Genomic DNA, 72,089 nt, shown 5'->3' on the forward strand with positions numbered 1-72,089 from the left:
TCCAAAACTTTCATGGATAATTAAATCCTACATTCATATAGACAGGTTCTCAAATGCCCTTGCCATTTGTGCCATTTTATGAAAGTTCATCCTCACTTTACTAGCGAGAATTTAAACACTTATCTTTGATATAGTATTTCAACCTTTGTCCAATGTATTTTTCACTATATTGAATCCAAGACTACGCAATGTGGTAGTGTTAAATTGAAATTTTCATTGTTGAAGATTTATATCATAGACTTCAACCTCATCTCAATAGAAGTTCTTCTCTAGTTAATCATTTTGTTAAAGGATCAGCTAAGTTTTCTTTGGATTTAACATAATCTATGGTTATAACTCTACTTTTTATCAAGTATTTAACTATACTATGTCTCACTCCAATATGTCTTGACTTGTCATTATAGACCTCACTATAAGCCTTGGCAATCATACTCATGCTATCACAATGTATAGTTATATGAGAGATGGGCCTTGGCTGCATTGGTATCTCATACAATAAGTTTCTTAGCCATCCGACCTTCTTGCTAGCTGCAACTAAAGCTACAAACTCAGCTACCATAGTGGAGTCGATTATGCATGTTTGTTTCTTGGATTCTCAAGAAACAACTCCACCACCTAGAGTAAAGATCCAACCACTTGTTGAAGAGTGATCATCTTTATTCGTTATCCAACTGACATATTAGTATTCTTCAAATACTAAAGGATCTCACTTATAGCTCAGACTATAATTTATTGTGTTCTTGAGATATCTCAGGATTCTTGTAACACCCAATCAATGTTGTTTGCTGGGGTTACTTGTATACATAATTAACATCCCTACTACATAAGCAATATTCGGACGTGTACAAGTCATGACATACATCAAACTTCCTATCACTTGTGAATATTCCAACTATGATACTATAGAACTCTCATTATTGACATGGTCAATTTTAGGGTACAAGGGAGTTAAAGCCGGTTTACAATCATAGTGATTGAACCTTTTAAGAACCTTCTCAATATAATGAGACTGTGAGAGCAGGATTGATCCTTATTTTCTTTGGATCTTTATACCTAGGATGACATCGGCTTCTCCCATATCTTTTATATCAAACTTGCTTGATAATAACTTTTTTGTTTCTAAGTCTGAACTAAAGATCAATATGTCATCTACATACAAACATATTATAATACCTTTGCCATTTGAAAATATGTTGTATATACATTTATCTAATCCATTAATTTTGAATCCACTAGTAAGTATTACTTGATCAAATTTGATGTCACTACTTTGGAGCATGCTTAAGTCCATACAATGATTTCATAAGTTTACGTACTTTGTGCTCTTATCCAGGTGCCACAAACCCTTCGAGTTGTTTCATATACACCTCTTCATCTAACTCACCATTCAAAAATATAGTTTTAACATCCATTTGGTGGATTACCCATTTTTGGATTGATGCAATTGCAAGTAGTACCCTTATGGTAGGTATCTTTACAACTAGTGAGTATGTATCAAAATAATCAAGGTCTTATTTTTGGGTATAGTCTTTGACTACCAATCTTGCTTTGTATTTGTCTACAGTTCCGTCGACTTTCAATTTCTTTTTAAAAATCCATTTATAAGCCACTGACTTGGAACCAGGAGGCAAATTCACTAGAACCCAAATATTGTTTGGCAAAATTGAGCTATTCTATCATTGATTACCTCTTTCTAAAATGATACATCCTTGATTTCATAGCTTTATCATATGTTCTAGGATCAGCTTCTGTATTAAAATAGAAGGCTATTTTGTTACTTAGTTTATTTCTTGTATCTTCAAGAAGATAAGTAACAAAATCTAAACTAAATGATTTGGCCTTCTTTGTCCTTTTACTTCTTCTTATCTCAATGATCTCATTTTGGTCATTTGAGTTAACAACATCATCATTTCTCAAGTCATTGTTTATGTTTTTGGAAATGGAATTGAATCTTTGTTCATCAAAGATTGTATCTCTTGATTCTATGATCGTGTTGATTCCTACAGAATCATTGTGTTCAATTACCACGAACATATAGGTTTTGCTATTTTATACATAGCCTATTGATCCTGTCCAGAATCTGAGTTAGATGAAGATCGGTTGAGATGTCGTCGGTGTTGACAGAAAGGTGACTTGGACACACTTAGCATGGCGCCCAGGAAAACGGACCCCCACGTATGAAGGACAGTGGTGATGAAATTAGTGGTATTTAAACTTTGCGCACACTCAGACAAGCACACGGAACGTTAGAGACCAGAAACTATGAAAAAAGTGCCCGACGCAGGACCTCCGACACTCAAGTCAGGTACTTTTTCTCTAGAAGAATAGTGTACGAAGGAAAAAAGAACTATAGAAGACGAGTGCGAATGTGTGCGTACTTGCTTAAGAGAGAGAACCTCCCTTTTATATGACAATGCGTACCTCTGGAGCCTGATCACTGTCAGAGAATGTCGAGTGTCAGAACCTGTCGGATGATGGATGACACATGGTGCCCTCTCATTGGTTGAAAGAAGGTTCCATTCGCAGATGATAACAGACCATTAGAATATTCCCTGACATATGACAGTTATTCCCTGACAAGAGGTTACAATTCTATGACATCATTGTCACCTAGTGCTTTCTGCCTCGCCCGGGTTTGACTACGGGCAACTCGGGGTGACCGTTTGGGTGTAACACCTAACTCGAGTCTAGATGAGGGAGATGAGCTGTGGCGAGTGTTGGTGCAGGAAGCATCCGACGATCGAACCTAAGTTTTGATAATGGGAAAGGGATTCAAAGTTAAGATTCCTTGTTATCTAACATGTTGAGTGAGTATTTCAGGAAAGTCCTAACTGCGGTTAGGCAGGTGAAAACCCTAGGGGGTGGTAACCCTAGGTGAAGAAAAGTCCTAGCTGCGGTTAGGCAAAGGGAAAACCCTACGGGGTGATAACCCTAGGTCATAGGGGGTGGTAACCCTATGCGGAAAGTCTTGGCAGGTCGATGGCTTCAGGCAAAAGTCCTAGGGGGTGGTAACCCTAGGTGGAAAGTCCTGGTGTCGCGAACCAGGTGAAAGACTGGACTAGCCGGGAAGCGGATGTCCAGCAGAAAGTCCGGAAGCGTCGAGTGCTGAGCAAAAGTCCAGTCGATCTGGAGGATCGCACTGGCAACAGGTAAATCTCCTGAGTGGAGTAGGTGAGGACGTGTTCCCCGTAGAGGGAACAGTAGGTGTCGGGTCGACCTAGGGTTTCCGGGGGGAAACCTGAAGTCAGACCCGGACAGTTCGAATGCTGCCAAAACTTTCATTATTATCATTCATTATGTTTCTGTGATAATTTTGTTTTGCAGGGTATGTGTTTGGGACTAACACATTTTGCAGGAACAAAAGAGCAAGTTACAACTCGGATGAACAGTGTCCGAGGCGCCTCCATGGAGCTTGGAGGCGCCTCGGGTGCGAACCAGGAAAAGCCAGCGCAGAAGGTTGGAGGCGCCTTAGATGAAGTTCAAGGCGCCTTGGGTCGAAGGTTGAAGGCGCCTTGGGTAGGCTGAAGGCGCCTTGAACTGGATGAAGTTCGACCAAGTCTGTGCTGATCTCCGCGGGTGACTCGGCCTGTTTAAGGCGCCTTGAAGGGCTTCAAGGCGCCTTGAACACCCTTTATAAGGGGTCTCGAGCAGCAGCACCAGAACAACAAATACCAAGTAATCTCTCGTCAACGTGCTGCTCCAGAAAACATTCCGAAGTGTTGCTACAAGTGCCCGACGACCCGAAGCTTCAGATTTAGCATTTCTTGTTGTCGGTATAATACTTATAGCTTTTAATTGTACTCATAATTGTAATCTTTTAACGAGCTTATAGTTGTTATCCACGGAAAGCGATCAAGGATCGCGGGCCTTCGAGTAGGAGTCGCCTTAGGCTCCGAACGAAGTAAAATCTCTCGTGTCTCTCTGTGTGTATTTGTTCTTTATTCCGCTGCGTGTTTTTAAACTCTGATAGTTCTTCGATTTAACCGAACGATTTAGCCACGAGTGCTATTCACCCCCCCTCTAGCACGTCTCGATCCAACAATTGGTATCAGAGCGGGGTTGTCTTGAATCAGTGCAACCACTATTCAAGACAATTTTCTTTTCGTGGTTTTGTTCGGAGTCAATTAGAATTTAGCCTCATAGCTATATTCTAATTTCTTTTTACGAATCGATTTTTTGCCCGAAGTTGGTGCAACACCACTCGAGCTCGTAATTATTACTATTCTCTTCCCACACTACTAATCCAAGACTCAGTCTTTGAATAGATCTTATTGTTTTTTGTTCTTTTAGATCTAAATGGCTCTCCAAGAAGGTTATAACACTGCTCGCCCACCGTTCTTCTCCGGAGATGATTTCGGAGACTGGAAGGGTCGGATGGAGGCGTATCTCCAGACTCACTTTGAAGTCTGGATGATCGTCAAAACCGGGCTTCACCTGCCAACTGACGATGTCGGCAAGCCACTGCCGTACGAGAACTGGGACGCGAACCTTATCAAAAAGGTAGAAGCAAACGCAAAAGCAACGTATACACTTCAGTGCGGCTTAACGAATAAGGAGCTGAATCGTGCCGGCCCATTCTCAAGCGCCAAGGAGCTGTGGGAGAATCTGATAGAACTTCACGAAGGTATGTCAAACACAAGTAAGCATGATTTAAATGATTTATTTGAATTGGATGAACAGAATGATACTACTTCGGCCGAGGAAGGTATTACGATGGTTGCAGGTACAAGTAAGACAGAGAAACATATGTTGAAAGCAACCTGGTCTGAGTCATCAGATGAATCCGGATCCGTTGAAGAGCAACCGAGCCTTCTCGCTCTACCAGTACTAGCGAACATTATCGACACCGAGTCCGAGTTCGAGTCCGATTCAGAGACCGAGAGCGAATCAGACACCGAGTCCGAGTGAAGCCACGGATCCGCATCCGTTTCCGAAGGACCAAAACCCACAGTAAGTGCTTTAATGTCTAGTATTAACTTAGATGACTCACAAAATTTAATTCCATACTTGCTTAAAAAATTGGCGAAATCCAACGTCCGGGTTAAGTCACTCCAAAAGGAGGTAACAACCCTTAAGGAAGCGACTGACTCGAGTTCTTTAACTGAGTCAGTTCAAATTGGAAGTTCAACTCAAGTCCAACAACTTGAGGAAGAAAATTCCAATCTGAAAGCTCAAATTAAAGAACTCAAGAACACATTGGAACGGTTCACCTTGGGTTCCAAGAATCTGGATCTGATTCTTGGAAAACAGCGAGCCGTTTACAACAAAGCCGGACTTGGATTTAAGACCAAAACGAAATACAAATCGTATTTATCATTAGTTAATAAAAATAATATAAAGGTAATTCAAGCATGAGTACCTAAGTCCAACTTGGTCAATCAAGTTGGACGTGGTCAATATTGGGTCCCGAAGGATCAAATACACTACCTTGATAGACCATATCGAGGCTATAATCCAGGGGGAGCAAAAAAGAAAAACAATCTTAAAAATTTGAAATTCAAAATTAAATCTAGAATTCGAAATGAAATTAAATTCAAAATTCAAAATTAAATTCAAAATTAAATTAAAAAATTTTGAAAAATAGATGGAGGATCCAAACTAGCTGGCACCTCCAACTGAACTACCCGATAGGGTAACTGAACCTAATTTACCCGAAATGGGTAAAACAAGAATAGATTACCCGACAGAGTAATTAAGGTTAGATTAAAACGGGATAAGTTTAACTTGAACCACAGTACTGGTGAAGTTTTTTGGATGATAGTACGTTAGGGATTCTTGGGCATCGCATGTCTAGGAAGATATGACTTCGACCTGGTGCATTTGGCCAAGTGGAACTGACCGAAGCTACCCTTAAATGGATCCTAACTAGTTAGACCAAGGATTAGTATTAAGTTCAATGGGTAGGACTATTTAGAAAACCTCGAAGGCATGGTTACTTTAATGAGCTCCGTGTGACTCACCATAGCCCAGAAGTTTATCCAAAGAATGCTTACTTGTTGAAACCAAAGCTAAACCTGAATCTAACACAAAGTTAAATCAGACCCTTAAATTCAACAATAATTCATCTCACAAAAATTATAGGATTACCTGATTGAAAACATAGATCGGGTGAGATGACTAAGGAATTTAAAATTCAAATTAAACTCATAACTATAATTCTATAATCAATTAAATTTATTTGAAAAATCTTTTTCAAAACTTAATTTCAAAATCATTTTAAAATCTTTTCAAAAATCATTTTAAAATCTTTTTCAAAACTTAATTTCAAAATCATTTTAAAATCTTTTCAGAAATCATTTTAAAATCTTTTTCAAAACATAATTTCAAAATCATTTTAAAATCAAACTTAATTTCAAAATCATTTTAAAAACTTTTTCAAAACTTAATTTCAAAATCATTTTAAAATCTTTTCAAAAATCATTTTAAAATCTTTTTCAAAACTTAATTTCAAAATCATTTTAAAATCTTTTCAAAAATCATTTTAAAATCTTTTTCAAAACTTAATTTCAAAATCATTTTAAAATCTTTTTCAAAACTTAATTTAAAAATCATTTTAAAATATTTTCAAAACTTAATTTCAAAATCATTTCAAAATCTTTTAAAAATTATTTTAAAACATAATTTCATAATATTTGAAAAATCTTTTGAAAATCATTTTAAATCTTTTAAAACTTTATTTCAAATTTATTTGAAAAATCTTTTCAAAATCATTTTAAATCTTTTTAAACTTCATTTCAAAATTATTTGAAAATTCTTTTCAAAATCAATTTCAAAATTATTTGAAAATTCTTTTCAAAATCTCTTCAAAATTATTTAAAATTCTTTTCAAAATCATTTTAAACTTTATTTCAAAATCTTTTGAAAAATCATTTTAAACTTAATTTCAAAATCATTTTAAAATATTTTCAAAACTTAATTTCGAAAAAAAACTTTCAAAATCATTTTGAAAATCTTTTAGAACTTTATTTCAAAATTATTTGAAAAATCTTTTCAAAATCATTTTAAAAATCCTTTAAAACTTTATTTCAAAATTATTTGAAAAATCTTTTCAAAATCCTTTGAAAAATACTTGAAAAACTTATTTCAAAATCCTTTGGAAAATATTTGAAAAACTAATTTCAAAATCCTTTGAAAAATATTTGAAAAACTTATTTCAAAATCATTTGAAAAATATTTGGAAAACTAACTTGAAAATCTTGCTCCCCTAAATTTACTAGACTATGGAATTAGCCCTGAAGGAAATGGAGATTTGAAGTTTGAGCATGCTCATACTTTAGGGCTCTGATACCTGAACAAAACAATCCGGATAACTTAAAATATATTTAACCTCATGCTTGGACTTAAAAGACCAACTAAAATAGAGAACCTAAATTAAACATTTAGTCACTCCCTCTTTATCCAAAAAAAAATAACAGATTCTTACTCCTATCTTTTCAAAATTAAGTTTTAACGCTAAGTACCTTTTAAACTGAACATACATTCATTGTTTGCAAAAGGCTTAGCTAAAGTGACTCATATAGCAACCTTCAAACTTTCTCAAATTTAGCCACCTTACAAATTTTAACTCTAAATGCTAAAATACTTTTCTAAGTTAAAAGTATTAAAAAGTATATTTTTTTTACTTGCAAAATTTAACTCATGGCTTTCAAAAGACTTTTGCTAAGTAAATTGAGACTTTAAATTTCTCTACAAACAACTTGGCTCCAAAATTAAAAAATATATATATATATATATATATCTAGCTAAGTTTTTCTAACTTTAGTTAGGTATGTCTTTCTAAAAACAACTAAGTCTCAAAAGTGGCTAAAGACATCATTCGAAATAATCCTTTTAAACTTAGGTGAAAAATATTTCGTTTAACTAAGTTTCACAAGCCTTCTTCTTCCTTCTCTCAAAAAGATTGTTTTCTTAAAATCTTAAAACTTGCTTTCAACTGATTTTTGATATATGGCAAAGGGGGAGAGTAGAAGAAAATTCAAAGAATTAAAAAAATTGAAAGAAATTCAAATTTTAAAAAGTGAGCTTTTATTAAGGGGGAGTCTTTATATTAAGGGGGAGCTCTGCACTTAATTTAGCTCTGCACTTAACTACCATTATGCTTGTATTTTCATGCTTATCTTTTAATGGCATTATTTTCTTAACTTTGAATTTTTTGTTGTCATAATCAAAAAGGGGGAGATTGTTGGTGCAGGAAGCATCCGACGATCGAACCTAAGTTTTGATAATGGCAAAGGGATTCAAAGTTAAGATTCCTTGTTATCTAACATGTTGAGTGAGTATTTCAGGAAAGTCCTAACTGCGGTTAGGCAAGTGAAAACCCTAGGGGGTGGTAACCCTAGGTCCTAGGGGGTGGTAACCATAGGTGAAGAAAAGTCCTAGCTGCGATTAGGCAAAGGGAAAACCCTAGGGGGTGATAACCCTAGGTCATAGGAGGTGGTAACCCTATGCGGAAAGTCTTGGCAGGTCGATGGTTTCAGGCAAAAGTCCTAGGGGGTGGTAACCCTAGGTGGAAAGTCCTGGTGTCGCGAACCAGGTGAAAGACTGGACTAGCCGGGAAGCGGATGTCCAACAGAAAGTCCGGAAGCGTCGAGTGCTGAGCAAAAGTCCAGTCGATCTGGAGGATCGCACTGGCAATAAGTAGGTGAGGACGTGTTCCCCGTAGAGGGAACAGTAGGCGTCGGGTCGACCTAGGGTTTCCGGGGGGAAACCTGAAGTCAGACCCGGACAGTTCGAATGCTGTCAAAACTTTCATTATTATCATTCATTATGTTTCTGTGCTAACTTTGTTTTGCAGGGTATGTGTTTGGGACTAACACATTTTGCAGGAACAAAGGAGCAAGTTACAACTCGGATGAACAGTGTCCGAGGCGCCTCCATGGAGCTTGGAGGCGCCTCGGGTGCGAACCAGGAAAAGCCAGCGCAGAAGGTTGGAGGCGCCTTAGATGAAGTTCAAGGCGCCTTGGGTCGAAGGTTGAAGGCGCCTTGAACTGGATGAAGTTCGACCAAGTCTGTGCTGATCTCCGCGGGTGACTCGGCCTGTTTAAGGCGCCTTGAAGGGCTTCAAGGCGCCTTGAACACCTTTTATAAGGGGTCTCGAGCAGCAGCACCAGAACAACAAATACCAAGTAATCTCTCGTCAACGTGCTGCTCCAGAAAACATTCCGAAGTGTTGCTACAAGTGCCCGACGACCCGAAGCTTCAGATTTAGCATTTCTTGTTGTCGGTATAATACTTATAGCTTTTAATTGTACTCATAATTGTAATCTTTTAACGAGCGTATAGTTGTTGCCCACGGAAAGCGATCAAGGATCGCGGGCCTTCGAGTAGGAGTCGCCTTAGGCTCCGAACGAAGTAAAATCTCTCGTGTCTCTCTGTGTGTATTTGTTCTTTATTCCGCTGCGTGTTTTTAAACTCTGATAGTTCTTCGATTTAATCGAACGATTTAGCCACGAGTGCTATTCACCCCCCCCCCCCTCTAGCACGTCTCGATCCAACAGCGAGAGCCCCACCTTTCATGCTTGGATCACCGGAAGGTCGACCAGGAGTTGTCTCACTGAAAGTATCATACCTGGATATGCGGCCAGGGCTGAGAAAACCCGACCAGCCGGGGCAGGTCAGGCATTACTCTAGGCTACATATTGTGTCTCATATCTGGGACGACCCTAATCTATCGGTACCCGATCGAAAATTATGCTGCTAATGACGTCATGTGACATAACTCCTTCTTTCCCCTTCTATCTGATGACTACCACATCCTCTTGATTTCTAACTGCCCTTGTCTGTCACGTCTCCTTGACTTCTGGCTGCCCTTGACTACCACGTCTCCCTAATTATTGACTGTCACATCCTCTTAACTTCTGATTGCCTGGCCTCACCAAGCCCTACCTTTATGCATCGTATCACCTATAAATATGCACTCTACATCTCTTTCTCTCAATTTTCTCTTTTTGGGCTTAGGAAGCCTCATAATGGCTTTACAATCTCATACTCTTAAGCATTTGATGTTAGGCTTCTTTTTGTGCCAAAGTTTATAAAGGGTTATTGAACTTCTTTTATTTGGTAATCTATTGAGTATATAACAAGTTGTAAGTACAACTTCACTCCAAAATCCTTGATTAAGACTTGCATTAGTCATCATGAAATTAATCATTTCCATTAACACTCTATTTTTTCTTTCAGTCACACCATTTTGTTATGGTGTATAAGGTGCAGTCAACTCATGTTTGATATAGGTTGACTCAAAGAAATCTTTATCATAATATTCTCTACCTCTATCAATCCTTAGATATTTTATAAAAATGTCACTTGCAAGTTCAACTTCTTGTTTATAAGACTTGAACATTTACAAGGCTTGGTGTTTAAAGTGTAATAAATAAACATAACAAAATCTTGTGCAATCATATATAAATGCCACAAAATATTTGTTTCCTCCTAAACTTAGAGTTGCATGCAAATCACATAAATTACTATGCACTAATTCCAACTTATTGATTTTCCTTTCAATTTGTAAAAGAGGCTTTCTAGTTATTTTATTAATCATATAAGTGTTGCATTTTCCATCGTCAGTTTGTGCACATTATGCAAAAGATCTAATTTAATCATGTCATAGATTCTTTTGTCATGAACATGACCTAATCTAGAATATCATAAAACAGTTGAAGACTCAGTCAAGTAAATAAAGGATATATTCTTATTGATAGACATAATTTTTTTATAGCTTAAACATATCATTACACAGATAACCCTTCCCAACAAACATCTCACCCTTGTAAAGCACAAACTTATCAACCTCAAAAACTAGTTTGAACCCAAACTTATTTAAAAGACTATCTGATATAAGATTTTTCCTAATTACTTCATGAAAAAACAACACATTGGTTAAAGTTACAATTTTTCTTGAAGTAAATTTTTGATCCATCCCCCCTATGCCCTTCTCATCATTGCATTTGTTGTGAAAGTTTGGAGCATTTCTATTCTTTTTTAGAAGACGACAATCATTTTTGTAGTGTCCCTTCTTCTTACAATGATAGCACTTGTCTTTCTTTTTCTTGATTTTTTCCATTGTCCTTGTCATAGAAAGTCTTCTTTTTGAATTTGCCGTTTTGGCTTTCTTCTATGACATTCACTTTGGTGGTTGACTCCTTGCCTTTATCATCCTCCTTTGATTGAGGGGTTTCCTATGTTCTCAATTTCTTCTTCAATATGAAGAGAATTAGCTAAACTTTCAAATGAGATCTCTTCTTTTTTATGTTTGAGATCTCTCTTGAAGTCTTTCCAAGAGCGGGGAAGTTTATCAATTAAAGTACTAACAATTAGTGTCTCATCTATAACCAAATTGTGTTCAGAAAAATAGTTTAATATTTTTTCTAATTTAGTGAATTGTTACATGGTGGGTCTATTGTCCATCATTTTATAATTGAAGAATGTTGAGACAAGAAAGTTCTTACTTGTTGAGTCTTCTCTCATGTACCTTACCTCAAATTTTTTCCATAGCTCCTTGGCGGTTCCTACCGTATGGTAGATGTCAAACAAGTTATCCCCCATGGCATTGAGGATGTGACCTCTATAGATTTTGTCATCTGTCTCTCACTTCTATTTTGCATGGAGCTCGTCCAATGTCTCATCCTCCTCTCCTTCATGCATTGGCTTTGGAGTGTTGAGCACATAAACCAAATTTAGGGCCATCAAGAGGAAATGAACCCTCTTCTTCCAACAGATGAAGTTGCTGCCATCAAATCTATCAAGCTTTACTATATTGGATGTTACGTCTTTTGCAGCACTAGTCATTTTGGGTGGTAGCATAAAGCCTTAAGATTGTTGGTGTAGTACGAGGCTAGTGCTCAAGAACAAGACCAATCTTGAATGCTTTCCAAAGGAAAGAACAAATGTATTGAACTCCAAATCGTGTTTCAAATATCGTCCTTAAGGCTTTATTTGGTCTATAAATTGTGTAACACAAAGACTAAATATTCTTTAGGATTAGATGAAGCTAATTGTCAAAGTAAGACAATTCAAAAAATAAGGGAAAGTGTTGGTGCAGGAAGCATCGACGATCGAACCTATGTTTTGATTATGTCAAAGGATTCAAATTTAAAGTGTTTTGTTATCTGATATGTTGAATGACCTTTGCAGGAAAAGTCCTAAGTGTACTTAGGTAAAAACTCTAACTGCGGTTAGGCAGGTGGAAAACCCTAAGGAGTGGTAACCCTAGGTCCTAGGGGGTGGTAACTCTAGGTGAAGAAAAGTCCTAGCTGCGGTTAGACAGGCAGGAAAACCCTAGGGGTGGTAACCCTAGACGGAAAGACTTGGCAAGTGGACGTCTTCGAGCAAAAGTCCTAGAGTCGGGGACTCTAGGTGAAAAGTGTTGGTTAGTCCTAGGAAAATATACCAGTTCCACTGTACAAAAATTTTGTACAAGTGTCGAACCTTTCCTTAAATAACCTATTGTGTTCTTTAGAAGTTAAATTAGGAATCGCAGACGGAACTTAATATTATCTGTTCTTAATGATTTAGATTTGAATCGCAAGCGAAACTTAACACTATTGATTCAAATTCACCTATGTTATTAATTCCATTAAATATTAATTTCTAAAATCGGCTTCCAGGACTACATGGCGAGGCACATGACCTTCTTGGATATGCGAGCAACCACCACCGCCTAGACAAAACCTTTTAAGGAAAGCTAATATTTAATTTTTTTAAATAACTCTAGGTTAACCAAAAAGAATAATCGAATCACAAATTCTAAGAAGAAGAAAACACAAACTCGAAAAACTAATTTGAAAAACTAGATCTAATGCCTTTTGTGTTTGGAATTCTTACAAAAAGAAATGACTAGCATGATGCGGAAAACAATTGCTAATTATACCTTCTTTTTGTATGCTAATGACCTCGAGATCTTCTGCCGTATTCCTCGCCTCGCCTTGGACGTCGTGTGGGCGACGATCCTCCAAGATGAACACCACACAAAAGCTTTCTTCCTCTTCCTCTAAAATCCGGCCACCAACACCACCAAGGAGAAGAGAGCAAAGGGAAAGGGAGAAGAGAGAGGGTCGGCCACCAAGAGATCCTCCAAGCAAGAGAATAAGAGTTGTGTCTCATGAGGCCTCCTCACCCCTTCTTTTATATTAGTTGCCCAAGGCAAATAAGGGAAGAATTTTTACAAAAATTAAAATCTTCCTCTAATTTTCCTTTTCTCTTTTAATTTTTCCTTTTCTTTCCTCTTGATTGAATCAATCACCAAAAATTAATTGATGATTTTATTTTTTTTCAATATGGCCGACCACCTTGCTTAGGCACCAAGCAAGGGTGGTCGGCCCCCATAAGAGGAAAGGAATATTATTTTTTATAAAATTTTATAAGAAGAAAAAACTCTTATAAAATTTTACAAGCTCACTTTCCTAAAGTAGGAGTTAAAAAAGGAAAGTTCTAAAAATTAAAACCATATTTTAAAATTTAAAACTTCTCTTATAAAATTTCCTTTTTTAATATGGTGATAGAAAATTTAAAACTTCTCTTATAAAATTTTACAAGCTCACTTTCCTAAAGTAGGAGTTAAAAAAGGAAAGTTCTAAAAATTAAAACCATATTTTAAAATTTAAAACTTCCCTTATAAAATTTCCTTTTTAAACATGGTGAGAGAAAATTTAAATTTTAAAACTTATCTTTCTTTTTTTTCTTAAACCATGAGGATGGTTAAAAAATGAAAGTTTTAAAACTTTTAAAACTCTCTATTAAAACATATGACCTAATTCAAATAAGGAAAGTTTTTTAAAAAAAATAAAATCTCTCTTTTAAAACTTATAGTTTTCTACAAAGAGAAGATTTTAAAAATTCAAAACAACCCTCCTTATTTGAATTATTGTGGCCGGCCCCTACTAGCTTGGTCACCAAGCAATAGGGTCGGCCCCTATAGAAGAGGATGTGGTCGGCCCTTGCTTGGTCACCAAGCATTGGACCGGCCCCCTGCTTGGACACCAAGATGGGCTTATATTTGGATGGACTTAAGGCTATAATGAGGCTACGTCAGGGACCTAGAGGAGAAATTGGTTTTGGTCTTCCGATGAACTTGAGTATCCCGTGTTCGCCCCGAACACACAACTCAAGTTCATCGATAATAACTCATTCCACTAGAGAGTTATTATCGCACTACTGCACCAATCCCAAATTACATTATGGACTCCTTATTATCATGAGTGGGTTAGTCTCCCTGTGTTTAAGATAATGAATGCCCACTAATTAAGTAAGTTACTGACAACTCACTTAATTAATATCTAGCTTCAAGAGTAGTACCACTCAACTTTATTGTCATGTTGGACTAAGTCCACCTGCAGAGTTTAACATGGCAATCCTTATGAGCTCCTCTTGGAGACATTCTCAACCTAGATAACTAGGACACAAATTCCTTCTATAATCAACAGCACACACTATAAGTGATATCATTTCCCAACTTATCGAACATATTGATTTATCGAACTAAACCTCACCCTTTGATAAGTCAAAGAAATAAGTATTAAATATATATGCTTGTTATTATATTAGGATTAAGAGCACACACTTCCATAATAACTAAGGTCGAGTTCTTTTATTGAGTCAGTACAAAAAGAACTTACCTAAAATGGTCCTACTCAATACACTTAGAGTGTACCAGTGTAATTTATTAATCAAGATAAACTAATACTTAATTACACTACGACTATTCCGATGGTTTGTTCCTTTCCATCTTAGTCGTGAGCAACTGTTTATAATTTATAAAGAACCATCAACATGATCTTCTGTGTGTGACACCACACACCATGTTGTCTACTATATAAATTAATTGAACAATTACATTTAACAAATAAATGTAGATATTGACCAATGTGATTCTTTTATTTCAAAAATAAATGTTTACAAAAGTTAGGCTTTTAGTATACACTCCAACAAAAAATCCTGGTGTCGCGAACCAAGTAAAAGTCTAAGTGGGTCGTGGAGCGGACGTCCAGCGGAAAGACCTGAAGACTCAGGCGCTGAGCAAAAATCCAGTCGGTCTGGAGGACCGGACTAGCAACAGGTATACTCTCCTGAGTGGAGTAGGTGAGGACACGTTCCCCGTTGAGGTAGTAGGCGTCGGTTCGACCTAGAGTTTCTGGTTGGAAATCTGAAGTTAGAACCGGACAGTCTGACGACTGTCAAACATTTATATTTATGTTTTTATTATGTCCTAACTTTATTTTACAGGATATGTTGTTGTTTTGTGGACTAACGTATCTTGCAGGGATGAAAGAACAAGTTTTGCCTCGGATGAATAGTACCTGAGGCGCCCTCCATGGAGCTTGGAGGCGCCTCGGGTGCAAAGGCTGAAGAGTGCGCGCAGCGAAGCTAGAGGCTCCCTCATGGAGTGCTGAGGCACCTCGGATGACATTGAAGGCGCCCTCAAGGGCATCCGAGGTGCCTTCAAGAGGATAGCCTATGAAGGAGTCAAAGCTCATCCTCGCTGTGAATTCGCCGGTGATGGAGGCACCCTCAAGGGTCTTGAAGGTGCCCTCAACAACCTTTATAAGGAGGTCTCGACCAACAGCTGAGGATATGAAGTTCTAAGCGATCGTACAACTGTTTGCTGCTAACGAGATGTTCTGGCTGAGCCATAACACGACCCCGACGACCCGAGTTGTAAATTTCAAATTCCTATTATCGGTATAATTTTTTAGTACATTTAAATTGTAATACCTGATTGTACTATTTTCTGAAATTATAGTTGTTGCCCAAAGTAAACGCTCAACAAGCGTGGGCCTTGGAGTAGGAGTCGCCCTAGGCTCCGAACCAAGTAAATCTTGACATCTTCTCTGTGTGTGTTTTATTTAAATTTTCGCTACATTTACTCGATCGTTTCAAATACGAAAAAAAGTGAAAGCCACGAGCGCTATTCACCCCCCCTGTAGCACATCTCGATTCAACAGAAAGGAGAATAAGAATGTGTATTTATTTTTCATCCAACTTAGCCGCTTTTATAGACAACCAAGCACATTGAAAATGACCAAAAGTTGTAACTTTTCTCAAAAGTTTTAACTTTGCTTTCAAGCCTTTTTCATTTATTTAAAATATCCAACAGATGTAAGGGTACGTCAGCTTAGAGGATATGTTGATTCGGTCATGACAGTCACGACCGAGGACAGTCATATCAAGACTACGACTTTTGGGGTGAGGGCCTAGCCACAAAGGAAGTGGTCATGGTCGCAAGCGATGGTAGGAAAAGGGCATGAGGATGAGTAAGCAAGGTAAAGGAGGAAGACGATATCGAGGGAGGGCAGACAAAGGATGACAAGCATAGTTAATTAATTAGTTTGCCCATTTTTTAGATGTCGATCTATAAAATAAATTCATATATTTGTGTTTTTTTATTTATATAATAAAATTATTATACGATTTGACTGTTTAGATGGTAGATAGATTTTGTTATTTTTTAATTGATTCGGTGAAGAAAAATAGGAAAAGTGACTTTATGATTTTCTTGCATAATTTATTCCATGACTGGCATGCCTTTATTTGATTTCATATTATTTAATCAATCAACTACCACATAAGAAAATAAATCATGGGTCATTTTACATGTATGGACCCTTATGAGAATTGTACCATTTGGGTTGGGCTACAGCCCAAGACTATTTATACATAAATCCCCATCAGTGATTGACCGACATTATCATCATGGTCACTTCAATGCTCAAGTCAATACCAGCTCCAAAGAGAAGACTCGTAGAGATATGAGGGAGAGAGATTAAAAGATAGAGAGTTTAGTGGAGAAGAGTTACCTCCGCACAAAAAAAAAAAAAAAAAAAAAAAAAAAAAAATCATACCTTAGCTTATCTTTCTTGGTCATTATATAGCTACCAAAAAGGAATATCCATGTGAAGGTCGCGTGTCTTCCAGCCATTCCTTGAAAGGTTGTTATGGGATAGTCATTAGCCCTAGGAGGCTGTTAGGGAACGATCGTTGACCTTGAGGATCTGTTAGGGAACAACCGTTAGCCTTAAGAAACTATTAGGGGATAGCTATTAGTTATGATAGGTCGTTAAGAGACAACCGTTGAGGAGAATCTCCACGTGCATGGATGATGCATGTGTGCTAGATCGTAGGAGGGAGGTTGAGGTCGAGTGTTAGATTGTCTGATCCCGATTAAGTTTCCTGAGCCCAAGTGGATTACCGTTAGATAAGCGTCGAGTGCCCGAGAACGTGTAACGACCCGCCTTCTACTAACTAAGCTGTAAGGCCGATCATCACATTATGTTGTGCTAACTAATCCATGACCATCATTAAATCTAGATGCGGAAGCTGTACTAATCAAAATTTTGCTATACTAGTATCATTTCTTGGTTCTACATGTGCTATGAGGTGTAATCTAAGCTATTCATATCATGTTTTACATCCCCCATGGTCAAGAAACTGAAATAAACGGTCTCTAACTGTTATCAGACCTCCCAATCGATCCACGGATCGATTGGAATGGTCGAATCGATCCGGAGATCGATTCAGAGGGCTACTGTATCCGGGACATGTGTTGGATCGATCTAGTGATCGATCCAGCACGCTACTGTACTCGGGCAATATTCTGGATCGATCGGCTGATCGATCCAGACTGGTCAATCGATCCAGTGATCGATCCCAGAGCTCTCTGTTCGCGACAGAAATTGCTGGATCGATTGGCTGATCGATCCAGAAGCCTACTGTTCGCGGAATAGATTGCCCAATCGATTAGCTGATCGATTGGGAACCCCCAATCGATCCACCGATCGATTGAGGTTTCTGATTTTGCAGCTAAGCTCTGATTTCAGCACTGTTTCGTGCCTCAATCACATTACCAGTTCTAAAATGACTAGGAAGCACTCTAATAACAAACAACTAACATTCTAAATAGGTTTACTAGCAATCTAAGCAGAGTTTCTATTACTCCATGCATGCAAACACTTAAATAAGAAAAAGTAGCGTAATAAGAAATGCTAAAGGTTCTAATGCTTCAAAATAAACTTGTTGAAATTCCCTAAGATCTTTATTCAAAGTTCCCGCCCACACACATCTTTGTAGCATTGCCCTCCAGCCTCCGCTAGTCCATCTTTCCTTTGCCTTTATCTGCAGTATAAGGAAAAGAAAGTATCTATAAGCTTTCACTTAGTAAAAACCATCTAACTCACTAAAACATGCATACGATGCATTTATACTTTTAAAAACATGCTATCAAACATATGTTAAACTTGTTAAAACATGGCATACTGAAATCACTGAACATGAACACCAAAGCATGGCATACCAAGCTAACCATAAACTATCATGTGTATCCATAAAGAAGAATTGAGTTGGACATGAATTAAGCTAGACTGGAACTGAATTCAAACTCAACTAACATAACTGAACTTTGTGAGTTTTGAAAAGCTAACAATATAATAGATTAAAATATATAATCATGCTGCTAATGGGCACGACAACTGTACATGCTATGCGCGCATCCTTAACTAGACCCGGGGTTGCAAATCTCGAATTTAGTAAGGTTTATTAGGTTATCTAAACCTAGGGACCGACTATGGGAGCCCAGCCCAAGGATATCTAGTCATGTACAGTGCCCCTACTGAAAGTAAAATACTGGATCATAGCTAATTAATTTATCTTGCTTTTACTAGGTTATCTGAACCTAGAGGCGACTGTGGGTGCCCACCCATTGGACCGTAGTCCCATATATGCTGTAGCAAGACTAACTAAGCTATTTTAAATGCTTCTATTGCATTTACTGAGCTATTAAAAATGCCTACTGTAGCATTTTACTGAGCTAAGCATTTTGTAGAACACTTAGTGTGCTCCAACTCTCCCCTCTATTAGGGAGACCACCTCTAGGCACCCGACAACGTTTAGAATCTCCAACTGAAAGGAGAAAACGTGTCTGGCCCATCTAGAGATACTCAACTAGATCCCTAAACCTGCGAGGAGGGTTAAATACACCCTATGCGTCGAAAAAATCTACATATAGCTAATTTAAAAGCATTCTATCGTACGAAAAGCTACTTATACTGCAGGTGAGGGGTTTCTTACATCGAGTTCGGATTTTCTTACGATTCTAATTGCTAGATTTCCGGAGGAGACGATCCTTTCGACGATCTTCTCGCGTCTAAGCGTTCCTCTCACGGAGGGGAGCGTCCTCGTGTCGAAGTCGTCGCCGGAAAGTGCCCTTGGGCCGAACCCTGACCTTGCTTGTGGTTGGCGCCGAGAGAAAGAGAGGAGGAGGAGGGTTGCGGCGTGGCTAGGGTGAGGAAAGGAGAAGTTGCCGATTAAATCCCATCTCCCCACTTATTAATTCCTATTTATATTAAGGAAATTATTTCTCCCAACTCTAATTTAAATAAAATTGTTTCCCTTTCCTTTCAGCACGGCCCTGCTGGGTTCATCCGATTACTAAAGCTATCTATAAGTCGTAGGGCCCAATAGGTCTCGGGTTCAATTCCCGCGTAGGCTATTTTACGGTCCTATTTATTTTTGCTACTTCCGCTATTCTAAAAATTCCATAAAAATATTCTAAAATTCCAGAAAAATCATAGAATATTTCTAAAATAGTTTTGAGAATTTTTGGGTGTTACAATCCCCCATACCTTATAAAAAGTTCGTCCTCGAACTTAGAATAACTCTGGGTACTTCTGTCTCATACTGGCTTCTGTCTCCCAAGTTGCCTCTTCTGCTGTGTGACTGTGCCAAATAACTTTGACTAATGGTACTTCCTTGTTCTGTAATTTCTTAATTGCTCGGTCTATTATCTGAATAGGCCGACTGTCATAGCTGAGGTCTTTGCGGATCTGTACCGACTGGGGCTCAATCACCTGGGTGGCATCTGGGATATGCTTCTTCAGCATAGAGACATGAAATACATTGTGGACAGCTGACATTTCCTGGGGTAGCTCTAGCTCATATGCTACCTTGCCCACTCTTCTGCTGATAAGGTATGGTCCAACATATCTGGGACTTAGCTTGCCCTTCTTCCCAAAATGCATTACTGCCTTCATGGGAGCTACTCTGAGGAACACTGAATCCCCAACTGAAAACTACAAAGGTCTGCGTCGTATATCAGCATAGCTTTTCTGGCGGCTCTGAGCTGTCTCTATACTCTGGCGGATCTGCTGTATAGCTGCTGTGGTATCTGCCACTAGATCTGTCTGAAGTTCTAGCTCTTTCTGTTCACCACTTTCATACCAGCAGATTGGAGATCTACACCTCCGCCCATAGAGAGCCTCATAAGGTGCCATACCGATAGTGGCCTGATAGCTATTGTTGTATGCAAATTCTGCTAGACTCAGATATTTGCACTAACTTCCTTTGAAATATAGGGCACATGCGCGGAGCATATCTTCGAGTACCTGATTTAATCGCTCCGTCTGACCATCTGTCTCAGGATGGAAAGCTGTGCTAAATTTTAACTTAGTGCCCAACGCTGACTGTACACACTCCTAGAAGTGTGATGTGAATCGACTGTCTCTGTCTGAAATAATGATCCGTGGGACTCCATGTAGTCTGACGATCTCCTTGAGATACAACTGAGCTAGCTGTTCCATGGAGTAGGATATCCTGATGGCTAAGAAGATCATCTCACTTGGTTACCAGGATTCATAAACTCTAATACTTAAGCATGGAGGTTTAGAGTTCGAATCCTGGGGGAGGCAAAAATCCATTGGCCAGGGGTGGAAAGTCCTAGTGAGTAACGGCACGGCCAAAGGGTCGTCGGTCGACGACATGAGAGGTCGCCAAATGGGCCGCCGACATAAGGGCTGCCAGTTGGGCCGCCACAAGGGCCCCCCAAGAGGCCAAAGGGCCGGGTCGTTACAGAACGCCATCTAGAAATGAGCCTTTAGTACTTGAGCATGTTGATTATAAGAGACCTTTGGTGCTTAAGGATACTAATTTGAAGATAAACCTTTAGTGCTTAGGGATGCTAATCTGGAGATATAAACCTTTAGTGCTCGGGGATGCTAATTCGAAGACATCTTTGGTGCTCAGGGATGCTAATATGTGTTAGTGCATGTTGCACTAATAATTAGGTTTTGATGTATGATAAATAGGTTAAAGTTTGATGTGTTGTTTGTCTAATCTTTTTACTAAGTATGCAAGACTGAAAGATAGGGACCTGACACCAGGTTGAAGTCCAGTCATGTCTAGAGGACCTGATAACTAGAAGTACGAAGTCTAAATAGGTCATGTAGTGACCTAATATTTGGCAAAAAGTCCAATTGGGTCTGCGAAACCTAACAACTGACTGAAGCCCAAGTGGAGCATCTGGCAAGAAAACCTGGTGGGTCAAAGAGTCAAGTAGGTCTGCAATGGTAAGTGACGTAAGCACTAGAGGAGAGAGTTCTAGTGAGGGTAAGTCCCAGTTAGGGGCTATAGGCATTGATCCAGCTTAGAGTCATTTTGAAAGTCTAAGCTGAGATCATGATTAGATTCTGGTCTTGGGAAAACTGGATCTAATTAATAATCATTATGTTTATTTTATATTGTCCTAACTTTGTGTTGCAAAGTATTTTTACTAACACTTTGATGCAGGAAAAAACAAGAAGCTGACTGAAAAAGGCAATCTAGGTGCTCGGACTGGGTCGAATCCAGGCAATCCTAGAGGGTGAGGTGGCGCATGCTGATTCGCTGGCCTACGTTACAGTCTAGGCGCCCAGACGGATCTGAGCACCCGGAGGTAGATAAAGTCTGCGGGATAGACTTTCAACGAGGTACTCCATGTCAGCACACTTCAGGCGCCCAAGATGGATCCAGGCGCCCGAATGAGGCTATAGAAGGAGGGTTTGACCAGAAACTTCTACACATCAATTCCTATGACTTTCGTACTCGCGTGCTACTCCAAAAGGTCTCCGAAATATCGAAAAGCTGCTCCAACAAGCAAGATCGAGTTTTCCACTTTTGTATTATCGGTATACTTTTATTTCCTGCAATTGTACTTAATCTTTGTATTCATCATTTGTTATTATAGCGATTGTCCACCAAAAGCACTCAGCAAGTACGAGCCTTAGAGTAAGAGTCGTCGAAGGCTCCGAACCAAGTAAAACTGTAGGATCGAAAAGAATTTAGATATCTCCACAATTGCATGATATTGTCTACTTTGGGCCTAAGCCCTCATGGCTTTGCTCTTGGGCTCTCCCCAAAAGGCATCATGTCAATGGAGATATCTTTCTCTTTATAAATCCATGATATTTTTCATGTGTTTTCAATGTGGGACTATGTTTGCAACCAGGTCTTCCTGTCCCTCGGTCCACCCGACCTACTAGGACTTTCTTGTCTAGCCGCAACTAGGACTTCTTACCTGGTATCTGGTCCTCTTGATCCGAACATAGGTGCACAGTCGGCGGTTAAACCAATTGTAGGATCGAAAAGAATTTAGATATTTCCACAATTGCATGATATTGTCCACTTTTGGCCTAGACCCTCATGACTTTGCTCTTGGGCTCTCCCCGGCCTCATGCCAATGGAGATATCTTTCTCTTTATATACCCATGATTTTTTCCATGTGTTTTCAATGTGGGACTATGTTTGCAACCTTGCAACACCAACAAAAGCTACTTATGTTAGTGCTTATATTTCTTTTTTTCTCTGCGTATTCTCGATTTTTAAAAATGTAAAATCATGTGATTCACCCCCTTCTCACATTCTCACAATCCAACCATATGGAGGTAAACTTTTAGTGCTCAGAGATGCTAATCTGAAAACAAACCTTTAGTGCTTGGGGATGTTAATTTCTTGAGACCTTCTCGAGTCCGCCTGGGACATAGGTCAAGTGCCCGAGGATCGAGCCTGGTTGCTCATATTTGGCCTCTTTTAAATTCACATTATTAATATTCTCATGTTATTTCTTTCACATATTAAATGCACTATTCTTAATTCATGGCTCACATCTCTTCTTTAATTTCATGATTATGATAAAATAGAGTAGTGACGCCCAATCGCCCGCCGTCTCTTAAAATTGTTCCTATTTATAAGTAAACGACAAAGACGCCATTTCTTTCTTACAAGGCTAGGAATTACTTTCTTCGACCACAAAATGACATGAAGTCACTAAAATATGCAAAATTCTTGAGAAAAACCTCTTCCATTCTGCCACAAATGATGATTAATGGTCTTACTCGGTATAAGATAAAACAAAGGCACGACAACATATCAATGAGAGCCATTTTTAAATTGTTCTTTTTCAAAATAGTGCTTCAGAACTCCTGGGATTGCACACACTGACAGAAAAAGATTAAAGCGAAGATGCTAACTTCACATATCCACTACTATGTGATTTTAAGCAAATAGGGATAATCCAGAAATCCCATGGAGATTAGCTATGTAAAGCCACAAAAACCATGAATCTAGGGACTTATTGAGGTATTCATATGAGACTCAACCTAGTGAAGAATTTCATGTGTTTAAAAGCTGGTCAGGTCATGTAATGAGTGATGTTGATAAGAAAAATAATCGAATTCATATGAGACTCAACCTAGTGAAGAATTTCATGTGTTTAAAAGTTGGTCAGGTCATGTAATGAGTGATGTTGATAAGAAAAATAATCGAAAAGTCGATGACACAAGGAGGATAAAATAAATTTTTGCACACATCTTCATTGATCATTAAATAGCCTATTTATAGGCTAATACATAACACCTACTCAATAATTCACTAACTCCACTAATACTGTTGGTGCAATTTGTACTAATAGTTTAACTCAGGTTTTGATGAATGATAAATAAATTAAGCGAGATATAATTATGATATAATCACTTTACCAAGTGTGTAGATAGGCCAACGGGTTGACCGGATATCTGGTGAGAAGTCTAGATAGGTCGACGGACCAATCGGATATCTGACAAAAAGTCCATATAGATCGACGGGCCGATCGAATATCTGGCGAGAAATTCAGATAAGTCGATGGGCTGACCGGATATCTAGCAGGAAGTCCAGATAGGTCACTGACCGAATATCTGGAAAACTGGTAAGTAATGGTAAGTCACTAGAGGAGAGTGACTAAGTGAGGACACGCCCCGATTGAGGGGACAGTAGGCGTCGATCCAGGTTAGGTCCATTTCGGATCCCTAATCTGAGATCTGATTAGTTCCTGGTCTTGGGAGGATGGAAACTAATTACTATTGCTCATTATTATTGTACTAACACTTGCCTTGCAGGTCATTTCTTAGTTTATTGGACTAACATTATTTTGCAGGACAAAGAAGTAAATTTGCCTTCAGATGAACAGTGTCCGAAGGCGTCTTCAAGCAGCTGAAGGCGCCTTCGTACTGTTCATCAAAGGCGTCTTCCATGGCTATGGAAGGCGCCTTCCACCGGATAGATGCTAGACTGTTCGAGATCAACTTTCTCAAGTTGGAGGCGCCTTCAATGGGTATGGAAGGCGCCCTCAATGCCCTATATAAGGCAGTCTTGAGGAAGCTTCTACACAGAACATATATACGAGCTACTACGCATCCATTTGACTATTTGAGGTTCCGATTGCTCCAGGCTCCTGCTACGACCCTGCTACAAAGTTGTTGCGCCTGACAACTACTCCGAGGACTTCTAATCGTGACCGACAGACCAACATCAACACACGAACAAGCTACTTAATTCCTTAAGTTCAGTAAAATTTTTTATTATACTTAAATTCTGCAAACGGGAAGTGCAGTATGTTGACTTCTCTGATCATCCTTGTACTCGATTCTTTCTTCCAGAGGTATCGGAAGAGGTTCTTAGTGGATTACCCATCGATAGGTCCACCGGACCTGGGTTTTGGAGTAGAAGTCGCCGAAGGCTCTGAACCAAGTAAAATCACCTTTGTTTTCTTGTGTTGTTCTTTTTATTTTTTTTTCGTTGCGTATACTTTGATTTCAAACCAAGAAAGCGAGTTTTTAAAAACTTGTGATGCACCCCCAACTTACGTGCATATCGATCCAACAAACACCTCAACATAACCACTAATACCACGTACAACCGTTATCCTATTATTTCTCCTCCACTAACTCAATTACAACCAAATACATTAAATATAGACAATTTATATAACCACTAACATTTATCACTAATTAAAACATGTCACTTCATCAACCACTAACACTAATTTTATCAATAATCCATCTCTTATACTAATATTCCAAATGTAATAATCAATTAATAAAAGTTTAAATTTTAAAACTCCATGAAGAAACACCAAGTAGCTTTCTTAGTTTTTGAAATGCAAAAATATTTGAAAGACTTGGTTAGTATATTAGTAATTTAATCCTCGCTTCTATAGTAAATAAAATTAATGATTTAATCATTTGTGAGATTATCAAGAAATGATATCTCACATCTGTGTGTTTACTTCGACCATGTTGAACTATATTTTTAGAAAGTTTTATTGTCAAACTATTGTCATAATAAATCTGAGTAGGTTCATCCTCTTTGAAATATAATTTTGTAAGAATTTTCTTTAGACAAATAGCTTGACAAGTATAAAATGTTGCAGCAACAAACTCAGCTTCAGTGTATGATAATGTAACAATTGATCGTTCCTTCAAAAATCATGAAATAGTTCATGTCCCCAACACGAAAATGTACCCAAATGTACTTTTTTGATCATCTAGATCTCTTTCATAATCACTACTTTGTAAAACCAAACAAATCTTACTTTTCTTCTTTTTTTGTAAAATAATTCAAACTCTTTAGTACCTTGTAAGTACTAAAAAATTATCATTGCAACTAAGAGATGCATTTTTATAGCATAATTCATGTATCTACTAATCATACTTAAAGCATGCATAATATTAGGCCTTGTCATCACTAAATACATTAAACTCCCTACTATCTATTTATAAAGTATGATATCAACCTTCTTTCCTCCAATATCTTTGTGTAATTTCACTCTAAACTCCGATGGAGTATTTACAGGATTGCAATCTTTCATCTGAAACTTGTCCAGGATTTCCTGCCATATCTTCTTTGAGAAATAAAAATTCCAACAGAAACTTATACCACTTTAATACAAAGAAATAATGCATCATACCAAGATCAAATATTTTAAATTCTATCATCATGGATTTTTTAAAATTTTCAAATATAAATGTACTAATTCTAGTGTAGATTAAATCATCTACATATAAGCAAACTATCAATATTTTTTCCATCTTCAATCTTAATAAAAGAGTATATTCATAAGAGCATTTTTGAAAACCTTCCTTCAAAAAATAAGTTTCTATATGATTATACCAAATTTGTGGAGCTTGTTTTAATCCATATAGAGTCTTTTTTAATCTATATATAAACTTTATGCTCATTACCAAATTTCACATAATCCGAAGATTGATCGATAAATACCTCTTCTTTCAAATCTCCATAGAGGAATACTGATATGACATCTAATTGAAAAATAGACCATGAATTTTATGTCATCATTGCTATCACCACTCTGATTGTATCATGCCTTACTACTGGAGTAAAAACTTCTTTATAATCAACACCAAACTCTTGTTTATAGCCCTTTGCCACCAATCATTCTTTGTACTTGTCAATCTCGCCATGTTCATTTAGCTTATTCTCGTAAACCTACTTTACACCAATTGTCTTTTGCCCTCTAGGAAGATCACATAACTCCCATATATTTTTTTTCAATTGCTATAATTTCATCATCCATAGCCTTTCTCCATTTTGATTCTTTAATGACCACTTCAAAAATAGTAGGGTCACAATTTGAAAACAAAGCAAAATGTGTAAGAGGATTATCACCTTGATCAATTCCAGTCATCTCATAATTCGACATCCATATTGGTTTTCTTTGAACACGTTGTGGCCTTTGTGATTCTGCTTCAATTGGACTTTTATTAGCTATAGGAATATTTTGAGAGACTTCCTCATGTTGCTCATCCTCCATAGGTGTTGTACTTTCTCATCATCATCAAAATCTATAGGGATAATTTTTTTAATGCCATTTTGATTCCATGGATAATTATCATTTTCATCAAAAATAACATCACGACTTATAATGATTTTCTTAATGCATGGATTATATAATCTCTAAGCTTTTGATGTATTGCTTATATCAAGAAAAATGCATTTTTCACCTTTGTTATCTAATTCTCCTTTCATATGGAATATGAGCATAAGTGATTCACCCAAAAATTCAAAATGATCTACATTAGATTTTCTTCCACTCCAAACTTCCTCTGATGTCATATTTTAAATAGATAATGTGGAACTTCTATTTAATATATGGATATTCCAATTAACTGCTTCTGGCCAAATTTTTTAAGAATATCACTTGTTGTCAGAATGTTTCGCACCATATTCATAATAGTGTGGTTCTTCCTCTCGCATACAACATTCTATTGGAGTTGGTAAGCTACTATAAGTTGCCTCTTAATTCCATGATTCTCACAAATAATTTGCAAATTCGTGTGTTTTATATTCTCCACCACGATCCACCATGATCGGTATGCAAAACATCAATAGAGTTATCAATTTCTTCCTCGACAAGTACTTTATAACTTTTGAAAGCTGTAAAGGCTTTGGATTTTTCTTGCAACAAATAAATTCATATTTTGCAAGTATAATCATGAATAAAGGTAATTATGTATCTTTTACCTCTATTAGAATGCAGTGTTATTGGCCAGCAATTATCTGAATGGACAAACTCCAATGTCGCCTTTGCTTTCCAAGATTTTTCTTATGGGAATTGATTACAATATTATTTGCTAATAATACACTCTTCACAAACTTGAGAAGGAGTTGAAATTTGAGGAAGATCGATCATCATATTCTTCTATTTTAGTGTTTTCAATCCATTAAAATTTAGATGTCCGTAACGATAGTATCATAACCATACCTCATCATTAAATTTTGCTGAAAACATGAATAGTAGTATGAAGATAAAGTAAAAACATATGGTTTGTTGTCATGTTAACTTGCACAATTAAACCTAACTTTGCATCTTGAATATGATAAACTCTTTCTTTAATAGCAATCTCATATCCTTTTTCTTGTAATTGACCCACACTAAACAAATTAGTCTTTAAATCTGGCACAAAAAGAACATTATAGATAGTATGGGTAGAATCCCCTTTAGCTTGTATGGCTACCTTTCCTTTTCCCATAACAGAAATTATAGAGTTGTTGCCAAATTTGACAGAACTACTAAAGGATTCATCTAAGTCTGAAAATGCATCTTTCTCTCCACACATGTGATTGCTACAACCTGTATCTAAATATCATATATTCCGTTGATTTTTCTCTTTCTCATGGTATCTCATTAAAAGAGACACTTCTCCTTCTTCTACAAAATTAGTTTGATCTTCATTTTATTTATTAAAATTAGGATAACATTCTGATTTATAATGGTCATACTTATAACATCGGTAACATTTAACATTGGACTTGTCTGCTGACTTTATTCTATTAGTTGTTGAATAATGACCTCCACGTCTTCTATCTCTTCTTTGAAAATAGCTCTCTTGGTATTTATTTTGTTATTGGTTCTCATGATCACTGTTGTTTCTACCTCCTCTTCCTCGACCTCTGCCTCTTCCTCATCCTATATCACTTCTATCATTTGTAGAGTAATTTTTTGATAAAGCCTTGAATGTTTGCTCCTCTTTTTCATATTAATTGATTGTATGCTCATGAACCAATAATGAACTTTGTAATTCATTAATTGAAAGTAGACTTACATCATTTGCTTTTTCAATAGCGCGGACAATAAAATTAAATTTTGGCGTCATAGATCGAAGAATTTTTTTCGATGATGAGAACATCCTTTGGCTTGTCGTCAAGGATCTGTATTTTTTTTATGATTGCCATCGTTCTTGAAAAATAATCTGAAATTGATTTTCCTGATTTTATTCAGAGCATTTCGAATTCTGAACAAAGTGCTTGAAGCTACTACCTCTCAGCTCTTGTCTTACCTTAATACTTCTTTTTCATAGAATTCCAAATATCTTTGGCGATATCCTTGCAAAGAATGATTTCCAAAATTAAGCGATCGATAGCTTGGAAGAGATAATTCTTTGTGTTAAGATCTTTTAATTGCGCATCCATTAGCATAACACCTTTTGTCAGTTCTGCTACTCGAGAAATCATGACCGTCCAATATTCTTTGGACCTTAAAAAATGTCTCCATAAGCATGCTCCGATGATTATAATGACCATCAAATCGAGGAATGACTGGTTGTACAACTTTCGAAAGACATAATTCTCTTCGAAACCTGACTCTAATATCAGTACTGATAAGACATATAATAGAAGAGTCGAGAATACAAGGAGGATAAAATAAATTTTCACACATTCATGGATCATTAAATAACCTATTTATAGACTAATACATAACACATACTCAATAACCCACTAAACACCTCAATGTTAACCACTAATATCATATTACAACCATTATCCTATTATTTCTCCTCCGCTAAATCAATTACAACCTTGAATATAGACAATTTATATAACCACTAACTTTCATCACTAATTAAAAGATGACAACTCCTCAACCCACTAACACTAATTTTATCGACAAATGCAACATTTCACCAATATATGTTCAAGCGACTCATAAATTTTTTGAGATCGTGTTCCTTACGGTAAGAGCCTCCTTCCACTGAATTTGTGTCCCGTCATTCTTCAAATAACCATTTTAATCGATGAATCCCTTAATCTCACGAAAAACACCATAGAATTTGACAGAAAATGCCTTATTCAAACCTGGGAGTCACATCCACTAACAAATCTGGCGACAAAGGAACTCCATTCTCTCATGTTCTTTTGTATTCTCACCACACTGATGCAAATGCTCCTCCTTCCCACATGAGCTCATTCTTTTTTTATTCTCTTCTTCAACTTTGGGTTCGAGACGAGTTGCTTCACATCTCCCAGGAACGATCCAAATAGTCTCCCTCCAACCCATACATGTTTCCCTTTTATCCACATTGAAATAATGTCCATCATCTCTTGTTCATGGTGTACAATCTTGTATGAGAGATGGGCTTATATCTTTACCTAAGAATCTCAAATTATATCAAAGGTTTTTTACTTTAGTTGTTAAGTTAGAACTAAATTGTGTTGATCAGAGAATTCAGGCAGTATAGTGACAATAGCAAGCAACAAGGCACTGGAGCAGGGGCAGGAACACCAGCTGCCTCGTGGCGCACAAAAGCGAGGCCAAGCCCAATCAAAGGCAGTAAAATGGACCACGATGAATGACAATGTGATGTGGGCAACCTCGAGGCAAGAACTGGAAAGGAATAAAAGGAAGGAAGAAGAGATGTGGATAATAACTCCAATGGATAAGGTCGGCCTAAGAGACAGCAGCTGATCGATGATGTCAAATTGAATGCATGGGAACTACTGACAGAAGATCATCTTTCTGACAAATTGTAGGCGACTGAGTCCTATCCATTCATGTATATACTTCTGCTACTTTCAGAAACAGGGACCATACATATCAAAGCACAAACTGTTTAGTACTTTTGTTGATTCAATCGATGATTCAAGAACAGAGAACCAGGGGCACAAGCAATATCCATTCATGCATGGGCGCAATTATAGATGTGGTCTTAAAGTGGGTCAGCCAAGAACAATGGATTTGTCTTCATCCATGCGTTAACAAGATAAATAGATGGAAAGGTAGAGGAATATGATTAAAAAAAATATTTGGATTAAAGTTCTCTAAGATGAACGCACAAGATGTCCTAAATTTTATCTTTGGCATTGATATGTGATCCTATTTAAAATCATCGAGATGGAATACTAATCAAATGAAGACTCCTCGTTGTTAAAAAATAACTTCGAAGTACTCCTATATATCAAAAGAAGCGTCAATGATCGAGATAGAGAAGCAATCTCGACGTAAACCCTCTAATGTTCAAGTTAGTGATCGGTAGAAGATGATGAACAATAATATGAATGAATAGCAAAAATTGTGTAGTCTCATGTAATGTAAGTGTACCTACGTATGCAGATGGAGATCCCTTTTTATAGTATTGATATTTGTCTGTGCACGAATCTCAAAGCATTTCAATAAAAGGATAGATCATAAAGATGTTCTGACATCTTTCCCAAAATTGACCCATAATCTTTGCATTTGGCAAAGAGAAAGCTTCTAATATACAACTTGTATATAGAATATTCACTGTCCTTCGTGATACAAAACGCGAAAAAGGAATATGAGATCATTGGACTATAGAATATTCACTGTCCTTCATGGTACAAAACGCTAAAAAGGAATATGAGATCATTGGGCTGAGGGCTCACAAACCGATTATCTTGCAAATCGATAAAGCTTTTCCTATGATTCAGTCGGTAGTCGCTTGACCGATCGGACATATAGAATGTCGTCAGGGACTCGTCCCTTACTCGGTTTATCTGTTTTAACCAAAGAGTTCAATCGGACCGGTCATCCATTATGTCCAATCGGACCATAGTTCCAATCGGTTGAACTACTTGATCGAGCTATTCAGTTGTGCTGTCTTAAAGAAATCTTGGCCCTGGAGAGTGATGACATGTCTTGAGCTATTCGTTCATATTGAGAGGCTTAGCGTCCAATTGATTTGATGGTTTGATTGGATAACCTCTTGGCCCAATGGTCCGACTAGCCAATTAAGCCAGTCGGATAACCTCTTGGTCGCGACGATTCACTTTGCTGACTTCAAGGGTTGACCCTTCTTTAATTTTGACCATCATATTAGCTAACCTTCTAGACTTTGACTCGACTTATGGGCGACCTCAATCATCATATCAATGTACAAGGAAAAATAGATATATTCAGTTTTATCTATTAGAATTAGAAATATTATAGGACAATTGATTATGGAATCTCTATCCAACTTTTAAAATTATGAAACAACTTGCCGAAGCTTTGTTTTTTCATGTAAATTATCGATCCAACTTGTTTGACTTATTTTGGATGTATATATTTTTTCCAAGTTAATTACATTTGCAATGAAAACTTTGGAGTCTAAAGCATATTCAAATGTTCTTAGAATCATTTTATATGCATAAGATACTCAACAAGTATTATGAAATTGATTTATTGATAGGTTGAAATCTTAATGTGTGAATTAATTTGTTGGGCATCTTTTACAAGCTCAGTTGAGCTCAAAGAGCCACCATCAACATCTGTTAAGTGTTGGTTTCATTGTTTCTAAAAGAAACAAAAAGAGTCATGTGCTCTTAAGTCTCCTCTCGACAAGCTAGTCTCATCTATGGTCGTGCGCCTCAATAGAGCCCTGCCTCAATGCCATTTCACCTGAATCATGTCTAGATCACTTCGGCTCATCACCTCGTTCAAAAGCCTCATCAAGCATTGGGTGAACTAAACTCTCACGGACTCAACCTTGACCGAGCTCATATTTACTCATCCAACTATAGTCCAAGAAAAAGAACCTAAGGTTTTAGACTTTTTGATAAGGATAAGGAAACTTTTTGAATTGGGCATAGCTCAAAACAATGGTGACTCTATATAGGACAATAAGGAAGCTTGAGGAACCATAAAGAAACAAATGAATGTGATGACTCAATCATTAGGCTTTAGGCTCTAGACTTGGACAAAAAAACAAGAGAGGGAGAAAAATGACCAAAGTTGTCAAGGACATATGATGATGGCACTAACCCTTTGGATTATCTTGATAAACCTATGAGGATGGTACACTAATGGTTCTTCAAACTCCCTTTAGGAAGTATTTCTTACTTTGAAGAATTAAGACAAGAGGAGAGCATCTCAAAGTGTAGATAACCAATGCTTACAACCTCACTAAATGGATCATGATTTGAGATCTAGAAATTGAAAAGCAATTTCGATAAAATTGAAAACAAAGGCATGACTCACTAAATTCCCCAACATTATATCATATATTGTGATGGACTCGCATCATTGCACTTGAGGTTCCCAATAGAATTGGGATAATTTTTTTTATTAGACAAGCTATTTATATATTGATTGATTTGAATTTTAAATGAGATGTGTCATTAATTCATATGTTATCCACCTAAAAACATTAATATTTTATCAAAGGCCTGATCAGTTGTTTTCTATGACACAATGGAATGATCAAGTTCATATATTATTTGTTATTGTAACTCTATCTCTTCATAAACTTTACTAGATGTGAAATTTAATCGCGATTGTAGCTGTTTGTCGCTATTAAACTTCTACAATTTGTGGCAACCCATTGGATGATAAAAAACACATTTATTTTTCACAAAGACACTACTTCATTAATCATTGAAGCTTAAATATTTTTGATAATATTCTTGAATTAGGAGATATTCATTGTCTTGTAGCTTAATTAAAGAATGTTGCTTCTTGAGTCAAATGTCTTTGAACTCTTGCATTCATCACACAAGGAAATGTTTCTAGAGAAACAAGTTGGCATTAGGTTTAAGAAACACACTTCCCTCCTTGCTTCCTTCAATCACAAGGTGTCTTCCTTCTAGAGAAACATGGGCTTCCTTGGAAGGAACAACTAACTGCTTGATGCTCCCATCCATGCACTCAACTGAAAATTAACAGAAACAGATGGATTGTGCTTAGAGGTGTAAGATTGTTTGCGACTCGAATCCAATTCGATTGGTATGACTCGCTAATTGATGGAGCATATCGAATTGGGTTTGACTTGGTGCATGGCTTTGTCTACATCATGCCATGGCCATCTACTACTCTGCATTTGCACGCACAAAGAGGAGAGAGAGCCCACCACCCTGATCTCATCCTCTCAATATAAACTCATCCAAAGCCAATGCAGACCTTCTCGAGCAACTCCAGCTTCCTGCCATGGCGTCGACCAAATTTAAGCCCACGCCACTCCTCTTCCTCTTTCTCCTCTTCATCCTCCTCCTCGCTCCACCTCTGCAAGCCAGGAAGCTGCTGCACTTGGAGAAGGAGAAGAAGGTTACCGTGATCCAAACTGCAGACAAAGTTCTTCCTACCACGTCGAGATCAAGCTCTGCATCAACATCTCCCGGAGCGAAGAATAGCGAACTCGATCCGATGCTGGGGTCGGTCCCCAGCCCCGGCATCGGCCATTAACTTCTTCTTCTTCTTCTTCCCTCTTTAACCAACATATAATTTGAGTATATTTCATTCAAAGAATTTTTGTAAGAGTGCTAGCTCCATTGCTTTCTTCTCCCTCATGGTGTGGATGGCGTTGTCTCTGATTCGTATTTGATTTGGTTTGATTTAGTTTGCACGGGAGAAGATGGTATAAGGATATTATAATTAAATTATTCAGAAAAAAGAATCAAGCAATTTGGATTCTTTAATTTTTCAACAATAGACACACTTAAAGTGTATCTAACTTTTAAATTTTCAAAAGAACACACTTGTTTTCTATTTTACCTCTCCTGCTAATTAACCACTATAGCACTATATTCAAAGAACAATACCATTATAGTACTGAATTTCAAAGAACAACACCACCGTGGCCGGTGCAATCCTAGTATCTGTAATTTTCAGATGAGAAGAAAAAAAGGACCTTGTCCATGTCATTGTGGAGTTGAACACAAATCTTGCACAGTTTGCCTAGCATCATTGTCACAACAATTTGCAATATGCATACTTAAAAATATCAAATTTAATTCTGTCCTTTACAGTGACAAGAACAGAATGAAAAGAATTTCTCGATTCAGACATAAAATACTGATTAGTTGCTTGTTTAGATGGTAAAAGTTTTAATCATGCTGTCCTAATCTCTTTTGTCAAGTAGACTACATATGTACACCTCATAGTTACGGTTATAAGTAAGAAAGAAGTGAACAAGTAGGACTACTCTACCAGCCAATCCAAGTTGAAACTTTCTTCAGCTACCTGGACGCGTAGATCTGGTATCTCTATTTCTGCCTCTTTCCATAACAAAGCAATATCTTCATCACAAATCACATGCCCAAGAGACTTCAAGGATGATGAGGATCTAGGAAGAGTTTTCAATTGAGAACATTCTCTCATATCAATCTTCTCCAAGCTCATCATATAGCCAAGCTCTTCTGGTAGCTCTCGGAGATTAAAGGACTGAGAAATGTCGAGATACTTCAGTCCTTTCAACCGGCAGATAGACTGGGGTAAGCTCTTAAGAGAAGGGCAAGCACACACTCTTAGAATCTTCAGGGAACTTAGCTTACCGAATTCACAAGGCAGTTCTGATAAATCATGGCAGTTAGAGATGCTTAGACACTCGAGTGAGGTTATGTTGCAGATGTAAGGGGGAAGCTTGGTAACATCAACACAATGATCAATTGATAGATGAGAGAGACGAGGTAGCGTTGATGAAAGATCCACTTTAGATCCTCTGAGGCTATCATTTAGTTCACATAGAATAAGAGATACTTTTCGCAAGTTGCGCAAGGGAACTGTGGTCTTTGGCAATGGTGGGACAGTTATTTTCTCAAGCCAGAGGCTCCTCAAGTTAATTAAAGATGTGAATATGGTGCGATTCTGAAGTGATGCACATGATGTACCATAGTTGATCAAGATCAGAGCCCTCAGCTTAGGCATGGTACTGAGGAAGGGTGGTAAGAAGTACACATCCGCACAAAAACTCAAAATTAGTACCTCTGCCTTGGGAAAATGCATCTGAAACCAATCTGATTCTTTCATTTCGCCTGAATCAAAGACAGATTATCAATTTTTGAAGAAGCAAAATTCCAATTTTTCAATCATTCAATCAATGGCAGTAATTCCTCTATCCCTATAATGTTAGAATGCACAGAAGAAATACTGATTTCTTTGTTAAGAGTATGAATTGGAGGCCTAAGAATGAGATGCACTCTGCATAACATGCCAAATGATGTGAAAATCAAAAAACATTAGTCATTGAATGTTCCTTATCTGGTTGACTTTGTGTATTCCAGATCTAACGCAAGTAAAAGTTACAAAATATCAACCAAGAGCTATCACATGCTTCGTATACCATGAAAAGTAGAGTTGAATACCTGTGTTAATGGAAATAATCTGCGCCTCAAACTGCTGATCCTTATTTCGCTCCCATTCCTTGGGAAGTTCATTTTCCCTCTTTGACATAATTAACCTACGCCGGGTATTTAAGGACTCTTGATTGTTCACATAAAGAGCCAAGTCCCTCAATAAGTCATGTTGGGTAACAGAAAGCTCCACATAACTGCTATAGATATCTCCAGCTCTGCTCCTGTAGAATGCAAAAATTCAGCTAAGTTAATACTATGAACATGGAAGCTTCGGTGATTCTAACAACAGATGATTATAACAACGTACTGTGCATCCTTTAACAGAGTTAAAAGGTTCTTATTCGAAAGCTCCACTAGCATGGCAAAAGCATCTTCTTCATCAAGATCATGGAGCTCCATCCATACATTGATCAGAACATCTATAGGGATCCTCTTGTCTTCTGGAAAACATCCAAGATCTAAGAAACACTCCCTCACTTTCACTGACAGAAACTCAATGGATGATGACATTCGTTCTATCAATTTATTTTCATGGGATTCACATATAGCTTCTCCTTGAGAAAGCTTATTTTTGGCTCTTAACCAAAACTTTGGAGGCTGATCTCGCAAAGAAGCGCCAATAACCTTTAAAGCCAGAGGAAGCCCTTTGCACTCTTTGACAACCTGCTTTCAGCATTAAATCCAGTTAAAAACAAATGAACTCTTTGATCTGGCATGTTAACAAGAGTATCCTTAAGAAAAAGATCATGTATAAGTTAACAGTTTCATTCTGCATCAATGAATTAGGAATGATATAAACAATGAAGTTACCTGCTTTACCAACTTCTTGTCAATAGTAAATGGTACAGATTTCAGCTCAAAAGCAGCATGGCAGAAGAGTGACAAAGCATCCTCTTCTCCTAGCAATTCTATCTCATAAGTTTTCTTAACAACCAGAGGGAATTTGAACCGTGAAACCACAAGAATCTTGCAGCCTGGAACTCTGAAAATAAGTTCTTCAAGCTCGGAGAGGGACCACACATCATCCAATATTATTAGAAATGATCCTTTGTCTATGGCCCCCAACTCCATCTGCCACTTTGGAATTTGATTGTAAGCACCAAGAACCATATTGCCGCTAATTTGTTCCCACAGCTTTAACTTTAAACTTTCCAAATTTGGAGATTGCGAGAGCGTCACAGAGTAAATTCTATCGTTGAAATAACCTATTGGAAAACAAAAACACAAGAGAAACAAAAAATATGAGGGCAAACCATGAACTATCCATCTCCATCTAATCTTCTATGGCACTAGAATCTATACCAATCACATGCCAAAAGTAAAAAAATAAGTGTTGCAGCCGAGACAACTGACCCAACGATTTATGTTTTGCAGGATAAAGTACTTCCAGAAATCAATTAACTGATCAATGAAATACAGAGCATCAAATTTCTTTAGTCAATCTAAGAAAACCTTTTATGACATTGCATATGTGATCCAAGTTTAAGATTATCATTCAAGAGTGCAAAAATCAAGAATTCAATGAGAGGAAATTGAAACAACTGAACAATGTGTATTTCATCCACGAATTAGCAGTCTTCTAAGACCCATCTCCAATAGAAATGTGGAAAAGCTCCAAACTTCTTCGAAAATAATTTTTTGCATCTTCATTTGAACCATTTGGGAGTGGAAGAGAATATATGAACTTGTAATAGCATATAGACTCCATTGACCCAAAAGCAATTACCAATTAACAAGGGAAGAAAAGCACAAGAAATGAGAGGAGACACAACAACAACAACAACAATAAAAAACCCTTACTTCGAATCTCTGGATCTTTACATATCTCCCTGGCGAGCGTCGTCTTGCCACTCCCTCCTATTCCGGAGATTCCAACCACTGCGTCGCTAGCACTGCCCTCCATCAGCATCTCCTTCACCTTCTCCTTTCCTATCCTGATTCCGGCTCCCACAGGCTTCACCTCTTCTCCTGCTAGCATCAACCCGTCCATGATATTTGCAACCCGGAACCCAGAAGACGGTGACTTCCCCATCGCCACGGGTACTTTCCTAGCATCCGGTGAGGTAAAAAACTGCTCCATCATCGGGAAACCAGATGATAGCTTATTCCCGATCGCGAACGGCGCCTTCACGGGCTCCGCAGAGGGCTGCGCAAATCCCTCCATCGTCTTCGGCAGCGGGAATCCCGAGAACGACGCGCTCCCTAATTCCATCGGAACTTTCGAGGCGGTGGCTACCACCGGGGAGGAAGCTGCCACACTGAGGGCTCGCTCGATGCGGTCTAGGCGGGCAGCGTAGTCAACACGGATGTGGTGGACGTCGGCGAGGACGTGGACGGGCATATGGCGCTCGATCCAGCGGGAGATCCAACTTTCGATGCACTCCATCTTTCGAGCAAGCTGCACTGAGCGATAGACATTCCAGCGCGGGGAGGCAGCGGCCTTGCGGGCGAGGTCAAGGGCGAGGCGGAGGTGGTCAGCGAGATCGGAGAGCTGAGACTGACGGTTCTGAGGGAGCTCGACGCCTGAGTGGCGGATCTCCTGAACGATGGGAAGCAGCGAGTCCACGGAGCGCTTCAGCTGCTCAGCCGCCGGCCGGCAGAGGTAGGTACCTCGGATCACTTTCACAAGCTCCTTAATCAACTCCGTTGCAACCTCACCGGCGAAGAACGACTCCATATCAGCCGCCCGCGGCGGCGCCGCCTCTTCGGCCCGGTTTCCTTCCAATCGAGATGCCGGTTTGAACACGGAGAAACTGCGAGGAAAGTGAGGAAAGGATATATAACGTCAGGAAGGTAATATTGTCATTTCCAGATACTCCAGAGACGTCGTTGTCAATCTTTTTTAAAAAGTAAATAAATAAATAATAAAGTAATAATTTTGAAAATTGGATCAGAAAATAATTTCAATTTTAGTTTTCCAACAAATATTCATTTCATTTGAAATTTAAATTTTAAGATTGCGTTTGATTCAAGAGTTTAGGAATAAGGGAATGAATTTATTCTTAAACTTTGTATTTAATTGATGGAAATAAAATCAAGATTTTAAAATGAAATTTAAAAACTTAGATATGGAATGAGAATGAGAATTAACTTTTGGATGAAAATTTCCTCAGTATATTTGTTTAATTTTTATTTCATTTCTCTCTCTTCTTATTATCTCTCATCATACTTTCTTTTTTCTCATTCTATATCACACTTTTTCTCTCATTATACTTTCTCTTCTCATTTTCTCTCATCATACATTTTCTACTATTTTCTTTCTATATTCTCTCCTATCACACAATCTCTCTCCTCATTTTCTCTCTCTTCATTCTCTCCTCATTTTTGTCATCGTACTTTCTCTCTTCTCAATCTCTCTTATCATACTCTCTCTCCATATTTTCACTCATCACACTTTCTTTCTCTTTATTCTTTTCCATCATACTCTCTCCTCATTTTCTTTTATCATATTTTCTCTCTCCTCAATCTTTTATTTTCCCTCATCACACTTTATCTCTCTTCATTTTTTTCTCATCACTCTTTCTCTCTCAGTACACTTTCCCTCTCATCATACTTTTTTTCTTCTCAATGTCTCCTATTATGTTCACTCTCCTCATTTTATCTTATCACATTTTCACTCTCTTCATTTTTTCCCATCACACTTTCTCTCTTATTATACTTTCTCTCTCATCATATGTTTATCTCACATTCAATTTTCTCTCTCATTTATTTTTTTCTCTTATTTTCTTCTAAAGGTAAAAAAAGAAATTTAAGTTCATTCCGATTGAAAATATTCAACTAATCAAAAATTATTTTTAAGAATGATACACAAATTCATACTCATTCTCATTTCACAATATTATAATACTCATTCCCATTCTGATTTCTAAGAGAGGATCAAACACCATTTAATTATTATTATTATTTTTTTTTTTTTTTGATGCCTTCAACCTTATAAATTCATTTCAATTTTAATTGAGCGATGTTTCTAGCTAGATAAAAATGTGAGAAAATTTAAAATAGTATACCACTCAACTAAGCTCACATGAATAATGCCTTCAACCGAATGCGGGGATGGTTCCAAAATTTTAAATTTGAGAAGGGCCGGATTTGAATTTGAGATCAGGTTTATGGGTTCCTAGCTGTGCAATAACTTGCCCTGTAAAATTAACATCAAAGTAGCATAACCAATCTGTCAGCGATTGACAGCCTAAATTTTTTCTCCGCTGCTGTGGCCTCCTAATCTTATGCTAGATCCGCCTCTATCCATGCCGTGGGGGAAAGAGTGCACGCCTTCCACTAACGAAGGAGAATTCTCAGGTCAGGTCAGCAATGGATGCTCACTTTTGAAAAGATAAGATGTGTGTCCTCCTATAGAACTCATTTATTTCATGCTGATAAACATGTGACATGAATCACAAACATGGATGCAATAATGGTGGGCAAAAGTCTGTGTGTATAATAAGACTTTCAGGTAATAGTTATTCATCATTTATTTTTTTTATATTCACCTGGGACAAATTAATAGGCACATTAGAATGAACATAGTTACTTTTTATCATCGTGTATAACAAGACTTTGACACAGTGCTATGGGTTTAACATAATGAATAAGGTTGGATCTTTTGTCCGGCAAATTTTTATCAACAGAGCTAGACAATGACCTTTTACTTTGTTGTCTTTATTTATAATTGTTTTCGCTAAGTTTTAAAATAGAAAAATAGTTTAGTATTAATTAATCATGTTATGAGATTAAGTTGGAGTTTAGTTTAGGGATTTAGGAATAAATTTATTTCTAAATATAAGAATCTTATTATTTTTGGCGGATGAGAATGGAATTAAAATTTTAGAATAAAATCTAAAAACTTAAATTTTGTTGAAACTCATCTTCTCCCTTGGATTTTGATGAAAATAAGAATAAAAATTAATTTTTAAACGAAAATATCTTTAATATATTTGTTCATTTTTTTTTCATATCACCTTTTCTCTCTTTGTTCTCTCTCATCATACTTTCTCTCTCTTGATTCTATCACCACACTTTCTCTCATCATACTTTATCTCTCTCCTCAATCTCTCCCATCATACACTCTCTCCCCTATTTTCTCTCATCGCACTTTTTCTTTTTTTATTCTCTTTCATCATACTTTCTCTCTCATCATATTTTCTCTCTCGTCATTCTCTCTCATCATGCTCTCTCTCATCATGTCCCCTCGAGACGGTCTAGTGACTAACGCATGAAGTGCTGCCACCATAAGGTTTGATGTTTGAATTTTGACTCTAGTCACCGAGGTAAATGCCTCCTTGATGCGTCAGTCGTTATTTCAAAGACTAGTAGCTGCTCATGATTTACCTCCTTTATATTGGTCCTGAAATAAATTGATAGAGACGCTGGGAGCAAGCATAATCATCTTTTACCACCAGACTCTCTCCTATCATATCCCCACAGAACAATCTAATAACTAACCTATAAAATACTATCATCATAAAAATAATATCCATACTCATATCTATTTTATTCTATATTCTATAATATTATAATTTTTATTCTTATAAGAATAGCTTATGGAAAACTAAACACCACCTCAGATAGATAATTGTGAATTGACCAGAGGAGATATTCCTTGTGTTCTAGAAGTTAAATTTGATTGGAGCTAAAGAGTGGCATGAATTCAAGACAGAGACAGCTTGGCAAACACAAGGGCCACAAAAATTCAATAAATTTAGCAGAAAAATAAGAGTCAATAGAGATGATTGAACTCTTTCAGTTTAAATATTTACTATCTAATCCATTTAGATATTCATTTTTCACAAGCTACCGAGTATCCATTTAAATATTCACTATGTGTCCTCGTTTGAGTACTCAAAGATATTAAGCAGTATAATTAGATACTTAAATCCGAATAATATTTTATTGGCACTGGATTCACAATCCTTGATTTCGACGTGCATTCGGATTTAGGGAATAGAAAAGCCACTTGCTCACCATGGTGGCCGAAAGCTTTGAATTCCTTGTCCACCAACAGTGACCGTGATGTTGATGTCAATGTCATCCATCAGACTTTGGCCTTCTGGTTCACACCGGCATTCTCTTCTCAGAATTTGGTCAGAGGTTTCATCTGATCGAGCATTTGATGGAATGACTTTTTATGATAGAAAATGAGAAGCTGTGAGAAAACTTGAACCCTCTTGGTGATATTTCGCAATTAACTGAGTTCTTCAATCTGTTCAGGAAGAAGTCACAGTCAAATGACCAGAAATGATTAAAGAGATACCTTACCTCATTTGAAGATTTATATATATGTATATAAACTTACATCTCCCACTGATTTAGATAGAGACCCGGATTGATCATGACCGGCATCGATCTCATCCACTGCAGCTGAAAGTTGCCAAAAATACTCAGTAGAAAGAAATAGAGAACAGATGTCATGAAGTACAGTAATTAGTTATCACTAATCAAATGCATCACTAGGGAACAAAAAACACTTTATTAATCACTAAAAGGATCAGTATCTGAAAATAGATACATTCGTAACACCAACCAGCAAATGTTCTTGCATGAAACTCGGTACATTTTTCAGGGAAAAAAAAAAAATTGGCCAAGATCCAAGGAGATCGACTGAGCAATTGATGGATTAAGAACATGCCCAGTGAACAGCACCACACCTGTCGTGTCTTCTCTAATCAGGAACATAAATGGGTGATCAGCTTCAAAGTTCAGAGGATTCATAGGTAACGCCATTGATGTTATAGTCGCCAGTGCAGCAGAAGCAGCAGTTGCTACTGTTCCTTCTTCGTTGACTTCAATAAAGGATTTGTGGAAAATCGATGATACAAAGAGGCTACGTCCAAAAGGCGAATCCACCATTTCTGACAAATCTGCATCTGCACTGAAAGGTGAAACCAGACCCAAACCTTTCAACACAGAGGATGCTTCAAATCCGAATGATATCTTGAATTTGGGCATCTTGAATTTATTCACTTCGACCTTTCGCATGGGAAGATAACGTGTCAAGAGCTCAGACTCACTGTTTAACCTCTCCTCTAAATCCCATAGACCATCTTTTGCGTCTGGTAAGAAGATATACATGGAGAATGACCTTTTATCTTGACCTTGCTTATAGGGAAGCCTAAGAACCTTGAATCCATCATACGAGGACAGAAACTGTTTTTTTGTACTAGTTATGAAAGCCACTTCAACTGATGTTCCATTTAGCAGGTAAAATTCAGAGTTCAATGTCTTGGATGCATCAAACTTTTCAGTCCAGGAGCCTTTGAAGTAGAGTGCATTCCCCAACACCAATCTAGTGCCTTTATCAACAGATCCAGGGGGGAGGAGCTCTTTGATCAAGTTTGAGGTAACGTTTTCAACCCAGGAGTTAACTTCATTTAGAGCCACATCAGCCTTTTATACAAAATGCAAAAAATTTAGTATATTGAAGAAAAAAAGGATAACTATCAGAAATGAATATCATGATCACCTTCTGAAACAACTCCAAAACAGTGGTAGCTGAACATCTAGAACACTATGCAAAAAGGTAGTAAAAATGCAACCAACTAACTTTGTAAATCACGAAACAATGAGAACATTTTATATTTTCCCATTAACTTTGTTTTTATGTGGCTCCATTAATCCTACTACTGATCCTGTTGGAAAATGAATGTTGGCAGATCGAAACAATGGATTCTCAATTCATAGCAATGCCAATATTGAAACACGTCCACTCAATTTGTAACAATGGATTTACTTTCTTGTCTACATTATCGTCCTCCAATACAAGTACGTTACATTTCTTTCAATGATAGCTTTCTGCTTTTGATTTTTTTTTCTCCAAGTTAAAGGGCATTATCTAACTTTTCTCTTTGAGGATTAGATGAAACTACCCTATCAAGATTTTTGGACGATTTAGATGAAGTATTAAAAAATATTCCGTCAAATAAAATGATTTTACAATAAAAATAAGATTACATCAAAAATCAACTCTAATTCTCTATCTTTTTTACACTAATTATGGACGAACTCGCTACACATTCAAGACACAGTACCGTGGTGTATGTTGTTAACAGATGATATTATTTTGGTAGATGAAACATGTGAAAAAATAAATGCTAAACTAGAATCTTGACGGGAAACACGGAAAAGTTTTAGTGTTAGTAGAATAAAGATAAAATATATAGAATTTAAGTTTAGCAATAATAGACGTAATGAGACAATTGTTAATATAGGAGATGATAAGTTGTCCGGAATCAAGAGCTATAAATATTTAGGATTATTTTTGTAAAATGATGGAGAGATTAAGAGAGATGTCTTACATAGAATACAAGCATGATGGTTGAAATAGAGGAGAGCATCGGGTGTTTTATGTAACCGTAAAGTACCGCTAAAAGTTAAAGGAAAGTTCTACAAAACCACAGTTAGACCTGCTATATTTATATGAAGCTGAATATTGGGTTATGACTCAAGCACATGAGCAGAAGATGAGAGTTGTAAAGATGAGAATGTTAAGATAAATATATGAACATACAAGGATGGACAAAATAAGAAATAAGAGCATTAAAGAGAAAGTCGAAGTTGCATCTATTGAGGAAAAACTCCGAGAGACATGTTTAAGATGATACAGTATGTACTTAGACGACCAATAAATGCTCCAATTAGGTGATGTGAAATTATGACAAATACACATATCAAACGAGGAAGACAAAAAAAGACTTAGTTAGCAACAATAAAATAAGATAAAATTTATTTAAGCATAGATGATGATATAGTAGGAAATAGAGCTCAATAGCGTAAAAAGACTCATATAACCGATCTCACCTAATGGGATAAGGCTTGGTTGTTGTTGTTGTATTTAGGAATTTTCCAAATCCTTCCAAGAATGTGATGACGATTCATCAAAGCTCTTTTTATTCTCTCTCTTCTAATCGTTTAAGAACCCTTTGTAACTTATAGAATACTTCCATTACACTACTATTATCTACCAAGCAGAAATATTAAATTTACTAACAAAGAACTTTTTGTTTACCATGTCATCTGATATGAACATTTCTTCTTGCATACCCTAAAATTCCTTCATCATCACATGCCATTGGTATACATCAAAAATATCATTTGACATTTAGTTTAGGATGTGGCCATGACACATAATATCATCACTCTCCCATTTATTCCTCGTAAAGCTTGGAAGTGTTGAGGAGATAGACCACCTTCAACATTGTGAAACAAAGATGCATCTCTTTTGCCCACGTAAAGGTAGAACCAATAAACCTCTCCAATGTATGAGACTTTCCATCTACTTAATCATCAAAAGGGTTAGGTTCCCTAGTAAAAAATTAAGATTTAAGAATGATGAGAAATGAACGTCCCAACGGTATTCAATCAAGGTCCTAAATTTCCTTTAAGAAACAATCAACTGTGTAAATAAGAGTCTGTGATCCACTTGACGCAAAAATAAAATTGTCAAAATTCACTTATCGAAGTGATACACTTTATCTATAGAGGCAGAAGGTTGTTGTTGTTGGAGGGAGAGAGATGATTGATTACTTACTGAATTCCCAATTGAATTTGTGGGCTTAACCTAGCCTATTCCTTGTCTTAGACTAATCCACACCTTTAGGGTGCGTTTGGTTCAAGTTATCATGTATAACCTTGGTTATGTGATTACCAAATAATCGCATAACCAAGGTCATGGGAAATAAAACATAACTAAATGTTGTTTAGTTCAACCTAGGTAATGCAACAAAAACTTGTTTGTTTGAAGGTTTTAATGAATAACCTAATTTAATATTTTACTATATTACCCTTAGTTACAAAACCAACCATATATATCTTTTCAACTCTACGTTTTTTTATTTTTTCTTTTTCACATTTTTTCTTTATTTTTATGTGTTTTTTTTAATTTTTTATTTCTTTTCATTTTTTTTACTTTTTTCCCATTTTTTATTTTTAAAATTTTTTAAAGTTTTTTTATTTTTTTAAATTTTTTAATTTTTAAAAAAAATTTTACTTTTTTACATTTTTTTATTTTTTTATTTTTTTTACTTTTTTTATTTTTTTTATGTTTTTATGTTTTTAAATTTTTTCTATTTTTATATATTTTTAATTTTTTACGTGTTTTCTATTTTTTTATGTTTTTTTATTTTTTCCCCTATTTTTTTTATTATTTTTAAATTTTTTTACATTTTCCCTTTTTTCTTAATTTTTAAAAAAATATATATTTTTTATTATTTTTTTTAAAGTTTTTTTATTTTATTTTTTTCTTTATATTTTTCTTTTTATCATATTTTTCTTTTATTTGAGGGTATTTTGGGTAAAAAAATTTTGTTAACTCCGAAATCAAGAAAAATCTCAGTTTTCCGAGGTTTTCCGATTCCAGATTGCATGCCCCTTTTGTTGATATGTAGACATTATTCGAGAATCATCGATTACCTATAAACCAAATAAAATTTTCGTTAATAACTTTGGATGGATAATCAAGGTTATCAAGAATAATCCCCAACCAAACGTATCCTTAATGGTATATCTTTTGAAATGCAATCATCTAGGTTTGGGGTGGGCACTCGGATGATTTGGACAATCTGGAATATCACCAATTTAAAACAATAGTTCATCAAAATTTGCTAGGTCGTTATATTGCATCACTTGGCCTGAAATAAGACCATTGGCACACACCCTTGGCAGGCCCATTGTCCTACTTGTTGGCCTAGCAAGAGAATAACATCCTGCATGACAATTAAATGAATGTGGCTATAAAGATATCTTTTAAAATGCCCCATTATGTTCCTATGTGAAATTAGAACGCTTAGACATCTTTTAAAAAGCATGATTCTAACAGTATGATTTAACGAAAAAATATCATGTTTCAACCATGGTTGGTTTTGCAAAAACTATATGTAGAAAATAATTAAATACTCGTGGATAGTCAATCAAATCATGGGTGAAAAAGGAAATAATCAATTAAATTGATTTATTTTTGGTAGAATAGTTTGCTTTTTATTAGATACGATCGAAGCTGAAAGATTTGAAACAAGGTTCAAATTCTATGACACAATACTTCACTAATCTTCAAGATCTTTGGCAGGAACTCTTGACACAATACTTGTCAAAATTCACTGCAATATTGAAAACGAGTGTGTGTTTGATTTTTTGGCCGGTCTTGATCATAATTTGGATGAGGTACATATGGTCATACTGTTGCATGTGACCCATCCCCATCTCCTGAAGAAGCCTTCGCGGAAGTCCGACGGGAAAAGCTTGACATAAGGTCATGCTTACTTATTAGATTATTCCACCACAATCCATTACAGCAGTGTTGGTTTCCATAAAAAAATCCGCACCAAATCAAACAAACGTTCTTGATGTTAACACTGTAACTAGCCTGGCCACACTAAGGATAAATGTTGGGAAATATATAAGAAACCACCAAATTGGCAACCTCGGAAAAGGAATGAAGGTCGTGGATTTCATATGCAATCGAGCCAAGAAAGAACTGCTATCTCTGATGTTCCTGCTTCCTTCACCAAAAAGCAAATTGAACAATATTGCAAATTCTCTAATCAAATGGCCTTCAATGTGTCTTCCAACTCTAATGTTGGTTCGTGCTCCATGACTTCATATGGTAAACTCAATTCATCCTCTCTTAACCATTCAACGACCCCTTGGATCATTGATTATAGGGCCTCTGACCATATGACAAGTGACTCGAGTCTCGCCAAACTATGGTTAGGATTGATGATGATTCATTAACTGTAGTTGTTAGCATAGCTGATATTCAAGTATCTCAGCACATCATTCTGAAATCTGTTTTTCATATACTTGCTCTAAAATGCCAATTTGATCATTGTTAGCAAAGTCACCCCTTGATAATCAATGTTTTGCTAAATTCTTATGGTGTCATTTTCAGGACCTACTATCAGAGAAGAAGATTGACGATGCTAGAATTTATGAAGGTCTTTACTACTTCGAGGATAATAATAGTCGTCTTTGGTGTCTCATGTTGCTTATTTTAGGTTCTAGGAATAGAGAAATAATATCTGGCACTATCGTCTTGTCCATCCTAGTTTTGATTGTTTGAAACGTTTATTTCCATCATGGTCTACTAATAAAGATCCATTGTCTTTCAATTGTGCAATGTGTCAACTAGGTTATAAACCATCTATTCCTTTTTCATTAATTCATAGTGATATTTGGGATCCCTCGTAAAGTTACACCTCTCATGGGAAAAGATGATTTATCTCATTTATTGATGATCATACACGAGTTACTTTAGTTTATCTTCTTAATGAAAAATATTAAACTAGTAATATCTTCAAAGCCTTCCACAAAATGATCTAGACTCAATTCCAAGAAAATATTCAAATTCTTAGGACTGACAATGGAAAAGAATATTTCAATGTCATTTGAGGTGGCTATTTATTGGAAAATGGAATTGTTCATCAAGCTCATGTGTCGATACTCCATGACAAAATGGAGTTTCTAAATGTAAAAATCATCATTTGTAGAAAGTTGCCCATGCCCTCATGTTTACCATACATGTTCCAAAATATTTATGGGGAGATGCAATCCCCACAGCTACGTATATTATCAATCGTCTCCCTAGTCACTCCGTAAAGTTTGTCACAACTTTGGCTCTTCTCACCCAAACATATCCACAAATTTCCAACCTCAAAAATCTCTCTTTGAAGACATTTGGATGTATGGCCTTGGTACATATCCATGCCTATAAGCATAACAAGCTTGAACCTCGAGCCATTAAAACTATTTTTGTCGGATACTCTCCTACTCAAAAAGGTTATCAGTTGTCAACACACAAAGAAGACATGTGTTACTTGTGATGTCACTTATTTTTTTAAGGTTCCTCATATTTCTCACTTTGCTTCAAGAGGGAAAGGATGACAAAGTTTTAAAAATGGTGGAAGAGGAGAACCCAACATGGTCGTGTTACAGCACACGATCATGTTCACGATACCTAGAGTGTACCACGGCCTCGTCGTGTCACACCACACGATCATGGTGAATGCCGTGAAGATGATCATGATCTCCAGAGTTCGACACAGCATGACCGTGTCACACCACATGGTCATGGTGACGGCTATGGCAGCCGTGGAACTCCCTCAAATGAAGAAACTTATCCATAATGTTAATTTGGACACCACACCTCCCTCCATGTCTGTTCATATCTAAGTCAGACCTCAAATTAGTGAAACAGGGGAGTGTTGAGTAAAGAATCGGATATCTTGGTTTATTTGAGGAAAAAAAAATTTCAAGCTAAAGAATAAATTGTGAATTCGAGCCACCGCCAAGAAGATGAATTGATGGTAGATTCCTATAACAAGTCAGGTATATTTCTCGATCTTGATATACCAATTGCATTCAGAAAGGGTGTTCGATCTCATACCAAATACCTCATTTCAAACTTTCCTATGCTAATTTATCCTCCACATTTCGTGCTTTCTCTTCAAAATTGTCTAGTGATTGATTCTTAGATTTATCATGGAGGCACTATCTATTCTTGAGTGGAAGATTGCTATTCTTAAAGAAATGCATGCTCTCAAACAAAATAATACATAGGATTTGGTGGAATTGCCACAAGGAAAATGTGTTGTTGATTGCAAATGAATTTTCACGATTAAGTACAAGGCTAATGGTTTAATTGAAAGAAGCAAGGCTCGTTTGGTGGCAGAGGCTTTACTAAAACCTAGGATTGTAAATGAACTAAGCGTTCATGAACAAGCTTGGTGTTCGACTTGGTAAAAACTTGTTTATGTTCGTTCAATATACACAAGATCAATTAAACAAACAAGTTTAAACAACTCTTTAAGCTAAACAAACAAGCTTAAACACATATGTATTCAGCTTATTAATATTCGTGAACAGCGTTCGTGAACAACGTTCGTGAACATGAACATTTGTGAACAATGTTCACGAACTATATTCATTAATAAAACTATTTTATATATGCTAAATAAACAATAAAATAAAATAAATTTAAATTATCAAGCTTAATAACCAATCAAACAACTAAAAGTTTCAAACAATCAAACAAACTTGAATTAAGAGTTCGATAACATCTAAATAAACCAAGCTCGAACCAAGGTCAAGCCAAGCTTGAATTAAGAGCTCTATAACATCTAAACAAATCAAGTTCAAACTCATAAAAAATAAATCAAGTCAAGCTTAAACAATCATTTCAAAAACTTGGTTCATTTTAAGTTCGGCTCGGCTCGGCTCGGCTCGGCTCGATTACCTTATCAAACAAGCTTACCCCAACTTGGCTCAGCTTGTTTACAGCCCTACTCAAACCTATGGGATTGATTACAAACTTTTGCTCATGTTGCCAAATTTAATATGTCAGAATTCTTCCATCTTTGGCAGCGAATCTATACTTTCCATTGCATCATTTTAATATAAAAATTGTTTGTCTTAATGAAAAGCTTGAAGAGGAGATTTATATGAATCAACCTTCCGAATTTGAAGAAAATTTGGGTGATAAAATGGTATGCAAGTTCAACAAATCTCTCTATGGTTTAAAAAAGTCACCTCGTGCCTGGTTCTGTTGATTCTCCAAGGTAATTAAGAACTTTGGATATATTCAAGGACAATCAGATCATACACTGTTTGTGGAACCCTCTCATAAAGGAAAGATCATCATTCTTATAGTGTAAGTTGATGATATCATCACTAGAAATGACGATTTATAATTGGAAGAAATCAATAACATGATAATACAAGAATATGAAGTCAAAGATCTTGGAATCTTGAGATATTTTCTGGGAATGAATATTGCTCAAAACAAAAATGGTATTTCAGTCTCTCAAAGGAAATATACATTAGATCTATTAAAAGAAATTGGAATGTTGGAATGTTGGAATGTTGGGATGTAAGTCAAGTAGCACGCCAATTGAACCGGAAAATAAGAGGAAAATATTTTAAGGAAATTTGGTTGATATAGACAGTTATCAGCGCCTAGTTAGAAAACTCATTTATCTACATCCAAATATTTCCTTTGCAGTGAATCTAAGTCAATATATGCACTCACCATGTTAAAATCATTGAATACAGTATACAAAATCTTGAGATATCTGAAACAAACTCCTGGGAAAGCCCTATTCTTTACTAAAACTAAGGATAGAAGCGAGTGTGTGCATAAAGTGATGCAGATTGGGCATGATCAATTGATGATAGAAAATCAATTTCTATGTATTGCACAATAGTACGAGGAACTTTAGTGACATGGCATAGAAAAAAACATTTTGTGGTTGCAAGAATTAATGCTGAAGCAAAATACAGAGCTATGACTCAATAGAATTTGTGAACTCATTTGGATAAAAAGAGTGATGAAAGACTTGAACATTCAGGTTGAAGGTACTGTGCTACTTCATTGTGATTATAAGTCAGCTATCAGTATAGCTCACAATCCAGTTTAACATGATCCAATGAAAAATGTAGAGGTTGATCATCATTTCAATAGAGAAAAGGTGGATGAAGGCATTATCAATATTGAATATATTCCTACATCTCACCAACTAGCTGATTTTATTACAAATGGATTATATGAACAAGCTCATAAATTTCTTGAAGGAAAGCTTGGTCTCATCAACTTCTACGGTCAAGCTTGAGTGGGAGTGTAAAAAACAATAAAATCTTTCCTTGTGGAGAGTCAATCAAATCATGGGTGAAAAAGGAAATAATCAATTAGATTGATTTGATTGAGAATAATTTATTTTTGGTAGAGTAGTTTTCTTTTTATTCTTTCCTTTTTTATTGATTATTATTGTATAAAAGTGTATCTTGTATTCATGAATAATATTAAGTGAGAATTTTTTTACTATATTATATTAAGCAGGAGTGTTTTGCGGGGAAAAGATTGGGAGGGGTCCCCCCAATATTCCTTATGAAAAGTTGAGGCCTTAATAGAGCAGCATTATTGGAGGGGGGAGGTGGGGAAGACCTTTTGCAATTGAAAAAAATGGCGAATATACTGTTATTGCTTATGTAGTTCTTATCCTGCAAATTGAACTCACTTGCAATATTTTTATAAATGTTCAACATAAATTATGGTGACACGTGAATAATAAGGACGCAAAACTAAATTAGAAGCATTTCTTTTGCATCTTTGGCAGAATGTTTGAAATGTAACCATATCTAAATCTGTGATCTACAATACATCAGGCTCCTCAAATCGGTGAAGTAGAGACAAGAGAGGTGCGTTGATCTTTGGTAAGGCAACAACTGCTACCTAAATAAGACTGTCCTTGAATCACAGTGCCAAATTTTGAAACAAAAGAAGGTAAATGATGTTGGTGGAAAAACTCAGAAGCATGAACAACTAAGTAGTAAGAAGGCTGATCAAGGTAGCAGAACCAACTCTTTCTTTCTCACCACTACTTTATTATAGCATTTCTCTGAACAAGGATGTTTAAAAAAAAAACAAAGAAACATGTGAAGAGAACAAGATTAAAACACCTTATTCATGTAATATTGTCAGCTAATTTGCAAATGACACATAAGAAGCTAGATAAAATCATTCACAGTGATACACTACTAGCATCAAATTTACAGTTTGTGCAAAATAAACTTCTTTCTACAAGTGCAAGCATACAGATATCAAAATGCATAAAGCTAGCATTTTGAAGACATTGTGCCGTTGACAGCCAAATATTCTCTTAGAACTCAACATAGTTGTACAAATTAGGACTAAGAATATGGCAAAAAAAAAAAAAAAATGGGCAGGGGACCAGCCTCAACCCGTGGACAGAAGTATCATTATCAACATGATAAGACCCACTCCTAAAGAGAAGAGAATGAAGGTGGAAATCATAAATTTGCAGGTAATGAATCGAGTGCAACCAAATCGTACTGGAATGGCTTCGATGATCAAATGGTACAGGAAATAAACATTTATGTAGGATAGGAAAAACTCACATTGGTTTGGAAATCCACTGCGTTGACCTCCGCCTTAAACTTATTGATGACAATATCATTAAAGGATGGCTTCAGCGGCAGCGAAGAGTCAACGAAGACTCCGTTAGCGAAGGAAACCCTTGGCCCACCTCTTGGCAACCCGTCAGCAAGGACGAGTGCGACTATCTGCGAGGAGAGGGAGCTGAGATCGGCTAGCTTTCCACTTCTGATGCCGAGGAAGGAGACGGTTTGGTTGAATGTGTAACCACTGGAGCCGGCAGCAACGAGGGCGAGGGCGAGATGGATGGACAAGGGAGATAATACGAGGTTGGTGTCGGAGGCGATGGCCGCGCCGACGTGCTTCGAGAGGGAGATGGCGAAGGAAGTTTGGCGACCGATCAACACCCTCAGGGCCATGTTCACAGGAGACCGGGAGAGCGTGGAGAAGACGAGCACTTGCGTGACTGAGTCATTGACTATTTAAGCCGCTCGATATGGTTGGGTTTTTTTTGCTAAACCGGGTTGGATTTGGTAATATTAAACCGGATTTCAGCAATCAAATAATACTTTATATAGATTAAAGTTTATATAGATTAAAATTAAATATGTTAATTTTTGATTTTTTTTATTGTCAAAATTAAACTTGATTGATAATTTTACTATTAATATTATATTTGGTTTGGTAATTTATTTTTATAATTATTAAAATTTAATTGATAATTTTTAATTATTTATAAATAAAGTTTAATTTACTAATCAAAATTAAGTATATATTTTAAAAAAAAAAACTATTTTAAACCATATTTGAATCTCTCATTAATGTGAGATCTCTCATAAGTTAAAATTAATCGATATTTTTTTCTAAAATAGCAATTATAACATATATTAATAATATTATAATAATTTATTACTGCTAAGGTAATATTAAACCGGATTTCAGCAATCAAATAATACTTTATATTGATTAAAGTTTATATAGATTAAAGTTAAATATGTTAATTTTTTATTTTTTTATTGTAAAAATTAAATTTGATTGATAATTTTAATTTTTTACTATTAATATTATGTTTGGTTTGGTAATTTATTTTTATAATTATTAAAATTTGATCGGTAATTTTTAATTGTTTATAAATAAAGTTTAATTTACTAATCAAAATTAAGTATATATTTTTTTAAAAAAATTTCATCAATATTTTTTTCATTGAAGTTAAAATTAATCTATATTTTTTTCTAAAATAGCAATTATAACATATATTAATAATATTATAATAATTTATTACTGCTAAGGTAATATTAAACTGGATTTCAGCAATCAAATAATACTTTATATAGATTAAAGTTTATATAGATTAAAGTTAAATATGTTAATTTTTTATTTTTTTTATTGTCAAAATTAAATTTGATTGATAATTTTAATTTTTTACTATTAATGTTATATTTGGTTTGGTAATTTATTTTTATAATTATTAAAATTTGATCAGTAATTTTTAATTGTTTATAATAAAGTTTAATTTACTAATCAAAATTAAGTATATATTTTTCAAAAAAAATATTTAAACCATATTTGAATCTCTCATTAATGTGAGGTCTCTCATAAGAGTCTAGTACTTAATAAATTCGAACCTATTATTTTTAGGTCACAAATAATAATTTTATCATTGCATCAATATTTTTTCCATTGAAGTTAAAATTAATCGATATTTTTTTAAAAATAGCAATTATAATATATATATTAATAATATTATAATAATTTATTACTGCTAAATTAGTTAGTATTTTAAATATTTTATTGACAAAATTTAACTAATTTTATTTAATTAAAAATATTTATTATATATATATTATGTTTGAAAGTTTAACCTAAAATAATTTTTATTTTAAAAATTTTACTAATAAAGAAGTGAGATTTGATAAAGATAACGTTATAGCTAGGTGACCTAGTTTAAATGTTTTTAATAATATTTTTTATATTAAGATCTTAAATTTACTTTTATGCCTAGAGCCTCAAGAATAGTTAAGACGTCCTGATACCCAAAATTAATCAATAAAGTTAATTGAATTTATAAAACAAATATTTGCTATATATCTTTTCGTGCCAAAGTTTTTCTAAATAGTTATTCATATCTTATAACTTAATTAACTTGGACAGTAAAACTATTAATTTGGATTGGACGTGTCAAATTAGTTGGCCCCACCAAATAATTTAAGAGGATTAAATTCAAATTTTATCAATCTATTTAAAGACGAGTCTAGACAGACCAACCCGTATGGGCCTACGATCCACATGGATTGGTCTGAGGCATGCTTGAGTTGGCCTGCGGATTATAGGAAAAAAATTTCCTAAAACTTAAAACTAAACTGGATGGATTAGTAGGTGTGGCTTAGTCATCTATAATGCTTTCATCTTGTTATTATTGTATAATGTATTTTTAATCTTTGGTCTTTTCTTCTGCTGTTATTTTTCTGGAACAAGCTAAGAAAGAATATAATTCTATGGAGCACCCTACCACTTAAGTTTCAACTCATTCATCTTCTTCTCAACTAATTCAACAATTATTTTAATGGTAATTACTATCATATCATCTAAATCCTTTGACATGCGGGTTGGTATTTATCAGATTTATATTAACTATAATTTAATTATAAAATAGCCCACCCCACATTTACTTTTCCTTATTTTCTGATTTGATACCTAAATTACATATAAAATATTTTACTTAAATGATTAAATCTCTATAGAAGAATTGAAATTAGAATTCTAACTAGATTTTGATGAAACCTTTTTTTCCCTCTCTATCCCTTATAGAATAAAACTTAAAACTTAGATGTCATTCCTTTTCTAGTCTAGTCTGTATAAAACATTGTATAGGTAGACCAGTTTTCTAAAGAGTAACTATGTCTGTTTTACTAAATTAAATGCAATATTTTTTAGATGTGCCTACAATAGAAAAATAATGAACTCAATAGCCTCCAATGAAAACATTGACTGAGAATATCTATATAATCCGGGCGTTTCATGGCCGGAATTGGTCGCAACTCTAGCGGAAGCAGCGCTGCTGATTCTAGCCTCAATCCAGTCGAAATCCGGTCACTATATGGTCGGAATCCGATCGTGATTGGATTGGATTTCTTGGCCAGAATCAGTCGCGACGCTAGCAGACACAGCGCTGCTAATTCTAGTCGTGATCCGGTTGGATTCTGGCCGCGATCCAGTCGAAATCTGGCCACGATCCGACCAGAATACGGTCGCAATCGAATTAAGAAGGTTCCACTTGCGTCTTAATACAAGTCCACTTGTATCAAGAAGGTTCCACTTGCGGCTTGAATCTCTCCTCCTGATACAAGTGGAACCTTCTCAATACCATCTAACATGGTCGAAATTGATAGCATCCTAGGTTCAACTTCGAAGGTCTTTGATAACTCCCCAATACCATCAAAATCATCTCAAGTTGTTGCTCCAATCTTAGAAATCTCACCAGTCGAAGATAATATATGCTTTTTAGCTCTAAATCCTTAGATAATACAAATCTATCATCAAAATCACCATGTTAGTCTAATTCCTCGTCGCCATCAACAAGTGATTTAAATGATAATGTTTCTCATTATATGCTTCCCTTAAGTGACATATATGCATGTTGTCTACCAATGACTATTGGAGCAATTTGGATACCCTTGATTTTGATGTTTGGGCAAAAGTTTAAGTTAGATTTATTGTTGTATTTGATATACATTGTGAGTGTGCAGGATACAGATACAACAAGAAAAGTCCAAGTGTGATCTTGGCAAAGTAGGAAAGTCCAAGGATGAGTCTTGGCAGTGTAAGTCCAAGCATGTAGTCTTGGCAATGTAAGTCCAAGTATGACTTGGCAATGGATGAAGTCTCGGAGGTGAGGAGCCTCTTGGCAAAGGAAGACCCGACAATATGGACAAGGCCGAAGGAAGCTCCAGAAGGCAAGACGTGAAGGATAGGGGGACATCCGAGGGACGCGAGGCTGATGAAGGAGGCTAGAAGGCTAGGTTTAGGTTTAGATTGGTTGGGCAAGGATGAGTGGTGAGTGATTGTACTCAGGGCAAAATCCTATGTGTTTAAGATTTACTGTAGCAGTCGACTGGTACACTGTAGCAGTTAACTGGTACACTATAGCAATCAACTGGTACATTGTAGCAGTCGACTGGTAGCCGACCGTTAGGTAACGGTCGGCTTCACTTAAAGGACCAGTCGACTGGTAGCAGGAAAACAACTAGTGTTTTTCTTTCGAGCTCTATTTAATAGAGCTCGGGGTGCTTGAGCATGGTTGACGAAATAGAGGTGGTTAACCTCTATTAATAGTCTTCCAAAGCCTCCAAGCTCTTCTTGTGATCCGAGAGTGTTTGGATCAAGATTGTGGTGAGGCTTCTCCACCGAAAAGGAGGTTTAAGCTAGTCGGAGGTTTCCGGGGAGTCATCCACCGACGGGTCGGGATCGTCCACCTTACAGACAACCGTGGAGTAGGAGTAAGTGATCTCCGAACCACATTACATAAATGTGTTAGAGGTTTGATTGTCTTGGTTATTACCTCTAAGTTTAGCATTTTATTTGTTAGATTTGTTTTTGTGTTTCCGCTGTGCACTAATATTATAGGAAGCGAACGATTTGGATGAGACGCTATTCACCCCCTCTAGCGAACGTCAAAGTCCCAAAAAGTGGTATCAGAGCTAGGTGAGCTCTTGTTGGACTAATCGCCAAGAGAGCGACTAGAGGAAGAAGATGAAGTCGGAGGGACCTCTCGGATGGGACATCCGAATCCCACCTCCATACGAGCGTGAGGACTTCGACTATTGGAGGAAGCGCATGGAGATGTGGTTCCAAATGAATTGGAACTAATGGATTGCGTTGGAGGAACCATTTAAAGCTCCAACGGACAAGAAGGAAAAGTATCTCCGACGTCGATATTGGACCGAGGAGTAAAGGGAGCAATGGAAGACAGACAAGGAGGTAACTAGAATTTTAATTAATTTATTACCTCCTAATGCGATATTGAATGTAGGTGAATACAAGAACGCAAGTGACCTTTGAAAAAAGGTAATTGCGCTTCATGAGAATCCTATACAAATCCAAGAAAAGAAGGATCCCAAGGAGAAGGGCTCATTGGTCCAAGAAGAGAAGAACTAATTGGAAGTTGTCACGGGTTCAACATCCGAGGAGGAGAAGGAAGATGAGGAGGTATTATCCACATCATCAAGGGAGGAAGAAGTGGAACCATCCACATCTTCAAGTGAAGAGGAAGAAGAGCAATCCAAGGAAGAGGAGATCTTGGAAGCTCAACCCTCCACCTCAACTACCAAGAAGAGCATAAAGGACCACATCAAATGCTTTGAGTATGATAAGATGGGACACTACAAGAGTAGGTGTCCAATGCTCCAAAAGGTAAGAGAGGTAAAGCCCAAACTCAACAAGGTTGATTTAACTAATGTGAGTTTTAGGAAGGAGAAGAAGCACATTAGGTGTTTCACGTGTGGTGAGTGGGGACGCTACCACACAAAGTGCCCAAGGAGAGGAGAGCTCAAGAAATTGGCGTACTTGAAGAAGTGGGAGAAGAAGAGAGCTTCAAAGGTAAGGGAGGTAAACCCTAATTTGAATTCAAGTTCAAATTTAAATTCTTCCATGCATGCTAGAAATAATTTACATTATTTACCCATGCATAATCATGGATTTAGATATAATGATAAGAATAGAGTTAATGTAGGAGATAACCCTAGGAGACATATTCATGTTAAATCTAGTAAGAGTAGACCTAATAAGACCCAAAACACTTTACCAAAGGGAAGGAAAGTATGTGAAAATCTAAGCATTAATCCCAAGAAAGGGAGACATATGCCTAGGAAGGTGGGTAGGTATAGGGATGTTCAAGGTGGATATGTTGATTCAAGGGTTAGAACCCTAGAATTTGAAAATCAAGTCTTAAAGGCAAAGCTTGAGGAAATGGAGAAAGTCCTAGAGAGGTTCATTATTGGACCTAAAGGACTTGACATGTATTTGGGTGGTCAAATACTCAAAAATATCAAATTAGGTCCCTCCAAGACTAAAATGAGGTCAAGTGCTAAGGTAGCACATGACATTGGTAAGGGAGGTGTGACCAAGGACAAGGGAGAGTCATCCAAGGCCAATAAGAAGGAATATGCTAGGGTGACATATAATTATGGCAAGGATAAGGTGTCCAAGGTGAAGGACAAAAAGAAACTAACCAAAGACAAGGTGTCTAAGGTTAAGAAGGTGAGTTTTGTAGGCCAAGTGTCACCCGAGATGCACCGAAATGACCTAGCCATGGTTGATGAGTCACCTAGGGAGGTGGCTAAGATTATGAATCCTAAGGTTAGGAAGAGCCTTTGGGACCCATGGTAGATGGGTTATCAAATGTGACAAGTGGTTAAGAGATGAACTTGAGTCTCCAACCTAATGGGTTGACATAATTGGGATGTATTTCATGCATGGAAATATGAATTGAGTTCATATTACATGAAAATTGATTTTAGATGTATAGATGTCATATAAACCAATGCTAGAGAATTATTGTGGTTTAGTATGGGTAGATACATCAAAAGAAAGTCAAAACTAGGACTTTAGGTCAAGGGTTCAATTGAATCATTTAGATAATTTTAAATTTTGTATCATTCTTGGGATCTGTGATAAATATATTTTTGTATATATTTTTCTCAAGTAGACAAAGTTAAAATAGACTTCTCCATAAAATTTGGGAATTTTTAGAGGTTTGTAGAATTTCTAGTGCATTTTTGAAGTTGGTCAGAAAATACTGATTTTTGCAAAAATAGGATACCAGTCGACTGGTGCAGATACCAGTAGACTGGTAACAGTATTTTTGAGCACAGAATGTCTCTGTAAGCTTATTTTAATGATAGCAGTCGACTGGTAACAGTGTAATTTGAACACAGAGGGCTCTGTGAGTTGAAATCGAAGGGGACAGTTGATTGGTATCTAGTACAGTCGACTGATACCAAGCTGGAAGTTTTTTTTTTTAGCATTAGAAAGTGACCAAAAGGATGATAAACATGTATATAATCTTATGAGGGATTAATACATGATGTTTATGGTCATTAGAGGTCAAAGAGCTCAATAATTAGGAGATTGTTGAAGCTCTTTTTGATGTATGACAAAGGGGGAGAAGTTTAGGTTTAAGTGGAAAACCTACACACCTTTGCAAGAAATCCTAGCTCAAGGGGGAGCTTAGGTGAAGGGGGAGTGATTGCTCATTTATTAGCAAAGGGGGAGAAGTTTATCTTTGCAGAAAATCCTAGCTCAAGGGGGAGCTTAGGTCAAGGGGGAGACTCAGGATTTAGGTTCCATTATTTATGCATGAGCTGATTTACATATTTATTTGCATTATTATTGCATTTATATTTTCCTAACTTAAACGGGTTATCAAACATCAAAAAGGGGAAAATTGTTGGAACAATTTGGGTACCCTTGATTTTGATGTTTGAGCAAAGGTTTAAGTTAAGTTTATTGTTGTATTTGATATGCATTGTGAGTGTGCAGGATACAGGTACAATAAGAAAAGTCCAAGTGTGATCTTGGCAAAGGAGGAAAGTCCAAGGATGAGTCTTGGCGGTGTAAGTCCAAGCATGTAGTCTTGGTAACGTAAGTCCAAGTGTACTTGGCAATGGATGAAGTCCCGGAGGTGAGGAGCCTTTTAGCAAAGGAAGACCCGACAATATGGACAAGGCCGAAGGAAGCTCCAGAAGACAAGCCGTGAAGGATGGGAAGACATCCGAGGGACGCGAGGCTGATGGAGGAGGCTAGAAGGCTAGTTCTAGGTTGGTCGGGAAAGGATGAGTGCTGAGTGATTGTACTCAGGGCAAAATCCTATGCTTTTAAGATTTACTATAGTAGTACTGTAGCGACACTGTAGTAGTCGACTGGTTACTGTAGCAGTCGACTGGTACACTATAGCAGTCGACTGGTACACTATAGCAGTCGACTGGTAACTGACCATTGGATAACGGTCAGCTTCACTTAAAGGACCAATCAACTGGTGCATACACCAATCGACTAGTAGCGGGAAAACAGCTAGTGTTTTCCTTTCGTGCTCTATTTAATAAAGCTCGGGGTGCTTGGGCAAAATCCTATGCGTTTAGGATTTACTGTAGCAATACCGTAGCGACACTGTAGCAGCACTGTAGCAATCGACTGATACACTGTAGCAGTCGACTGGTAGCCGACCGTTGGATAACAGTCGGCTTCACTTAAAGGACCAATCGACTGGTGCATACATCAGTCGACTGGTAGCGGGAAAACAGCTAGTGTTTTCCTTTTGAGCTCTATTTAATAGAGTTCGGGGTGCTTGGGCATGGTTGACGAAATAGAGGTGGTTAACCCCCATTAGTAGTCTTCCAAAGCCTCCAAGCTCTTCTTGTGATCTAAGAGTGTTTGGATCAAGGTTGTGGTGAGGCTTCTCCACTGAGAAGGAGGTTTGAGCTAGCCGAAGGTTTCTAAGGAGTCATCCACCGACGGATCGGGATCGTCCACCTTACGGACAGCCGTGGAGTAGGAGTAAGTGATCTCCGAAGCACGTTACATAAACGTGTTAAAGGTTTGATTGTCTTGGTTATTACCTCTAGGTTTAGCATTCTATTTTGTTAGATTTGTTTTTGTGTTTCCGCTGTGCACTAACATTATAGAAAGCAAACAATTTGGGTGAGACGCTATTCACCCCCCCCCCCCCTCTTTAGTGAACGCCAAGGTCCCAACAATAACAACTCAATATCCTCTTCCACAAGTTCTAGTAGTCTCTTCAAAATTTATTGAACCAACTTGCTTTTCACAAGTAAACAAGGATCCAAATTGGCATAGTGCAATGACTATAGAATTTGATACAATTCTTTGTAATGGAACATGTAATTTAATTTCATGCACTCCCTTTATAAATGTGGGTTGTAAATGGGTACATCATGTTAAGCATCGAGCTCATAGTTCTCTTGAACAGTAAAACTTAACTTGTAGCCAAAGGATTTAATCAAAATTTAGGTATTGACTTCAATGACACATTTAGTCCAGTCATCAAAATGACATCTATTAGATTATTATTATCTATAGCCATTAGTTTTAATTGGCTTGTACGACAACTAGATGTTTTTAATTCATTCTTTCATGTCATCTTGAGAAAACTATATTTATGAAGCAATCATTTAGGTTTATTCATCCACAATTTCTAACTTATATTTGTCAAGTCAAGAAATTTATATATAGTCTTCGACAAATACCTTATGCATGGTTTCATAGATTATCTAACTTGTTACAAGTTTAAGAATTTTCTGGATCAAAGACTGACTCTTCTCTATTCTATAAATATAATGATAGATCTATAATATTTTTTTTATTTATATGGATAATATTTTAATAACTGATAGTGATCAAAGGGCATCACACCTCTATTAAGTTTTCTTGATCAAGAATTTTCTATTTGAGATTTAAATAATGCTCATTTTTTTATTGATATTAAACTTATCCAACATGACAAAGGTTATCTTCTCTTTCAGAATAAATACATTATTGGACTTCTTCAAAGAGATAAAATGGGTGGAACATATTTGATCTCCACACCAATTGTTATTACTAACTTCTCTGCACCTTCTCCTATTATATTTTATCTCCAGATTTATCAAAGTATTCACTATAAAAAAACACCCATATAGAAACAGTTTATTAGGAGCGGTTTTAACATTGCTCTTGAAAATTGAACAATAGAATCTGTTTGTGCTAAACTGTTTTTATTGCCTTATCTTTTCAGAACGATTTTCCAACCGCTTTTATTGAATAACATTAGCACTAATTTGAATAAATCGCTACTGTAAACCGTTCTTAATGATACAACTATTAGAAGAAATCTTGAAACTGTTGATATTGGATAATTTTAATAGTGGTTCTATGTCAAGCGCTACTATTAACTATATCATAAAATATGTATTTATTTATCCAACAGATTATATATATATATATATATAGACACACACAATACATGCAAAAAAAAACACTAGTAGTATAAGTTAAATATTTACTTATAAAATCTTTTTTTAATTAAATAAATATCTCTATCACTTGGACCACTTTCATTTTCCCTAATTTTCTCTCTTTAACATATCTCTAAAAAATTTTAATCAATTTAATACTTAACATAGTTATAAATATTTCTATATTTAGATTATTTGTCTTTCATTCAAATTCAATTAATCAACTAAAATTTATAATAAAAATATTATTTTATATATACAAATATTATTGTTTTCTAGATTCGAAGTATAAATCATTTCATTCTCTTCTTCGCACCATCTTTTTCATCCTTCTTTTTTTAATATATATATTTTTTAATTTTATTATCATTATGTATATATTTGTATGGTCGATGTTACTATTTTTAAGCAATGTGGGATTTCTAATTGATTTTTCATATAAATTTTATATATTTTGTTGTCACCTTAACGATCCATGTGATTTCCATTCACACATCACCCACCGTCCATTTTACATCGACTAACGGTGTGGATTTATGCTGCTCCACAGTAGCTCTATGTCACAAGATGATGTCGCTATTAAGTCCCGCTCGGACCCGATCTATCTCCATCTCCTCCTCTAAGCTTCTCAGATCTCGTGTTCTTTAGGTTGGAATCTCTGGCATAATCCTTCACTCGATTAACCCTTCTTTAATTTCTAGCTTCGGATCCTCATTTAATTGTTCTAAAATCACTTCGAATTTGTGCAGGAATTTGTAGATTGACTACTCGATTCCATGACGATGTCTGGAAGAGGGAAAGGTGGTAAGGGGTTGGGCAAGGGCAGAGCGCCACTGCAAAATGCTCAATGACAATATCTAGGGCAGCACTAAGTCGCCAATCCAGCACCTGGCTAGGAGGGGCAGCGTCAAGTGCATCGTGAGCTCATCTATGAGGAGACTCATGAAGTCCTTAAGAACATGATCCACAACACCATGACTTGCACAGAGCACTCCCGGAGGAAGATCGTCAATGCCATGGACATCGTCTATGCATTGAAGAGGCAGGGAAGGACTATATGTTTTTGGTGGTTAATTAGACATACCTCTTCTCTATAGAGAGGAGTTGAATCAAATGTTATGAGAGCTGTCAGGGTAGGATGTTATAATATTTTTTGAATATGATTACATTTTTTCTCATATGAACAAGTGCCTTTGATGGAGTTCTCAAACGTTTGTAAACCACTTTAAATCCATAACTCAAAATAAATATTTTTATGTGTATTATTTTATGACTGATTTAAAACAATTTTATGTCCACTATCGATTGAAAATTACTCCAAATTTATAATTTCATCAATGATTTCACCAATGGTTTTAAAATGCTTCTAAAACCATTACTTTTGAGAAACCAATATGCATGGCATCAGGATTAGTTCAAAGTTGTTTCTATATTTAATGACTTTAAGAGCAATTCACAATCATTCTTAAATTATTAGTTTTAGAAGTGGTTTGAAACTACTTGAATATTCATGATTTATAGGAGCAGTTTATAGGATCGATGATATGCTAGAGGGGGTGAATAGCACTTGTGGCTTTTTCACTCGTTTTGGAAAACATAGAATAAATGCAGTGGAATAAAGAACAAGTAAAACAAAAGCAATGCTAACACAATTTCTTTTATTTGTTTCGGAGCCTATGATGACTCCTACTCTAAGGCATGGGAGTATTGATTGCTTTTGTTGGACAATCACTATAGATCTGAAAAGGCTTTACAAATATGCAAGTACACCTATTAACAAAAATAAAGTGTACCAACAACAAATGATTAGTAGTTCGTTGATTGTCGGAGCAGCAGTTAGGCGTTGTTGACTTGTTTCGGTAGCAACGCGCACATAAGAAGATCGTTTTGAATGTGTTATTCGAAGCTGATAGTCGACCCTCCTTTTATAGCTGAGCTGGACCTAATTGTAACGACCCACCTTCTACTACTAGGCTGTAAGGCTGATCGCTACAGTTATGCTGTGCTAACTGTACGGAAAACTGATCTAATTTAAATCTTAGTTGCTAACTGCTAACTATTCTTAGTTCTACATGTGCTGAAGGTGTAATCTAAAGGATACAAGGTGTATCCCACATCCCTTATGGACTAGAAGCTGATCTGCTAAGTTTCTTGGTCGAAACTGAACTTCCCAATCGATCCGGACTGAACTGGGTCGATGGCTCTCTGTTGGATCGATCCATGGATCGATCCAGACTGCTACTGTGCTCGGGTGATAATCTGGATCGATCGGCTGATCGATCCAGGCTCACTGATCGATCCAGCGTGCTTCTGTGCACGGGACTTTATTTGGATCGATCGGCTGATCGATCCAACATAGGTCAATCGATCCAATGATCGATCAAAAACCTTTCTGTTCGCGAGGAATAGCTTGGATCGATCGACCGATCGATCCAGAGGCCTTCTGTTCGCGACAGAATGTGACTGGATCGATCGGCTGATCGATCCAGAAGCCTTCTGTTCGCGGAATCAGCCCTCAATCGATCCATGGACCAATCGGGGACCCCAGATCGATCCATGGATCGATCGGAGTTTCTGATTTCGCACTAAAACTCTGATTTCAACACCCTGGCGTGCCAAAACCTCACACAACAATTCTAAAACCAATTGAAATATATTCTAGCAATTATTAACCAGCATTCTAACATAATTACTAACAAACTAAATAAATCTCCCATGGTTTAAACATTCTAAGGTCTAAAAATGCATGAAAGAAGAAATACTAAGAATTCAACTATTTAAGCTTCCTAAAATCCCTGAGAATCTTTTATTCCAGTTCCTGCCACACACACCATCTTTGCATTGAACTCCAGCTTCCTCTGCTAGTCCATTTTCCCTTTACCTTTATCTGCAGTATAAGGAAAGTAGAATCTGTAAGCTTAAAGCTTAGTAAGAAACCAACTACCTCACTAAAACATGCAACGATGCAAACATGCTTTTAAAGAATGCTATTTGAAAACATGTACTGGCATGACATACTATGGTTGCAAGCATAAACTGAAATAACTGAACATGTAAGCTAAAACATGGCATGGCAAGCTAATCACATAGAACAATAATAGAGAACTAAGCTAACTGAAACTAACCTGAAGCTGAAATCAAACTCAACTAGCATAACTGATTTTATGAGTTCTGAAAACTAATAACATAGTAGATCAAAATAATAATCATGTGTTGTTGGGCCCGGTAACTGTACTTACTGTGTGCGCATCCCTAACTAAACCCGGGTTTGCAAGTCCCGAATTTAGTAGGATTTACTAGGTTATCTGAACCTAGGGACGACTGTGGAAGTCCAACCCAATGGATATCTAATCCGGTACAGTGCCAACTGAAAAGTAAAATACTGAATATAGCTAAACTATTCTAAATTGCTGTTTCTAGGTTATCTGAACCTAGAGCTAGGTTGTCTAAACCCAGAGGCGACTGTGGGAGCCCACCCATTGGACCGTAGTCCCATATAAGCTAGAATAAACTGATTTACTGATTTAGATGCTTCTAATGCATTCAACTGAGCTGTTAAAATGCCTAATTTGCATTTTACTTAACTAGCTATTTTATCGAACACTTAGTGTGTCCCAACTCTCCTCTCTATTAGGGAGACCACTTCTAGGCACCCGACAACGTCTAGAAACCCCCCACTGAAGAGGGATTACGTGTCCGACCCATCTAGAAGTGCTCACTAAATCCCTAAACCTGCGAGGAGGATCAATTTCACGCTAAGCGTCGATAAAATCTGCGTATAGCTAAACTAATGCGTAGAAAACCCAAACGGAGCTACTTATACTGCAGGTGAGGGGTTTCTTACCTCGTACGCTAATTTCCTTACAATTCTATTCGCTAGAATTTCCGGTGGAGACGACTTCTCGACGATCTTCTCGCATCTAAGCGTTCCCTTCGCGAAGGAGAGCGTCCTCGTGTCCGAGATGTCACCGGAAGGCACTCCTATGGCCCTAGGGATGAAACCCTAGGCTTGCTTGGGAGTTGCCGCCGAGAGAAGGAAGGAGGAGAGGGGTGTTCGGCGTGAGGGTTTGGAGGGGAGGAGTTTGCCGAACCAAATTCTAAAATAAACCAAACCCAACCTAACTCTTCTATTTATATTAAGTGGATAATTGAACCCAACTCTAATATAAATATAATTGATCCCTCTTTCTTTCAGCACGGCCCTGCTGGGTTCACCGGTTACTAAGGCTAATTAAAAGTTATCGGATCCGAGGGATTCCGGGTTCGATTCCCGCTTAAGCTATTTTGCGGTTCTAATTATTTTTGCTGCTTCCGCTACTCGAAAAATTCCGAAAAAATATCTAAAAATTCCAGAAAAATCATAGAATATTTCTAAAATAGTTTTGAGAATTTTCGGGCGTTACACTAATTCAGATCCACTGATCTTGGGATCAATCTTTGACTCGAAGCTGATCGTTCAACTGATCCAGGTGTTCGGTCGATCGAACCTGCTGAACCTGCCCAGCTTTTCATCCACATACTTCTACTTGGATAAGAGTCTTCGTTTGGTCGACCGATCCCTGCATTTGGTCGACCGATCCGACCGATGGTCTCTGACTTATCTGATCTGATCAACCTGGTCCGAAGCTAATCCACGTTCAGTTGACTAAACCTCCCTATTCGATCGACTAATCCCTTGGTCAACACTTCACCATGAGATGGAATCTAATCTATTCACTCAGTGGTTCGCTATACCGATCCAAAGGTTTGGTCGATTGATCAAGGCTGACTCTTCAACCTACAACATGTTAGTTCCCTACAAAATAGACATTAGAAAATAGGCAGATAACATATGAAGTAAAATTCGTTTTAACAGTCATAGGACTGTCCGGTTCTGACTTTCGAATTTCACTAGAAACCCTAGGTCGAACAGACGCCTACTGTTCCCTCTTCAGAGAACTCGTCCTCACCTACTCCTCTTAGGAGAGTTTACCTTTCGTCAAACCGGTCCTCCAGACTGACTGGATTTTTGCTAGCGCTTGAGACTTCAGGTCTTCATGTTGGACGTCCACTCCACGACCCGTCCAGCTTTCACCTGGTCTACGACCACTAGGATTTTCACCTAGAGTCTCCGACTCTAGGATTTTGCCCAAAGTTCATGACCTGCTAAAACTTTTCCATCTAGGGTTACCACCCCTAGGACTTAGGATTACCTCCCCCTAGAATTTTCTATAACCTAGGGTTACCTCTCCTAGGATTTTCCACCGGCCTAGTATCCACTAGGACTTTCCTGCAAGCTCAATCACACTTGTTAGATAACAAGACAACTTAACTTTGAACTCTTTGTCATTATCAAAATATAGGTTCGATCGTCTAGTGCTCACTGCATCAACAATCTCTCCCTTTTAATTATGACAACATATTCCAAAGTTAAGCAAAACATAACAATATTTATTGTAATATAATGAAAAGGAATTTAAGCATGAGCATAAGTAAAATACAATAATTTTGACATATTTAAAAAGAAAAAACTCCCCCTTATGCTCATGTTTTATGTTTAACTCTTAACTTTAACTTTTCTCTCATCCTTTGTCATATATCAAAAAAGGGTACTAAAAAAGAATCTTTAAATCTGAAAGGCTAGTTTTTTAATCTTTTAAACTCTCCCTGAAGGGTATCACTTACTTGACTTAAAAATTATTTATCTTTTAAATAAAATAGCTAAATACCTAGCTTTGAAAATGATGTATTTGAAAAATACTTAATTCAATACTTAGCTTTGAAAATATTTTCTTAAAACAACTTAGCTCAATATTTAGCTTTTAAAAGTTTTTTAAAAAAACTTAGCTCAATACTTAGCTTTTAAAAGACTTTCTTTAAAAAAAAAAAAAAACTTAGCTCAATACTTAGTTTTAAAAGAATTTTAACAAAAACTTAGTTAAGTTCTTAGCTTTAAAAAAATTGATAAAAACTTAGTTAAGTACTTAGCTTAAAAAGATTTTAACAAAAACTTAGTTAAAAAAACTTGGCTAAATTTATATTTTGAAAAGAATTCTTTGTAATAATACTTAGCTAAGAAAATAATTTCTTTGAAAAATACTTAACTAAGTTAAAAATACTATATCAAGTACTTTGCTTTTTGAAAAGATTTTTTAAAGCACTTAGTTAAGTACATAAAAACTTAGTTAAAAATATTTTTTCAAAATCTTAGCTTTCCCGTTAGAAATATTTGAACATCCTTTTTCAGATAAAGTTTTAAAGTTATTTTTTTAAAAAATAGTTAGACTTTCTCTTCAAAAATAGTTAAGCCAAAAAAAAAATTGAACTTTCTTTTTAAAAAATACTTTGATTTGAAATCTTGAAAAAGAATACTATTACTTTGAGAAAACATTTAAGAAAAATTAATGTCACTCTCCCTTTAAGAAAAATAGTTAAGAAATCTTGAACTTCCTTTCACTCCCCCTTAATTAATGTAAAAAAAATGAATGCTTTAAGTTTTAGGGTCCTAGAGTCTAAGTATGAGAGTTCAAAGCTAAAACACAAGTTTAAAGTAAAAATAATTATTAGTTTCCTAATTTTCCATCTCACCCATTTTATATTATCAAACATGTTCAGCTTATGAGTTTGTGTGAGATGGAGTTAAGTTAATTTTAAAGTTAATTTTATCTATTACATTGAAAAATATTTATGATATTGAATAATATTTAAGTCTGAGTTTAAATTTGGATTTCAAAAATATCAAAATTTGAATTTTCAGTTTAAATTTAAATTTGGGTTTAAAATATTGAATTTTGAATTTTAAGTTTGAATTTTAAAATTAATTAGAATTTGAAAATTAATTAGATTTGAGCATTTAAGGATAATTAAAATTTTAAAGATTAATTAATATTTAAAAATAATTAAAATTTTGATAATTATGATTTGAAAATAACTAAAATTTTGAAAATTAATTATGATTTGAAAATAATTATAATTTTGAAATTAATTATAATTTTGAAATTAATTATGATTTGAAAATAATTAAGATTTTAAAAAATAATTATGATTTAAAATTAATTATAGTTTTGAAATTAATTAAGATTTGAAAATAATTATAATTTTGAAATTAATTATGATTTGAAAATAATTAATATTATAGAAATTAATTATGATTTGAAAATAATTAATATTTTGAATATTAAAGTGACTTATATTAATTAATTTAAATTAATTTTAATTGAATTTAGTTTAATTAATTTGAATTTCGTTAACTAGTTAATTTGAATTTGGTTCATCTCACGTTTTTCTAGATTTTCAATCAGGGAACTTTAATAGTTTTATGAAATAGTTAATTTAATCTTCACTTTAGATTAAAATCTAAGAATTGATCTACATTTGAGTTAGACTAAAGTTTAACAGTTAGCTAATTAAATATTTATTTCAATAATTGACTTCCAGACTGTGGCGGGGTACTAGGCCTTCTTGGGTATTGGCTCATCAACCACTTTTAGACAAAGTCTTTTAAAAAAATTGAATATTTAATTTTCTTCCTAAAAAATCCTAGGTCTAACTAGTCAAGTGAAAATCAAGCCTAAGTCCTTATCTATCCTTTCTAGATTAAGCAATTAGTAATCATGAATGACATTTATCAATTAATTACTTATATGCATACTCATGGTAATTATGCATGAATTAAACAAATGAAGCATTTATTAGTTAAGTTAACAAGTTAAAATTTTAAGTTAACTTTTAAGTTGAGTTTTAAGTTTACCGATTAATTTAGTGTTTATTAATTGGTTAATTAAAAGACACTTGATTATAGCTTGGTTTGTAGAGTTTAAGTTTCACCTTAGACTTGTAATACAAGTCTAGATTTTATGATTTGATTAAATTATTAATCATCTTTTCTAAATTATCAATTTTATTTTTTAAAATATTATTTTATTTTTCTAATTTTCTAAGAGTTAATTTCTTGTTTTTATTAAATAATTTTGAGTTATTCTTATTTAGATTTGAATCAACTTTATTCATTGTATTATTAGCATGCATATATAATTTTTGAGAGAAATCTAAACTAGAGCAATCAGGATTAGCTAGGATATCAACATATATTGCAAACATTAGATTTTTCAGGTAATATAAATTTACTAACCTTGATTTCTCTCTCTGGATTCTTGGGTCTTCTTTTTGGGCATTGACTTTTGTAGTAACTCATCTGTTTGCATTTGAAGCATTAAATGTGTTCCTTTTATTTCCGAACTCCTGGAGTTGATTTCTCCTCCTCCAGTTGTGTCGTCCGAATCTTACGAGTAACACTGGTTTCTGTGGTACCCTCTCTCCCTATACTTAAAACAAGTTATATGAAATTTAAAATTTGAATTTACAATTTTATCTTTTGGATCCATGATAGGATTCTCCCCCTTGACTGTTGCTATCTCGAAATCGAACTCAGATTCAGCTATATCTTCCTTAGCCATCAGTGCTATAAAATTGGTCTGATCTGATTCTTCTGAGTTTGGTTTAGAGGTTGACTTTGGGGGTTCATACTCAGATTCGAACTTAGTTTCTACTTGGTCTTCTGGCTCTGACAGAATCTCATGAAGCTCGACCAATTTTTTTCCAAAGCTCCTTCGCGTTGTTGAACTTTCCAACTCAATCAAGCTCTTTATTTGTTAGTTCGCATAGGAGTATATATGTTGCTTTTGCATTGGCTTTGATCTTTCTCCTTGTTTGTGCATCCCACTTGTCACAGGCGATGGACACACCCTCTTCGGTGGGGAGTATAAATTCGGTCTGGATCATGGTCCATATCTCTACTTGACTACTTGGGTCTTCAGTTGGTGCTCCATCTGGTCTTTCCAATATCCAAAATTCTCATTGGACAAGAGTGGTGGGCGTGCGATATTGTAGTCTTCTTAGTAAGTCATTTAAAAGAGCTCTTGCATAACAAAATAAAAACTTGTCCCAAGACTAGGTCTTGGCTTAGTAGTGCGGGAGAGAAATAAAATAGTATTTTACTAATTTTAAGAAAAAATAATAAAATAATAATAATAAATTATTATTATTATAAATTTTGTTAAATGCGATATTTCGTTAACACTGACCAATGGTGAAAAAATGAAAATAATTTTTAAAAAAAATAGAGGGAAAAAATGAAAGGCGTAAAAATATTTTTTAAGCAAAAATGATATATATTTTACTTTCAAAAGGATCCGCCTGCTCGATTGGTGGTTTCACCAATTCAGAGTGGTCTAGCTCTGATACCAATTGTAGGATCGATGACGTGCTAGAGAGGGGGGTGAATAATACTCTTGGTTTTTTCACTCGTTTCG

The 72,089-nt window shown here is 36.1% G+C and overlaps 2 protein-coding genes and 1 long non-coding RNA gene across 3 annotated transcripts; 1 reads left to right on the top strand and 2 right to left on the bottom strand.

The window, feature by feature from the left end:
• Positions 1–34,528: 34,528 nt before the first annotated feature.
• On the bottom strand, positions 34,529–38,680 carry LOC121995647 (putative disease resistance protein At5g47280). The gene is made up of 5 exons (XM_042549388.1): positions 37,717–38,680; positions 36,727–37,121; positions 36,224–36,579; positions 35,926–36,137; positions 34,529–35,595 (listed from the first exon to the last, which is right to left on the bottom strand). Exons 1-5 carry the CDS (start codon positions 38,591–38,593, stop codon positions 34,763–34,765), a joined length of 2,673 nt encoding a protein of 890 aa, XP_042405322.1. The 5' UTR covers positions 38,594–38,680; the 3' UTR covers positions 34,529–34,762.
• Positions 38,681–42,370: 3,690 nt separating this feature from the next.
• Positions 42,371–53,238, bottom strand: LOC121995648 (serpin-ZXA-like). The gene is made up of 2 exons (XM_042549389.1): positions 52,816–53,238; positions 42,371–43,299 (listed from the first exon to the last, which is right to left on the bottom strand). The coding sequence occupies exons 1-2, from the start codon at positions 53,209–53,211 to the stop codon at positions 42,472–42,474; spliced, it is 1,224 nt and encodes a 407-aa protein (XP_042405323.1). The 5' UTR covers positions 53,212–53,238; the 3' UTR covers positions 42,371–42,471.
• LOC121995649 lies at positions 42,862–47,945 on the top strand. The gene is made up of 4 exons (XR_006115884.1): positions 42,862–42,968; positions 43,114–43,252; positions 43,566–43,674; positions 47,795–47,945. It is a non-coding gene; the product is annotated as an uncharacterized LOC121995649 (long non-coding RNA).
• Positions 53,239–72,089: the final 18,851 nt, after the last annotated feature.

This window comes from Zingiber officinale, chromosome 6A (genome assembly GCF_018446385.1).
Source record: "Zingiber officinale cultivar Zhangliang chromosome 6A, Zo_v1.1, whole genome shotgun sequence".
NCBI classification, from domain to species: Eukaryota; Viridiplantae; Streptophyta; class Magnoliopsida; order Zingiberales; family Zingiberaceae; genus Zingiber; species Zingiber officinale.

Bases quoted from the DNA above. Each gene is read 5' to 3' on its own strand.
- LOC121995647 (XM_042549388.1), bottom strand. From the start codon at position 38,593: ATGGAGTCGTTCTTCGCCGGTGAGGTTGCAACGGAGTTGATTAAGGAG. The intron at 37,122-37,716 runs GTAAGGGTTTTT...GTTTTCCAATAG, and splicing joins TAAAGATCCAGAGATTCGAA to GTTATTTCAACGATAGAATT. The intron at 35,596-35,925 runs GTATTCAACTCT...TCTTTGATTCAG, and splicing joins GATTATTTCCATTAACACAG to GCGAAATGAAAGAATCAGAT.
- LOC121995648 (XM_042549389.1), bottom strand. From the start codon at position 53,211: ATGGCCCTGAGGGTGTTGATCGGTCGCCAAACTTCCTTCGCCATCTCC. The intron at 43,300-52,815 runs GTGAGTTTTTCC...TTTGTATAAAAG, and splicing joins CAGTGGATTTCCAAACCAAT to GCTGATGTGGCTCTAAATGA.